General features: G+C 31.7%; 2 protein-coding genes and 3 pseudogenes across 2 annotated transcripts; all 5 read left to right on the plus strand.

Moving 5' to 3' along the window:
• Nucleotides 1-1,546: 1,546 nt before the first annotated feature.
• Nucleotides 1,547-10,193, plus strand: LOC100265600 (receptor-like protein EIX1). The gene is made up of 3 exons (XM_019222127.2): nucleotides 1,547-2,907; nucleotides 4,431-6,699; nucleotides 10,055-10,193. Exons 1-3 carry the CDS (start codon nucleotides 1,878-1,880, stop codon nucleotides 10,191-10,193), a joined length of 3,438 nt encoding a protein of 1,145 aa, XP_019077672.1. The 5' UTR covers nucleotides 1,547-1,877.
• A 6,896-nt stretch (nucleotides 10,194-17,089) lies between these two features.
• Nucleotides 17,090-21,699, plus strand: LOC100267352 (large ribosomal subunit protein uL30x-like; annotated as a pseudogene).
• Nucleotides 21,700-26,585: 4,886 nt separating this feature from the next.
• On the plus strand, nucleotides 26,586-30,938 carry LOC100255306 (receptor-like protein EIX1). Its single transcript, XM_059739749.1, has 2 exons — nucleotides 26,586-27,776; nucleotides 29,297-30,938. The coding sequence occupies exons 1-2, from the start codon at nucleotides 26,747-26,749 to the stop codon at nucleotides 30,208-30,210; spliced, it is 1,944 nt and encodes a 647-aa protein (XP_059595732.1). The 5' UTR covers nucleotides 26,586-26,746; the 3' UTR covers nucleotides 30,211-30,938.
• A 22,450-nt stretch (nucleotides 30,939-53,388) lies between these two features.
• LOC132252612 (LRR receptor-like serine/threonine-protein kinase RGI5) lies at nucleotides 53,389-54,904 on the plus strand (annotated as a pseudogene).
• On the plus strand, nucleotides 65,733-68,531 carry LOC100264368 (ribosomal protein L7 pseudogene; annotated as a pseudogene).

Consider the following 72,089-nt stretch of genomic DNA (forward strand, 5'->3'; position numbering starts at 1 on the left):
AAGATATTTCTATAATAAAAAAAAAATTGGAAGAAACTAATCTATTATCATAAGGTTATATCATGCGTATATTTCTAATTAGTCGGGACTTAAGGAATTAAGTTTGTGAGTTGGATCATATTAGTTTCTAATATCATTTTCCTTTGAAGTAAAAAGTGATTATTTAAGTTACAAGACAAATATATTGTTTAATCTACTATGTGTGTATAAGAAAATAAATTGGATGCAATTATATTAATGGTGTTATTTTGGGATATTTCTATTTGAAATAATTTTGCAGATAATAAATATTTAATTTTATAATATTATTGGCCAAGTTAGACTTGCATGATTTAAAAAAAATTTGAGAATACTAAACTTATGTATTATGTAAAATATTTTTCATGGACTTAATGTTTTAAAAGATATTTCCCTTCAATATGGTTGTAAGGTTATTATTATTTAAACTTATCTATCATCTTGTGTGGACAACATTTTTCATGGAGAATTTTTTTATATAACTTATTATTATTATTATTATTATTATTATTATTACTATTATTATTATTTATCTTGTGTGGATAACATTTTTTATGGACTTGATTATTGTTATTATTATTATTCATAATAATTTTTCTTTCATGAATTTTTTTAAATATCAATTGGATTAGCTTTGAGTTTGATGACTGTTTAGTATTAATTGGATAGATTTTGAGTTTCAAATTATTTTTGAAAACGAATAAATCCTATATTTTAATATTACTTGATTTGGAATCTATTTGCTTGATAAATTTTTTTAGATGAGTTAAAGAAAATAAAAAAAAATGTGTTATTAAGAAAAAGATCATATTTGGTATGGTTGGTGAAGAGAAAATGAAAAAAGAAAGAGATCGTGTTTACTTTATTTGTTTTTATGATTTTTTAAATTATTTTTATTTCTTTATGTTTATCTTTTGCTTTTAAAAACAAGTGAACAAAATTTTTATTTGTTTTTTGGAAATTGTTCTCTATTTAACTTTGGTTTTAAAAATTGTTTTCAAACAAAAAGGTCAAATAATGCTATAAATTTCTAAATTACACCACCAAACAACCTTATGGATTTAATACTATTTTTGTATGCAAAATGATCTCAGCTCTTAACTTATTCCTAATACCTTGATTTACATTTTTTGTTTCCTCCAATTAAGATTTTTTAGCGCTTAGAATTAGTATAATTTTTTTAATTCATAAATGAATTTTCATGTTTATCTTAATCTTATTGACCTTGACTTAGTGCTAAGTCATGGTCTTTCTATCCACACCTTTTTATTTTTTATTTTTTTAGTTTTTCCTTTTTGTCCAAGTCAAGGTCTTCAATCAAGGCACTTGGTTTTTGTGGTGAGGCAAAGATTCAAGTCATTTTCCACTCAATTAGAATTTAATATGATACAACTCAAATAATACTAAAAACAAAAAGAAGTGAGGCTATCATTGTCATTGCTTTAAACCACTTTCTATATATTTTGTTGAATTGAAATAGCAAGGGAAACAAGAAAGAAGTTTCAAGTAAGGAACTAATATTGGTAAATTATTTTTAATATGCTTTTCTATCCAATCCTTCTAACTCTAAGTGATTTAGGTTTTCGCCAATCAAAGTAAGGTTGATCTTTGAGATGATTATAATTGTTTTTCTTAATATATATTTACATATGTTATTAGTAGATTTTTTTAGACCGGTGACGTTTGTTAAATGTGTTGTTTAAAATAAGTTCTTTATGTTGTGCAATTGTCTTTTAGATTTTGCCAGTGTTTTCATTTTTATGTTGGAAATAAAATTTTAATTCAATTCAATAAAATGCTGACTACATATTGGAATTCAATTTTTACAGGTGTTCCTTACTAGAGAATTGAATATTTACATGGAGAAAATTTCGATTCTTGGTTTCATTTTAGCTATTCTCTATTTCATAACAACAGAACTTGCATGTAATGGTCATACCCGTATCGACAACAATGTTCAATCTGAACAAAAGGCTCTTATCGACTTCAAAAGTGGTCTCAAAGATCCCAACAATCGACTTTCATCATGGAAAGGAAGCACTTATTGCTACTGGCAAGGAATTAGTTGCGAAAATGGCACAGGATTTGTCATTTCAATTGATCTTCATAACCCTTATCCTCGTGAGAATGTATATGAGAACTGGAGCTCTATGAACTTGAGTGGAGAAATTAGTCCTTCATTGATAAAACTCAAGTCTTTGAAATATCTAGATTTGAGTTTCAACTCATTCAAAGCCATGCCAGTTCCTCAATTCTTTGGGTCTCTGGAGAATTTAATATATCTAAACTTATCGAGTGCTGGGTTTAGTGGATCAATTCCTTCAAATTTAAGGAATCTTTCTAGCTTGCAATATCTCGATCTTTCTTCTGAGTATCTTGACGATATTGATTCTGAGTATCTTTATGATATTGATTCTGAATATTTTAATAATTTATTTGTTGAGAATATTGAATGGATGACTGACCTTGTTTCCTTGAAGTATCTTGGTATGAATTATGTTAACCTTTCATTGGTAGGAAGTCGGTGGGTTGAGGTGGCAAACAAGCTTCCAAGTTTAACTGAGTTGCATCTAGGTGGTTGTAGCCTCTTTGGCTCATTTCCATCTCTAAGCTTTGTTAATTTTACTTCACTTGCTGTTATAGCTATCAACTCCAACTACTTCAATTCCAAGTTTCCTGAATGGCTTTTAAATGTCAGCAACCTTGTATCCATTGATATAAGTGACAATCAACTGCATGGGAGAATTCCACTTGGTCTTGGTGAGCTACCCAATTTGCAATACTTAGATCTATCTTCGAATCGGAAACTCAGGGGCAGTATCTCTCAACTGTTGAGGAAGAGTTGGAAAAAGATAGAAGTTCTAAATTTGGCTCATAATGAATTACATGGTAAGCTTTTTTGTGTTATTAGAAAAATTGATATTTCTTTGTTGATATGTTAATGTATAGTTAAGTATAGTTCACGATTGTGTATATAAGTGTTGAATATGTGTCAATATACAAATATCAAATAATCACTATATTTGATTTCACTTGTTGGAAACAAAATTCTTCTTATTAAAAAAAAAATTATTTTGAATTTTAAATTTCTTAGAAGGAAATTTAGTTTCTTTTTTTATCTAAGAAAAAATATGTAGTTTAACAATTTATGCTTATGAAGTATCAATGTTATTTGACAATTTTTTGTGTAAAGGCAAGTAATTATAAAAAGTGTTTGTCTACATGACTATTAAAAAAAATTGTATCTTATAGGAGTATGTTTTTTTTTTTTTTAATCCTTAACTTCCTTTTTTACTTTAAATTAGTTGATGAATGATTTATTATTTATTATTGCCAATAATTATACATTTGTTATATTAATTATTTTTTGAATGTTTTCATTTCATTTTGACATAACTCTCATTTTTTCAATTTGTTTTGCTCCTGAGGATAATAATTTGAGCATGTACTAAATTGAATATTTATATGATGGTTGAATTGATATATGATGTGCTTTGTCACTTATGTTTTAATATTTTACTAAATTTAGTTATTAAATGTTTTCCATTTTTTACTCTCATGGTATACCTTTTTTTAAATTATTCTATTAAAATTTTATTCTAAATTGTTATGTTTATTTAAAGTACTTCCTGTTCCTATAAAATTTAAATAATTATAATTTACTATTCACTTATATTTTAAAAGCTTGTAACTAATAAATTAAAAAAATCACATTGTATTAAAATTTAAAAATTTACTTTCTTTGTATCTCCAAAAAGAATTAAATTCCTATTTTGACAATTTATGTTTGTTAAGAATCTTTATCATCAAATACCCTTCAATCATCTCCTACATATTTTCAATTTCTATTTTCTCTCACTAATTCATCTATTATATCAAATTATTGTAATTTATATACTGAGATAAGACATTTCATGGTTGAGACTAGTAATTGAAACCATAAAATTGAACATTAAGTGAATATGATATGACATTTCATGTTCTTAAATATTGTTATTGAAATTTAAACAAATTTAAGGTAGTAAAAAATTTCTAATATGTATGTTTTCTAAAACAATTTTTGAACATCATTATTATTATTTTTTTATGGTAAAGTTTACTATTTATATTAGAGTTTCTATGAATTTCTATGTTTAGAAATAAAACATATGAAGCTTATCCAAACACAACCTTAAAGAAACAATTAATGTCAATGATTAATCCTACTAGTCTTATAACAGTGAAATCCATTACTTTATTTCATGGTTATCAGAAAAGATAAAAAAAAGTACCCAAAAAAAATCTAATATTTTTTCTTACTTTTTCTTTAAACTAATTGTTCATGAATTAATTTGTTTTGTTATTTACTATTTTTATTATTTGTTTGTTACATAATTTTAATTAATACATATTTTTATTCTTGGTCATTGCAGGTTCAATTCCAAGCTCCATTGGAAACTTTTGCAACTTAAAATATCTAGATTTGGGGGGTAATTACTTGAATGGAAGTTTACCTGAGATTATCAAAGGACTTGAAACCTGCAGTTCAAAAAGTCCTTTGCCTAATTTGACGGAATTAGTCTTGTACGAAAATCAATTGATGAGAAAATTGCCGAACTGGTTGGGTGAGCTTAAAAATCTTAGGGCACTCGATTTATCAAGTAACGAATTTGAAGGTCCCATCCCTGCTTCTTTAGGGACATTGCAACACCTGGAGTCTCTGTATCTTGGATTGAATGAGATGAATGGAAGTCTCCCAGATAGTATTGGACAACTTTCTCAACTGGAACAATTGGATGTTTCTTCCAATCATTTGAGTGGAAGTCTCCCAGATAGTATTGGACAACTTTCTCAACTGCAAGTCTTGAAGGTTTCTTCCAATCATTTGAGTGGAAGTCTCTCTGAACAACATTTTTGGAATCTGAGTAAGTTGGAGTATCTATACATGGACTCCAATTCTTTCCATTTGAATGTTAGTCCCAATTGGGTTCCCCCTTTCCAGGTGAATGATCTTGATATGGGTTCATGCCACTTGGGTCCTTCATTTCCGGCTTGGCTTCAGTCTCAGAAGAACCTCCAGAATCTTGGTTTCTCAAATTGCAGCATTTCAAGTCCCATTCCAAACTGGTTTTGGAATATTTCTTTTAATCTGCAATGGTTGAATCTTTTCGACAATCAGTTACAAGGTCAGCTACCAAATTCATTAAATTTTTATGGTGAATCACAGATTGATTTCAGTTCCAACCTCTTTGAAGGACCTATTCCTTTTTCAATCAAAGGGGTCTTTTTTCTAGATCTCTCCGATAATAAATTTTCTGGCCCTATTCCACTGAGTAGAGGTGAATCCATGTTAGACTTGGAATACCTTTTGCTTTCCGATAATCAAATAACAGGGGCCATCCCATCAAACATAGGGGAATCCCTACCCAGCTTGCATTTCCTTTCTCTTTCGGGTAATCGAATAACAGGAACCATCCCAGATTCCATAGGACACCTCTCTTTTCTTGAAGTCATTGATTTTTCAAGGAATAATTTGACTGGAAGCATCCCTTCTACCATAAATAATTGCTTTGGCCTAATTGTTCTAGACCTTGGAAATAACAATTTATCTGGGACCATCCCAGATTCCATGGGACACATCACCTCTCTTGAAATCATTGATTTTTCAAGGAATAATTTGACTGGAAGCATTCCTTCTACCATAACTAATTGCTCTAGCCTTTTGGTTCTAAACCTTGGAAAGAACAATTTGTTTGGGATGCTACCAAAGTCGTTGGGTCAATTACAACTGCTTCAATTACTACACTTGAACTACAACAAGCTTTCAGGGGAGCTTCCCTCATCTTTCCAAAATTTAACAGGCTTGGAAGTTCTTGATCTTAGTTACAACAAATTGTTGGGTGAGGTTCCTGCATGGATTGGAGCTGCTTTCGTAAATCTGGTAATACTCAACTTGAGGTCGAATGTGTTTTGTGGAAGACTTCCCTCCCAGCTTTCAAATTTAAGCTCCTTGCATGTCTTAGACATTGCACAAAACAATCTGATGGGTAAAATTCCAATCACTTTGGTTGAGCTTAAAGCCATGGCTCAAGAGCAATTGATTATGTATGGGTTAAATGTGACTGCCATCTCCTTGTATGAAGAACGATTGGTTGTGATTGCCAAAGGCCAAAGTCTTGAATATACCAAGACTCTTTCTCTTGTTGTAGGCATTGACCTATCCGACAATAATTTAAGTGGAGAGTTTCCCCAAGGAATAACAAAATTGTTTGGTTTGGTGTTTTTGAACTTGTCGAGGAATCACATCACTGGCCAAATTCCTGAAAGCATTTCAATGTTGCGACAATTGTCATCTCTTGATTTGTCAAGCAATTGGCTTTCCGACACCATTCCTTCAAGCATGGCCTCATTATCATTCTTGAGTTATTTGAATCTATCAAATAACAATTTCTCTGGTAAGATCCCCTTTATAGGGCAAATGATAACCTTCACCGAGCTGGCCTTTGTGGGAAACCCTGACCTATGTGGAGCTCCATTGGCCACAAAATGCCAAGATGAAGATCCAAATAAAAGGCAAAGTGTTGTTAGTGACAAAAATGATGGTGGTTATGTTGATCAATGGTTTTACTTGAGCGTTGGCTTGGGATTTGCCATGGGCATCCTAGTTCCATTTTTTGTTAATATAAGTTGTGATTTTTCAATGTTATAGCCTGTTTAACTGCTACTAAGAAAAACACACCATCTTTTCTCTTTGCTAGTAGAATTTATAATAGCCCCTAAAATTAAAAATAATTGGTTCTAATTTAAAATTTTTGAATTCTCTTAAATATGTAATTTTCATTTATGTTTCCACTAGCTTATAATATTTAAATAGAATATGAACGTAATATTATAATATTATAATATTTTTTCTTTTTTCCATTTTTAAAATTTTTTTCCCAAGTTCAAAAACTTGATTAATTATTAAGAAAAATGGCTAAAATTTATAATTCTTGAAAGAAAAATTTACTTTTTTTTTTCAAACAAATTAAATAGATGATAACTTTTCATATATAATAAAAATATAAATTATGTATTTTTTTGTTAAGAAAATGGTAATCTTTTAATAAAAATAATAAAAATAGATATTAATATTTTAATAAATCAATAAATTTGTATTTATTTTTTAAGTTTTAAAATTTATAGATTTATTAAAATATTAGTAAAATAAAATTTATAAATTTATTGAAATATATTCATCATTATCATATTTGATATGCAAAATAAGGAGTGAAAATGAACATCTCATTCATTATCATGTTTGGAATGAGAATGGAATAAAAAATTATTCCAACAAATAAATAAATTTATGTAAATTATTTTTAAACACTTTAAAATAATAAAAAACAAAAAACTGATTTATGTAAGTTGTTTTTATAATTAATTCTTTATTTTGATTTTGTAAATTTAATTTGTATAATATAAATTTAATTTAATTTGTTTCTTATTACAAATAAAAAAAATAACTTTATTTTTATAACTGAATTAAAAATAAATAGTTTTTAATAAAATATAAAAATAAATTAAAAATAATAATTTTATTATTACAAATAAAGTAAAAATAATTCAATTCTTTTCCTGGGCTGGGCCAGTTTGGCCCTTTTTATTTATTTTTTTAGTTTTGTATTCCCCACCAGCTAGCCTTTTGGGCTCTCTTATGGGTCCCATCTCTAGGCCTAATTTCTGGGCCAATTTTGGGCCGCCCTTTTTTAACATATATAAATTTTATGAAGCATTTTTTGCCTCCCTAAGGGGACCATTTTCTGGAAACTTTGGGGCCTTTGAAATTTTATTTTATTTTATTTTATTTTTCTAATATTTTAGCTATGAATTATACTATTTTAAAACTTCACACAAATATTTATGTACTTTAAAAAAGAATATTAAATTATAAGAAATAAATAGAAAATAAATATTTCAATAAACCACATACATAACAAAAAAATATAAATTATGTCTTTTTTTTAAAAAAGATGATAATATTTTAGTAAAATTTATAAAAGATAAATATTAATATTTTAATAAATTGATTTATTCTCGTGGCACATGTCATAAGCCAACCCTCCCATCTTCCTCCCCTCACCCACACCCAACCGAAGCCCACCCACATCATACCCAACCCAATAAGAAAAAATGGATTATTATGATTTAATTTTAAATTAAGTTATTAGATATTTGTATAAGAAAAAAAAAACTAATTTATTATAATAAGGTTATTGCATGTCTATGTTTCTCATTAGTGGGGGACTTAAAAGGAATCAAGTCTGTGGGTTGGATCATATTATTTTTTAATATCATTTTCCTTTGAAGTCAAAAGGGATTACTTAAATGGCAAGACATATATAATGTATGTGTAAGAAAATGAATTGGAAGCAATTATATTAATGACCCTACTATGCCATATTTGGATTTAAAATAACTTTTCAATGTCTTCATAATTTACAATTGTGGATAATAAATCTTTAATCTTCTAATATCATTGGCAATAATTTTGAAAAGCAAAACGATTGCGCTGAAATAATATAGTGGTTATATTAATTAGGACTTGATGAGATTATATTTAATATTTAAATATAAATTAATACTATTTTTAAAATTAATTAGGACTTAAAATTTTGTTTAATAATTTAATACTATTTTTAATTTACTAAATATTCTTTTAGTTTACCATATGTAATTTTTTTTAAAAAAAAAAAATTAAAATAATTTTATGTAAATAAGAGTTTCTTGTGTATTAATTTTTGTTGGGATTCTGTGAAAGCACAAAGTTAAAATTATTTTTTTAATACATTTTTTTAAACAAAATTATACTCTATTTTTTGTTAAATACATTTATTTTTATCCTTTATCAAAGTTTCTTGAATTATTAATTTTTAGATAAACATTTTAATTCTTTTTTGTTAAAAATGAATACTAATATTTGAAAAATTATAGTTATAAAATTTAAAAATTCACTTAAATTTTTATCTAGTTAAAAAAATATTAAACTATAAAAAATAAATATAAAATAAATGAATAATAATTATTTCAATAAATAATATAATGAATTAATGCATAATAAAAACATATAAATTAGTATTTTTGGGTTAAAAGATTATAAAATGCATACCTTATGTTCTCTATTGTTTTCTAATTTCATGCATACCTTATTGTTTTGGGTGTTGAGGAGAGTTATTTGACATGTATCAGAGGGGATATGCTCTCCTTTTGGGGGTGTCTTAAGTAAGGGCAAGAAAAATACAAGGAGCAAGAGAAAAAGGGAGCAAAGAGTTGTGAGGGAGGGTAGAGGTGTAGAGAGGCTTGGACGATAAGAGAAGGAAGAGAAAACCAACAGAGAAACGGGGACTGTGAGAAAGTACATAGAGAAAATGAGAAAAGGGGCAGAGTAGAGTGGAGCTGGGAGAAGACTACAAAGAAATTTTTACTAGAGGAGGATATTCAAGGTTGAGGGATGAGCTGGTTTTAGCGAGATTTTTGAGAGGAGTCTTAGGAAAGGAATGAAAGTTGTGAGAGAACCAATAGAGAAAGAGTTTTACAGAGAAGAGTCAGGGAGGGAAAAAAGGGAACCGATTGGTCTTGCTTGAGTTTGAGGAAGAGAAAGCTTGCTGAAAGGGGTCAACATTGCTTATGAAGAACATCCTCAGGTATGACTGCCATGGATCCTTTGTTTTTCTTCATTGTTATATGGTATCTTTCTCTTTTCTCGATATTTTATGTGGATTGCTTGACTAGGTGTTTAGTTTTATGATTCCTGTTTGGTTTATGGGTTTATTGTTGCTATCTCTTTCATTTTCTTTGGGGTGATTTGAGAGCAACACAACTTTGTTTTAGCTTCACTGTACATCACGTGGAAGTCTTGCTTTTGTTTTCATTTCCATGGGATGCATTCTGGTTCACTCACCTACATCCAAGCCTGTGGATCAAAACATGAAACGTGACTTTCACTAGTTCATTCTGGTTTCATCCTTCGTACTTTGTTTTCTTGGTTGTCTTTTTATATTCCTATGTGTGTTTTTAGGTGCATATCAGTATGTACATCACCAGTTGACTATGCTAGAGAAGGGCTTTTGAATGCAGTTGAAGCTCGAGACCCAAATTTGGAAGAAGATAGCAGACTCAGTGACTCTAATGTGATTGTTGTTTCATGGGAAAAGTGAATTGGCACCGGTTGAACATGGGTTACCAGAGAATGGTAAATATATGGCTTGGGTTCCTTAGGCTTTGGGCTCACTATTTCAGACTGCACCCTAAGGAGGAAGTGAGCATAAGTTGATTATTACCCCTTTAGGTGTTGGAAATGAAGTGGGTCAGTCCTGTGTTTTTGTGTCCTATAAGAGGAAATCCGTAATGATGTTGATGATCATGATAATGAGTTAGGTCATACTATTTAGAATCATGCATTAAATTAGTTTGAGAATCATAAATTGGCGCTTTTGGAGAACAATGCTCTTGATGATGACATAGAGCTAGTTGTGAGCCAAAGTGGGGAAATTAGTATTGTAGATGCCCTGGGATTTCCTAATGTATAGACATGCAGATGAAGCCAGTAAATCTAGTAAAGCCAAATGGTGTTGTTTTCGTAGGATTGTTAACAACTTGTACACATGCATGGTTGGTTGAGAAGGAGGCTTAATCATCGGATGGGTCTATTGAAATCAAAACAGGATGGTCAGTGAGAAAGAGCTCTCCAGTGGCAATCCAAGATTTGGGTTCAATATTAGAACAAAAAAAGTATGAAGATCTATTGACTGCTAGAATTGTTACTGCTTTTCACCCAAAAGGATCCATTTCAACTTTTGAATATACTGAAAGTGGAATTGTGAAATTCTTGGTGAATTACTTATCTAGTGGTCTGTACATGAGATAAAAATTCAGTTCATTGTGCATGTGAGCCCAAGCCAGTTCCCTAACTCTAGTAGCCTGAACCATCAGTTTGTCCCCCATCACCATATTCAACAATCATTCCTCACACCCCCTACCTTCAATTTCAAACCTATCATACTCCCTCTATGATCCTCACTTTCCTTTCTCTCCATACCATGCTCTTCAGACTATAAGCATAATTCAACCAAAAGCAGCTCGTGGTTGGGTCATGGCTGGCAAACCTCTCTCATTCGGCCTCTCATCATTACCCAAGACGACCCCAGCATACCCATAGCCACCATTTAGCTTGAAGACGTGTCTGAACTCCTGGGTAGTTGCCATCGGGACTGTGATCGAATAGTGCAACCATATTTAGGGTATTCAATTTGTTGCTGACGATTTTGGAAAATTTTTCACTGTTACTGTTGATTTCCTAGAGAATATTGCGGACGAACATACAATACCCCGATAATGCTGCATACAATTTGGTGTCCTGAATCATACATGAATCGCAGAAGTTGTAGGCAGTTTTGGTCCTTGATGCAACCTCATGATGTCATAACAAATGCAGGGCCAAAAAGTTGGGCATTATATTATGGTTGAAGTTGTGTATCAGAATTTTGGCCAAATAGCTCCATTAGATGGGGTTATACAAATTAAAGGAAGAATACGGTTTCTGTGTCTTATTGGATGAGATAAATCTTGTGTTATGGAATGCATCTAAGAAGAAAGTGATTATGGATGATCCCATAGCTTGCATGGCCATCTTCTTAGGCTCAATAAGAGGAATAGAGACTAAATTACCCTGCGTTTGTCCAAGTTGCAATTCTCCATGTTGTGGTGTGTTTCTCCATGTTTAGGTCTCTGAGGAATTTAATATATCTAAACTTATCTAGTGTTGGGTTCAGTGGAGTAATTCCTTCAAATTTAGGGAATCTTTCTAACTTGCAATATCTCGATCTTTTTTTCGAGTATCCTATCTATATGAATTTTGGATATTCTAATGATTTATTTGTTGAAAATATTGAATGGATGATTGGTCTTGTTTCCTTGAAGTATCTTGGTGCATAATATGTTAACCTTTCATTGGTAGGAAGTTAATGGGTTGAGGTGTTAAACAAGCTTCCAATTTTAATTGAGTTGCATCTAGATAGTTGTAGCCTCTTTGGCTTAATTCCATCTCCAAGCTTTGTTAATTTTACTTCACTTGTTGTTATAGCCATCAACGTCAATAAATTCAATTCCAAGTTTCCTAAATGGCTTTTAAATGTCAGCAACCTTGTATCCATTGATATAAGTTACAATCAATTACATGAGAGAATTCCACTTGGTCTTGGTGAGCTACTCAATTTGCAATACTTAGATCTATCTTGGAATTTGAATCTCAGGGGCAGTATCTTTCAATTGTTAAGGAAGAGTTGGAAAAAGATAGAAGTTCCAAATTTGGCTCAAAATGAATTACATGGCAAGCTTCTTTGGGTTATTAGAAAAATTGATATTTCTTAGTTGACATGTTAATGTTTAGTTAAATATAGTTCATAATTGTGTATATAAGTGTTGAATATATATCAATATACTAATATCGAATAATCACTATATTTGGGTTACCCGTTGGAAACAAAATTCTTCTTATTAAAAAAATATTATTTTTAATTGTAAATTTCTTAGAAGGAAGTTTAGTTTCTTTTTTATCAGGAGCATTTAAATTATTTTGTTGAGTGAACGTAACGTAAAGAATATGCTTGATTTGATAAGTTTGAAATAGACGTGGGAATAAAGTTGGTTTTTCTCTCTTAATTTCCACATAAAACAAAAATAGAACAAATGAAACTTTGTCTTGTTACGTGGGAAAGAAAATTATGGGAAAAAGAAAGAAAATTGCCAGTGGAATGATTTGTCACAAAAAAATTGACTTGTAGAGTTTGTTTCTTTTTTCTTTTTAAAAGAAGAATATTATATTTGTAACATTTAAACTTGATTGTTAAAATCAACATCATAAAATCCAATCATGAATGCTAATATTAAAAATAATAAAAGGTGTAATTAAAGACAATGTAAATATTAGCTTAATTTTTTTAAATGACATTAAAAATAATATAAAAATGCAATTAAGACAATTTAAATATTAATTTTTTAAATAATTTTTTAGTAATCTATTTGGATTTAATTTGTGGAACCAATTTCGACACCATTTTCAAGTGGTAGTTATCTTTTGTTTAGATTAATATAAGAGTCGTAGTGATTTTCGGAAACGCTCCCATATTTTCTAATACTTGAAAGTTTTTATCTTTCGAGTATTAGAAAAGTAAAAAATGCTTTTTGAAATCATTGTCAAAATGTATTTTTAAGGCGTTACCTATTTTTTCTAGTTCTTGCAGTGGATTAAGTATTGAATTATATAAGATGGAGACATCTTATGGATTATTTGAGGGCCTGTTTGGAACAATGACAATGAAAATGAAAAAAGAAAATTCCATTTCATTTCTCTTTCTCATTCTTATTTTTTGTAAAACTTGGTTCATCCATAATTTCCATTGATTTTTTAAATTTTTTTTAGAATTGCAATTATTTAATGCATGAAACTTTTTAAAAACTTGAGAATAGCTTTCGAAAGTCTAAAATCTTTACACTTAAAAGATTTAAAGGAAATTTCTTTATGATATGAAAAGAGGCTTCAAGCTCGAATCTTCCCATAATTTTAAATGACGTTTTCTAAAGATATACAAAATGGTAGAAAATAAATAATGGTAGAAAGTCAAACGCGATTCATAATAATTATAGAGACTTCCCATCAAAATAAATTTATACAATCCATATTTTCAAAATTTATACATAATGTTCATGAATCTCAAACATCAATAAAACAACTTGTAATAATAATTAACAAATTTAAATCATAAAATTAATAATTATTTTATCTACATTATAAAGTCCATTTCAAGAAAGTTTTTTGGGGCCCGTTATAATACTGAATCAATACATATCGAAAAGTGGTACTAACAAAAAATGTCACATATATATTTTAGGTATTATACTTTGTATATCAATCTCATTTATTTATATCCTTATTTAACGATCTAAGTTTTACCATTTATTTTGAATGACCTGTCGATTTTTCGTGTTTATAATAGTGATGATAGAGGAGGAATGGGAAAAAACAAGTATGGGATGGGCTCATGTATAATACATGATCTCTAGACTCAAATGTCCTGGCTCATTATCAACCTACTTGGGATGGGCTGGTTCTTGGTCCAGTCCAATAATTTAGTTGGGCCCAATGAGAACTTTCAAGCAGCTTTCCCAAGTTCAAGAAGGAAATTTTATAAGTTGCAGTCAGTGGTTTGGAAAGAGTGTAATTTTTACATTTAAAAATAGATAAAGTTTGTTGCCAACGTGTCATTGGATTTTATGTTGGTAAAACTATATTTTAAAAATAATTTTATAAAATAAATTTTTATATTTTTAAAAATTTTAATTAAATAGAAATGCTTTCACAATATAACATTTGAAAAAAAAAACATTAATCTATATGTTTCTTCAAAATTCAAGTGGGTAAATATTTGACTCATGGTTAAGAGTTGTATTAGAACAATTTTAAAAATTATATTTAATTTTTAAACCCTATTTTTATCATTTTGCATGGATTGAAAATAGAGTTATATAGTCTATTTGATGATTACGCTTGAAAAGAGAAAAAAGTTTTTTAAAATTAAATTAAAAAAAATTATAATTTGTCATTGAAACATATTTCTAAAATCAAATTTAGGTGTTTTGGGTTTGTTTAGGAATATTTTTCAAAATGGTTTAATATGTTTTTTAGAATAAAAGTTTGTTTGAAAATTTGGAATATTTTTAATATTTTTTTATGATCTTAAATATATTTTAAAAATAACTTTATCTTTAAAATTTTATTTTTAACCATTTTTTATATTTGTATAATTATTCTCACAGGGAGGAGTTTTTCGAATTTACGGAAAGGTCCTTGGAATTTACTTGAAATATTTTAGTACACCTTCTTTACCGAGTGCTTTAAAATGGGAGGCTTGGACTTTGGGTGACAATGGGATGGGTGACCCTGACCATCAACACGGGGCCGGGGCTTGGGCTTGGGTTTGGGTGCGGATTAATTTTTGTTTATATTATTTTATTTTTTTACTAAGAGAAGTGTATAAATTAAAATTTCATAAATTATGAAAATATCGATTATTAGATTTTTTGAAAATATTAAAATTTTAAATAAAAAATTTCAATGAAATTAAAATTGATTAAAACTCATAAAAAATATAAAAAGACATTCTAATATTTTCATTGTTTTCTATTTATTTTATTTTTATATTTGATATCCATATAATGATGGATTTTTGGGTAGAAACTAATATTTTCTATTTTTAAGTTTTGAAGTTTATTTATTCTTATATTTTATTAATAAAAATGATGAATTTTAATTCTTTTAAAAAATTATTTGGATTTTTTTGATAAATTTATTTTATGATAGTTTTAATTAGTAAAATTGCTGCCACTTGTATTTATAAATTCTCATTTTAAAATAATTATGTTTTCATGAAGTCTTTAGCTTCTTTTGTTTCAAATTCCCTAAGTTAATGTGTGGTTCCCAAAAAATTTGAGAAAAGATGTGAGGGAAAAAAAATAAAGAGGAAAAGTGGAAGAAAAGAAAAATTAAAGAAAAGTAAAAATAGATTTAAAAAAATAAATTATATAAAGATTAAATAATTTTAAAATCCATAAATTTCTAACCAATTTAATTATATGCTTGGAATAAACTAGTAAATTGATTTATTTATTTATATATTTTTTTATTTAAGACTTGGGCTTGCTTTAATTATAGGATATGTTACAAACACCATACATAAATGATGGATTGAGAGGTATTTTTGAAAAAAGAGAAATTGATAAGGGTATTTTTGAGAAACAAAAGATGTAAAACATCTCATAGTTTTATAAATAGTATAGATGGATTATAATTTATAGGAAATAAGAGTCCGTCAGACCATATTTTTAAGAGTTTGTTGGAAACATTTTTAAAAAGTATTTTTAGTTTAGGAAGTGTTTTTGAAAAGAAAATTAGATGTTATAATAAAATTAAAAAAACACTTTTATACCATTGAAAAATCATTACAGTATTTCTTAAAGAAATACTTGATAACTAAACTTTTAGGAAAAAACACTTTTATTAAAAATAGTTTGAAGATAAATATTACCAAATGCACTCTAAAAAAATACTTTTAGTTTAAAAGGTGTTTTTTTTTAAAAAAAAAAATCAAGTGTTTGATAAATTTTAGGAATTTATAATATGTGTTGGAAAAACACTTAAAAGGTAATTTTCCTAAAACCAAGTGCGTTTTGCAGTGATTCGATAATTACTACCAAATGCACTCTTAAAAAATAAAAAATATTTCAAATAAAAGCATTGTCACGAACACTAACTAAAAAAAAATTGCTTTTCAAATGTGAGTTAACAACTCTTTTTTAAAAATTTTGTATGACAAGTTCTTTGAATGATTGATTGGTTATGAATGCTAGACTCTTACATTAATCTGATCATATTATAATTTCAAGTAAAGTGAAATTGATTAAATTGGAAATCCACCACACCTCACATCACATCGGGTTGAAAATTGATATTTTCTGATTAAGTTGGACTAAACTAAAATGAGTTGATCATTCAAATTGATTAAGTTGAACCGGTTTGAGATTTGGGCCGAACAATACCCAGATCCATACACAGGATAATGCATCCGGACTCGGATACGGGACCCGGCCCATTTTATCCCCGACGAACACATTTGTAAATCCAACCCCCAGATCCTGCGGCCAGGATCTAATCTCTCCCTGAAAAGAAATGTGAGCCGTTGGATGACTAAATACAATGCCACAAACAAACCCTACAAAACCCTAGTTTTTCACTCTCCTCTTCGGACTGCTTCTGATTCTCAAGACTCCTATCTTCTCCACTCATCACAGCGGCCACTCTCGGTGAGTAGAAGCTATTTTCCATTTGGTTCCTTAGAAAATATGGAAGGAAATGCATAATTTTGGATCTTATTACGGTTTTTGTGGGTTTGTTTTGGTTCCTACTCGAATGAAGTTGGTGGAAGTGATTGTTTCTTGTTTGATTCCCGAGAAAATAGAACAGCAGTTGAAAGACTTTTGATCTTGTTATGTTTTAGGCTGTTCTGGTTTGGTTCCTAAACGAATGAAAATGTTCATTTAAACCGAGAGATTTCAGGTATCTCAGTTTCCTTTTGTTTTTTTCTCTCGATTTTCCTGGCATCCAAACATGGTTTTGTAGTTGGAGTTTACCTCTAAGTGATTGTTCATTTGTTTGCCCCTGAAAAAAGGGACAAAACCTTGGATCTTGTATTGTTTTATGTTCTGGTTTGGTTCCAGAAGAATACAAATGCGACCGAGAAATTTCAATCTCACTTCCTTTATTATCCTGTACTTTCTTGGCCCCAAACATGGGCTTGTAGTTTAGACTTTGCGTATATCTGCAAAAAATTGCTTATTAATGTTGTCCATCTGAGTTTTACACATTCTACATCTCACTGAAATATCGACTTTGATTTTTCTTCTGGTGAATCTAGGGTAATGCGTTTCTTTGTTTTGCTTTCCAGTCAGTGATTTCTTCATGTATGTTTGGTGCCTGACAAAAGTTTGAATATTCAATTTTCTGTTTTTCCAGAAAATGTGAGCTCTCCTAAGTTAAACCAGATGTTTATATCAAGTTAGCCGAAAATGGCTTTTTAAGGATTTCCGTTTTCTTTTTCTATGTAAATGCTGGTTATAGGGAAATCTAGGGTTTCAGACTAAATTACTCCTTCTAATAATCTTTAATTGGTATAGTTCCTTTGGTTGTTGAGAAAGTGGGGGAAAGAAAAAGGAGCCCTAAATATTATATTTCAGTATGTTCTGGTATTGAAAAAAAATGAACTGAAAAAGAGAGATAATCGAATTAGAATAGTTTGGTTTTTAACTTTCTTTGATCTCAAATAAATCTAGTTTATTATTAATTTTCAAAATTTTTGTACATATTTGCAGCGGCCAATTTGTGTTCTACTCAATGTTTTAAAAGGCTGTTGAGGCTTACACCTTGAGGCTAGCCTCAAATCAAGGCTCTACAAATTAGCCTTGGGGCTATAGCCTTAAATAGGGTAATTGAGGCTTAGGCCTCACCCTATCTAAGCCTCCAATATCCAAAGGGTCTTCAGCTTTTATGAGCTTTTGTTATATATTTTATAAGAGGCTTAAGTCTCAATTTTCAATGAGTTTTAATGGGTCTATAATCTATGCTTTTGTGAACTTTTGATAGAGATTTTATGAGTTTTGTATTGGGTCCCTACTTGGTTAAGCCTTTTACAAAATAAGATCTTAGATGATTTCTAATTAATCTTTTAAAGGGTTAATTTCATTGACCTCTCTTGAGGTTTTGGCTATATACACCTAGTCCTTGTTGGTTTGAAATTTCATCAAATACCTCCCTTCCCTTTATCATTTGTTGTTTTCACTCACCTCCCCTCTAATTCAAAATAAGGGAGGTATTTGACAAATTTTCAAACTAGTGGGGACTAACTGTATTTAGCTAAAATCTGGAGGGAGGTGAGTGAAATTATCCCATCTTTTAAATTGAAAGGAAAAAGAGTGATTGAGAAGAATAAGGGAATTGATGTTTTTAATGGTTGATCTCATATATAATCTAATCTAATTATTGATAGATTAAAAAGATACCACTACAATTGGTGGATAAAGAAGAAGAAAGATGAGTGGATATTAACACTAATGGGGAGGATAATATAGCAATTGAATATAATAATGGTCCTTGGAGGGTCCTATTAGTGCTAGTAATAGCAATGTTGAAAATTATTTTTGATAAAATCATGAGAGAAAGCTAAATTTAATGAGAAAAAAAGAATTAAATTAGAACTATTAACAATGAAAAATAATTAGTCTTATCATTATAAAATTTGTTTACCTAAAAACAAATCATTAGGAAATTTGTGTTTTTTATTATTTAACTTTCTTGTGACTTTATGAGTATACATTTTAATTTTTTTTTTTTGAGAATTTTTATTATTTATTTGTTTAAGTTGAGGCTTACACCTCATTTTCCATCAGGCTTAAGTCTCACCTTATTTAGACAAAATGCCTCAAGATCATCTTTAGCCATTTAAAACATTGGTCCTTCTCTTTTTGATGTATTCATATCACTTTTGAGCTTTTGTTGTCTTTGTAGTGCTTATTAATTATAAAAGGTCTGATGAATATAGAATTTGTCATTTGATTGGTTTTTGGCTTGGTATAGAGATGGGTGAAGAGGAAGCCAAGGGAGGACCAGTGATTCCAGAGTCTGTGCTGAAGAAACAGAAGAGAAGCGAAGAATGGACATTGGCAAGAAGCAAGAGGTTGAGGCGAAAAAGAAGAAGAATGCTGAGAATGGGAAACTGATTTACAGTAGAGCTAAGCAGTATGCAAAGGAGTATGAGGAGCAGGTACTCATAGTTTTGTCTCATGTATTTTTTTTCCTGTTTTACTCATGAAGATGTGGGTAGTTTTAACTAATAGATGAGACATTTTTCATGCAGCAAAAGGAGCTGATGCAATTGAAGCATGAGGCTAAGCTGAAGGGTGGATTTTACGTTGATCCAGAGGTTAAACTTCTATTTATTATTCGTATCTGTGGGTATGCACTTGGACTATAGTTATTTCCATTGATACCTTTACTTTCATATTAATATTCTGGTTCTCATTCCTGTTCACTCTGGAACTTTCAGTATCAATGCTATGCACCTGAAGACGAGAAGGATTTTGCAGCTCTTGTGCTTGAGACAGGTTAGATGTCAAACCACTGCATCTGGAAATGAGAAATAAATGTCCGTTATAAATCTAAAACCATGCTTTGTGCTTGACAGCGTTAAGTTTCTTCTCATATCTTATATAGATATTCCTTTTCAAAGGATATAGTGGGGTAGGGAATTGGGGTTGAACACCAGGGTGCCCTTTTTAGGAGTAGTATTGCTAGTTCTTGCATTGTTAATCAGAATTGTTTTCTTACTGTATCATATATATATGTAGTATGTATGTATGTATGTAGTATGTTTGTATGTTTGGTTGTTTGTTTGTTTGTTTGTTTGGTTGTTTGTTTGTTTGTTTGTTTGTTTGGTTGTTTGTTTGAATCTGATGAGTGCAGCTGTGATGAAAACTTTGGGCAGATATGGTATTATCTGTATTTTTTCTACGCTTTTGATAGTAGACTCTGACAGTAGTGGCAGTATTTACCAGCTAGCTATTTTTTCTACGCTTTTGATATATGGTATTATCTGTATTTTTTCTATGCTTTTGATAGTAGACTCTGACAGTAGTGGCAGTATTTACCAGCTAGCTATTTTTTCTACGCTTTTGATATATGGTATTATCTGTATTTTTTCTACGCTTTTGATAGTAGACTCTGACAGTAGTGGCAGTATTTACCAGCTAGCTATGCCCAGGTACAATGCATGATACTGTACCATGTTGCTTCTGAGATAGGTTATGGAACTGTGGCCCATTAGCATTCATATCATGTCCATAAAACACACTTGACACTCAAATGGTGAAGACAAACTACAATTTTCATTAACCAAAATAAATTGTCTAGTGAGAGCAAATAATCTAGATTGAAACGTTGAAAATCAATGCCTAACTATAGTACTCAAGAAGCTGAATTAAATGTATCGAGGATCAAATATCCCAAACTTGTATTCTTGATGCTATTTTGGATGGTGAATCATTAGTTCATCTAACAAACTGCTTCCTTAGTGATTGAACATTGTTAGTTTTATGTCAAATGGATTAGTTATGCATCATCAAGGAGGATATAATGTCTCTTATCATGAGCTTACTAATCTAAGCAAGCTATCCCATTAGAAAAATGGAGTGTTCTTTGATGACATAAGATCTTCTCATTCACTTCTTTGAATACAGATATTCAATGGGGTGTTTCTTAAAGTGAACGAAGCAACAATGAACATGTTGCACAGGGTTGAGCCTTATGTGACTTATGGGTAAGTATCTCACTCTTTGTTTTTCTTAAAATCCTATAAAAAGTCTAAACTTGTATAGTATTCATTTGTAATGTATTTATATTTCAAATATTTTAGGTACCCCAATTTGAAGAGTGTGCGAGAATTGATTTACAAGAGGGGGTACGGAAAGTTGAACAAGCAGAGAACTGCCTTGACCGACAACTCCATTGTGGAACAGGTTTTTATGTCATTCTGTATCTTGGTTTTCTATGAGTGATTGTTTGCTATATCTTGTTGCTAACCTACTTTTGTGATGATAGGCTTTGGGGAAGTTTGGTATTATTTGCATGGAAGATCTTATTCATGAGATCATGACTGTTGGACTTCATTTTAAGGAGGCCAACAACTTCCTATGGCATTTAAACTGAAGGCACCATTGGGTGGTTTGAAGAAGAAGAAGAGGAATCACTATGTTGAAGGAGGAGATGCTGGAAACCGTGAAAATTACATCAATGAGCTCATTAGAAGAATGAACTAGACAGCTTGCGGTACTTTTGGCCTTTTCTTATTGGAAGTTTGATATCTTTTGCGTCTTATTAGCAATGATAAAGTTGGAGAATTCTTTTTCGGGTCATAAATATGAACAAAGTGTTGAGAAATTTAATTTGATATTTGTTTTTTAGACTTTGATAGTAGATAACTTTATTACCTCTTAGAATTTTATCAGCATCCATGGAATTGATCAATGAGTGATTTTCTGTTATAGTTGCTTACATTCAAATTTTTGTGTTGCAAGGTCAAATTTATATATGCCATTTAAATTTATGTATGCCACTTAACAACATTTTCCAAATTTATATATATATATATATATATACATTTGCATGTTTGTGTGTAGGATAAATTATAAAATTACCCTTGCAATATATGGTGCTTCAATTGAGTTTGTAAACCATTTTTTTTCTAGTAAGGTTACTTGTAAGTGTCAAATCAACCTCTTTATTATGGTTTTTGGAGCAAACTTGTTGGAAAACCTCTATATGTACACTTGTATTCATCTTCATATGATATGTTAGGATGTCTAAAAACACAATGTTTAGTATTAGATTGACACGATTAAAAGTTTGTTTCAATTTAGATGGTGTTTGTTTTTTCTACTTAAATTTAAGTAGAACTCAATTTCACTCTTAATAGAATATAATAGTATTAGGTTGATTTTTTTTTTTTAATTTTATTTTTGTAAAGTGGTAAGTATTAATAGGGTGGGGCCATGCTGAGATCCTATTTGGATTGTTTTAATAGTTATTTTTAGTATGTATTAAAAAGCCAAATATTTCAACTTTTTTATTTAGTCAAAAAAATTTTAAAAATGCATAATAACTGAAAAAAAAAGTTAAAAGAAAATCATTTAAATGCTTGACATTATGTTAAAAAACAAACAATACAATAGTCTTTAAATTTTTTTCTGATAGATGTTGTATATTAAGATTTTTGGTCTAAACTTGTTTGAGTATCACATATATAGTTATATGATCTTTTATAATATTTATAATATATATGTGTAATCTCTTTAAAAATGAAAAAAAGAACAACTTTTGTGCCTAAATTGGCTAAGTAATAATATTGTATAGGACAAAGAGAAGATGACAGTTATCGGGTGAGCATTTTTTTTGCCTCAAATCTTAAAAGATTTTAGATGTTTTATTATTTTTATTTTTTTTAAAATTTAGTCTTAATTCTTTAAATTGAGTCTTATTTTCAAGTATGTATATGAATATACCAATTAAAAAATTTAATTTTTATTTGGAATATGAGCTTAGAAATTGAATGATGTTTTTTCATCAATATCGATTGAGATTTTAAACGAGTGTTAGACATGTTTAGACCATAGATGAAAAAGAAAAGAATATTAGTATATTATGTGCAAAATTGTCTTGATATAATGATTAACCAAAGGATGCTATATCTTCTTCTATATGGAATTAATTTTCCTTTATTATTGATATATTTCACTATTTTTATTTTAATTCTATTTAAACAAAAATAGTCGTGTGAACTAAAATCGATATTCCTTTTATTATGGTGTTATTTGACAATTTTCTTTTAATATTACTTTTAAAAAAGTTATAATGTAGGGTAAGACATTTTGGGAAAGGTAATAATCAATTCATTTTTTGACCAATTGATTATTTCCTTATTCTTAAGATGTAGAATGATCGGAATAAGAAAAAAGATGTAGTCAAGATCTTTTATTTTATTATTATTTTTAAAATTTTAGAGGATGTTTTACTTGAAAAAGGTTTAGCTTTTTGACTTGATAACGTGGTCAATACTGCATAGAGAATAAACATCATTTATCATCGGTCATGATCAAACGACGTGATCTACAATTCATACAAAATTGATGGGTCGTGAAAAAGATAAGATTTTTTATTATTTTAAATTAAATTTTAGAGGATGTTTTACTTAAACATGGATTAGCTTTTTGACTTGATAACGGGGTTAATACTGCATATAGAATAAAGTTCTTTTATCATCGGTTATGATCAAACAACGTGGTTTACATTTCATACAAAATTGATGTGTCATGGAAAAGATACAAACTATCTTAATTTGATTTTAAATAGTTATTTATTATTTATTGTGCTCAACACTAGATAGAAAATAAAGTTCATTTATCATTGGTCATGATCAAACAACGTGGTTTATACTTCATACAAAATTGATGTGTCATGAAAAAAATACAAACTATCTTAATTTGATTTTAAATAGTTATTTATTATCTATTGTGATCAACACTAGATAGAAAATAAAGTCATTAATCATCGGTCATGATCAAACAACATGATCTACAATTCAAACAAAATTGATGGGTCATGAAAAAGATGCAAACTTTTAAAAAATAATAATAAATTTAGAGGATGTTTTAATTGAGCACGTATTAGCTTTTTGACTTGATAACGTGGTCAATACTGCATATAGAATAAAGTTCTTTTATCATTGGTTATGATTAAACAACGTGGTTTACACTTCATACAAAATTGACATGTCATGAAAAAAAATATGAACTATATTAATTTAATTTTAAATAGTTATTTATTATCTATTTAACTTGACAAACTTTACGACGTGGTTTACACTTCATGAAAAATAAATATTCTTTATTGCATATCATGATCGAGAAAAAAATGGGCTGTTATTATTTGATTTTAAATGGTTATTCATTGTCCATGATTAAATATAGGCAAATGAAGTTATTAGATATTTGTATAATAAAAAATAATTTTGGAAGAAACTAATCTATCATCAAAAGGTTATATCATTTGTATGTTACTCATTAGTTGAGACTTAAAGGAATTAAGTTTGTGGGTTGAATCATATTATTTTTTAATACCATTTTCCTTTGAAGTTAAAAATGATTAATTAAGTTGCAAGACAAATATATTGTTTAATTTATTATGTGTGTATAAGAAAATAAATTAATTTGATTTTCTTATAAGCAAAAAAAAAATAAGGAAAAAAAACAAGATTTATTAAGTCAATTTTTTTTAGGGCTGAGAGATAAAGAATACATAGAAAATGTTTTTTTTTTTATGGGTGATGCACAATAGGACAAATCAAGGTTGTATAAAATTTTGAATTTTCCACCAAGAAATTTTTAATCAAGCATATGTGTATATATATATATATATATATATATATATATATATAAATATTTATGAAAAAATATTGTTATTTAATATGTAAAAGAACTTAAATTCAAAAATCATTTTATTTTAAGGTTTTTCTATAAACATATCACATTCCAAACACTACCCTCAGAGTTAGAGGAGTATTTAAGTTTAAAATATTACTTGATTTAGAATCTATTTATTTACTGAGAAAAATTGAAAAATATAGCTATATGTAAGGGAGAAATAGGTGAATCAAAATTCATTTTAGGTTAGCTTTGGTCTATTATTTTCTAGTACAACTCATTTTGAAGTAGTTTTCATCTATTATTTTTTGGTGCTTACTAGGTATATTTTGATTTTCAATTATAAAAATTATTATACTCACTAACAAATTAAACACAAGTCTTACTTCATTTGAAGTCCATTTATCTAGTAAGCAAATTAATAAAATTATAGTTATATGCATAGAAGAAACATGAGTCATTTTAAACTAAAGTCCATGAATTTCTTGTGGTGATTGAATTGCTTTTTGAATCCCAAATTCCTTCTTGAAAGTAATAAACTTTTTAAAAAATTGAAGTAGGTAAGTATTACTTGATTTGAAGTCTATTTGTCTAGTAAAAAAAAGAAAAAGAAAAAGAAAATTATAGTCCTACATAGAAAATAAACAATAGAGTTGTTATAAACCAATTTTGTCTATAAATTTATGTTATTAATTGATTTAGTATATGAGTTTGAAATTATTTTTAAAAATTATTAAATTCAATAAATGATTGAAACATTAGGTCTAGCTAGATTTACTTTTATTTTCCTAGTAAAAAAATTCAGAAAAATATTGTTGTGTAATAAAGAAACTATAAAAGTTATTCATAATAATTTTTCTTTCATGATTTTTTTTTTAATATTAATTGGATTAACTTTGAGTTTGATGACTGTATAGTATTAATTGGATAGATTTTGAGTTTCAAATTATTTTTGAAAACGAATAAATCCTATATTTTAATATTACTTGATTTGGAATCTATTTGCTTGATAAAATTTTTTAGATAAGTTAAAGAAAATAAAAAAAAAATGTGTTATTAAGAAAAAGATCACATTTGATGATTTTTGGTATGGTTGGTGAGGAGAAAATGAAAAAAGAAAGAGATCGTGTTTACTTTATTTGTTTTTATGATTTTTTAAAATTATTTTTATTTCTTTATGTTTTTCTTTTGCTATTAAAAACAAGTGAACAAAATTTTTATTTGTTTTTTGGAAATTGTTCTCTATTTAACTTTGGTTTTAAAAATTGTTTTCAAACAAAAAGGCCAAAAAATGCTATAAATTTCTAAATTACACCACCAAACAACCTTATAGATTTAATACTATTTTTGTATGCTAAATGACCTAAGCTCTTAACTTATTCCTAATACCTTGATTTACATTTTTTGTTTTCTCCGGTAAGATTTTTTAGCATTTAGAATGAGTATAATTTTTTTAATTCATAAATGAATTTTCATGTTTATCTTAATTTTATTGACCTTGACTTAGTGCCAAGTCATGGTCTTTCTATCCACACCTTTTTTATTTTATTTTAATTTTTTTTCCTTTTTGTCCAAGTCAAGGTCTTCAATCAAGGCACTTGGTTTTTGTGGTGAGGCAAAGACTCAAGTCATTTTCCACTCAATTAGAATTTAATATGATACAACTCAAATAATACTAAAAACAAAAAGAAGTGAGGCTATCATTGTCATTGCTTTAAACCACCTTCTATATATTTTGTTGAATTGAAAATGCAAGGGAAGCAAAGAAAGAAGTTTCAGGTAAGGAACTAATATTGATAACTTATTTTTAATATGCTTTTCTATCTAATCCTTCTAACTCAAAGTGATTTCGGTTCTCGCTAGTCAAAGTAGGTTGATATTTGAGATGATTATAATTGTTTTTCTTAATATATATTTACATATGTTATTAGTAGATCTTTTTAGACTAGTGCCGTTTGTTAAATGTGTTGTTTAAAATAAGTTCTTCATGTTGTGCAATTGTCTTTTAGATTTTGCCAATGTTTTCATTTTTATGTTGGAAATAAAATTTTAATTCAATTCAAGAAAATGCTGACTACATATTGGAATTCAATTTTTACAGGTGCTCCTTACTAGAGAATTACATATTTACATGGAGAAAATTTCAATTCTTGGTTTCATTTTAGCTATTCTCTATTTCATAACAACAGAACTTGCATGTAATGGTCATACCCATATCGACAACAATGTTCAATATGAACAAAAGGCTCTTATCGACTTCAAAAGTGGTCTCAAAGATCCCAACAATCGGCTTTCATCATGGAAAGGAAGCAATTATTGCTATTGGCAAGGAATTAGTTGCAAAAATGGCACAGGATTTGTCATTTCAATTGATCTTCATAACCCTTATCCTCGTGAGAATGTATATGAGAACTGGAGCTCTATGAACTTGAGTGGAGAAATTAGTCCTTCATTGATAAAACTCAAGTCTTTGAAATATCTAGATTTGAGTTTCAACTCATTCAAAGCCATGCCAATTCCTCAATTCTTTGGGTCTCTGGAGAATTTAATATATCTAAACTTATCGAGTGCTGGGTTTAGTGGATCAATTCCTTCAAATTTAAGGAATCTTTCTAGCTTGCAATATCTCGATCTTTCTTCTGAGTATCTTGATGATATTGATTCTGAGTATCTTTACGATATTGATTTTGAATATTTTAATAATTTATTTGTTGAAAATATTGAATGGATGACTGACCTTGTTTCCTTGAAGTATCTTGGTATGAATTATGTTAACCTTTCATTGGTAGGAAGTCGGTGGGTTGAGGTGGCAAACAAGCTTCCAAGTTTAACGGAGTTGCATCTAGGTGGTTGTAGCCTTTCTGGCTCATTTCCATCTCCAAGCTTTGTTAATCTTACTTCACTTGCTGTTATAGCTATCAACTCGAACCACTTCAATTCCAAGTTTCCTGAATGGCTTTTAAATGTCAGCAACCTTGTATCCATTGATATAAGTTACAATCAATTACATGGGAGAATTCCACTTGGTCTTGGTGAGCTACCCAATTTGCAATACTTAGATCTATCTTTAAATGCCAATCTCAGGGGTAGTATCTCTCAACTATTGAGGAAGAGTTGGAAAAAGATAGAAGTTCTAAATTTGGCTCATAATGAATTACATGGTAAGCTTTTTTGTGTTATTAGAAAAATTGATATTTCTTTGTTGATATGTTAATGTATAGTTAAGTATAGTTCACGATTGTGTATATAAGTGTTGAATATGTGTCAATATACAAATATCAAATAATCACTATATTTGATTCACTTGTTGGAAACAAAATTCTTCTTATTAAAAAAAATATTATTTTGAATTTTAAATTGCTTAGAAGGAAATTTAGTTTCTTTTTTATCTAAGAAAAAATATGTAGTTTAACAATTTATGCTTATGAAGTATCAATGTTATTTGACAATTTTTTGTGTAAAGGCAAGTAATTATAAAAAGTGTTTGTCTACATGACTATTAAAAAAAAATTGTATCTTATAGGAGTATGGTTTTTTTTTTTAATCCTTAACTTCCTTTTTTACTTTAAATTAGTTGATGAATGATTTATTATTTATTATTGCCAATAATTATACATTTGTTATATTAATTATTTTTTGAATGTTTTCATTTCATTTTGACATAACTCTCATTTTTTCAATTTGTTTTGCTCCTGAGGATAATAATTTGAGCATGTACTAAATTGAATATTTATATGATGGTTGAATTGATATATGATGTGCTTTGTCACTTATGTTTTAATATTTTACTAAATTTAGTTATTAAATGTTTTCCATTTTTTATTCTCATGGTATACCTTCCTTTAAACTATTCTATTAAAATTTTATTCTAAATTGTTATGTTTATTTAAAGTACTTCTTGTTCCTATAAAATTTAAATAATTATAATTTACTATTCACTTATATTTGAAAAGCTTGTAACTAATAAATTAAAAAAATCACATTGTATTAAAATTTAAAAATTTACTTTCTTTGTATCTCCAAAAAGAATTAAATTCCTATTTTTGACAATTTATGTTTGTTAAGAATCTTTATCATCAAATACCCTTCAATCATCTCCTACATATTTTCAATTTCTATTTTCTCTCACTAATTCATCTATTATATCAAATTATTGTAATTTATATACTGAGATAAGACATTTCATGGTTGAGACTAGTAATTGAAACCATAAAATTGAACATTAAGTGAATATGATATGACATTTCATGTTCTTAAATATTGTTATTGAAATTTAAAAAAATTTATGGTAGTAAAAAATTTCTAATATGTATGTTTTCTAAAACAATTTTTGAATATCATTATTATTATTTTTTTATGGTAAAGTTTACTATTTATATTAGAGTTTCTATGAATTTCTATGTTTAGAAATAAAACATATAAAGCTTATCCAAACACAACCTTAAAGAAACGATTAATGTCAATGATTAATCCTACTAGTCTTATAACAGTGAAATCCATTACTTTATTTCATGGTTATCAGAAAAGATAAAAAAAGTACCCAAAAAAAATCTAATATTTTTTCTTACTTTTTCTTTAAACTAATTGTTCATGAATTAATTTGTTTTGTTCTTTACTATTTTTATTATTTGTTTGTTACATAATTTTAATTAATACATATTTTTATTCTTGGTCATTGCAGGTTCAATACCAAGCTCCATTGGAAACTTTTGCAACTTAAAATATCTGGATTTGGGGGGTAATTACTTGAATGGAAGTTTACCTAAGATTATCAAAGGACTTGAAACCTGCAGTTCTAAAAGTCCTTTGCCTAATTTGAGGAAGTTATATTTGTCTTACAATCAATTGATGAGAAAATTGCCGAACTGGTTGGGTGAGCTTAAAAATCTCAGGGCACTCTATTTATCCAGTAACAAATTTGAAGGTCCCATCCCTACTTCTTTATGGACATTGCAACACCTGGAGTATTTGTATCTTTCACGGAATGAGTTGAATGGAAGTCTCCCAGTTAGTATTGGACAACTTTCTCAACTGCAAGGCTTGTTTGTTGGTTCCAATCATATGAGTGGAAGTCTCTCTGAACAACATTTTTTGAAGCTGAGTAACGTGGAGTATCTACGGATGGGCTCCAATTCTTTCCATTTGAATGTCAGTCCCAATTGGGTTCCCCCTTTCCAAGTGAAATATCTTTTTTTGGATTCATGCCACTTGGGTCCTTCATTTCCGGCTTGGCTGCAATCTCAAAAGAACCTCGAGTATCTTGATTTATCAAATGACAACATTTCAAGTCCCATTCCAGACTGGTTTTGGAATATTTCTTTGAATCTGCAACGGTTGAATCTTTCTCACAATCAGTTACAAGGTCAGCTACCAAATTCATTAAATTTTTATGGTGAATCAAACATTGATTTCAGTTCCAACCTCTTTGAGGGACCTATTCCTTTTTCAATCAAAGGGGTCTATTTACTAGATCTCTCCCATAATAAATTTTCTGGCCCTATCCCACTGAGCAAAGGTGAATCCATGTTAGACTTGAGATACCTTCTTCTTTCCGATAATCAAATAACAGGGGCCATCCCATCAAACATAGGTTAATCCCTACCCAGCTTGTATTTCTTTTCTCTTTCGGGTAATCGAATAATAGGGACCATCCCAGATTCCATAGGACACATCACCTCTCTTTATGTCATTGATTTTTCAAGGAATAATTTGACTGGAAGCATTCCTTCTACCATAAATAATTGCTCTAGCCTTTTGGTTCTAGACATTGGAAAGAACAATTTGTTTGGGATAATACCAAAGTCGTTGGGCCAATTACAATCGCTCGAATCACTGCACTTGAACCATAACAAGCTTTCAGGAGAGCTCCCCTCATCTTTCCAAAATTTAACAGGTTTGGATGTCCTTGATCTCAGTTACAATAGATTATCGGGTCAGGTTCCTGCTTGGATTGGAGCTGCTTTCGTAAATCTTGTAATTCTCAACTTGAGGTCGAATCTGTTTTTTGGAAGACTTCCCTCCCGACTTTCAAATTTAAGCTCCCTGCATGTCTTAGACATTGCACAAAACAATCTGATGGGTGAAATTCCAATCACTTTGGTTGAGCTTAAAGCCATGGCTCAAGAGCAATTGAATATATATCAGATAAATGTGAATGTCAACTCCTCCTTGTATGAAGAACGATTGGTTGTGATTGCCAAAGGCCAAAGTCTTGAATATACCAAGACTCTTTCTCGTGTTGTAGGCATTGACCTATCCGACAATAATTTAAGTGGAGAGTTTCCCCAAGAAATAACAAAATTGTTTGGTTTGGTGGTTTTGAACTTGTCGAGGAATCACATCACTGGCCAAATTCCTGAAAACATTTCAATGTTACGACAATTGGAATCTCTTGATTTGTCAAGCAATAAGCTTTTCGGCACCATTCCTTCAAGCATGGCCTCATTACCATTCTTGAGTTATTTGAATCTATCAAATAACAATTTCTATGGTGAGATCCCCTTTACAGGGCAAATGACAACCTTCACCGAGCTGGCCTTTGTGGGAAACCCTGATCTATGTGGACCTCCATTGGCCACAAAATGCCAGGATGAAGATCCAAATAAATGGCAAAGTGTTGTTAGTGACAAAAATGATGGTGGCTTTATTGATCAATGGTTTTACTTCAGCATTAGCTTGGGATTTACTATGGGAGTCCTAGTTCCATATTATGTTTTGGCAATAAGGAAATCTTGGTGTGAGGCCTATTTTGATTTTGTGGATGAGATTGTCAGATGGTTGTTGAGAGGAAGAGCAACCTATGCCAAAAATCATCCTAGAAGGCGATAAATTTTGTTTGTAGATCTTTCTATGCTTTATGTATCATAATAAGCTTTGGAAGTGAATTTCATCACAGTTGCAATAGAAGAAAAGACTTAGCTTTTAATTTATTTTAACTACAGAACATATCCTTTGTTTATAATCTGCAGCGTTTTGGCATTGGCAGAAGGCTTAGAAAAGAACTTGACACCTCTTATTCATTCTACATTCAGAAGTCTTGCTTATCATATTTCCTAGCTCCTTATCAATCATTAAACTCCTTGTACAACCAAATATTGTGAAATTCTATATGAACATAACCAAAGAGAAGTGAAAAAACAGTTGTTTCTGAAGTTTCACTGAAAGCAAATACATCTATTATACCCTATTCAAGTTCTAAAGCAATATAGATCGTAGATGATTTCTAGATACTCCTGTGCCACCAACACAACACAAATATATAAATAAAAACAAATTAATTAACCAAGAATAGGTAAAATTCACACAATGGCCTTTATTTAATTACTGAAACATGAATATATAAACAATTCAGCCTGGTCACGCCCACCACTTTGACTTCTGCACAGTAGCAATATTAGGTATGATGTACTAAAAGACATGCACAAGTTGATTTTACCTACTGGGACTCCCCTGATGTAACAGAATCTCTCTTAACTCAGAGGCAGCAACACTGACCCAAAGAATAGCTCTTCGAAATGGTAAATATCAGTAGGAAGATGCAGTTGGGATAAAGAAACCTTTCAGACCTGAAACAGCTCAATTCTCCAATTAAATTATCCAGAAACTGACTTTGGCCCATGACTTGGAAATGAGGAGAGTTATTTGACATGTATCAGAGGGGATATGCTCTCCTTTTGGGGGTGCCTTAAGCAGGGGCAAGAAAAATACAAGGAGCAAGAAAAAGAGGGAGCAGAGAGTTGTGAGGGAGGGTAAAGGTGCAGAGAGGCTTGGACGATAAGAGAAGGAAGAGAAAACCGGCAGAGAAGCGGGACCTGTGAGAAAGTACATAGAGAAAATGAGAAAAGGGGCAGAGTACAGTGGAGTTAGGGGAAGACTACAAAGAAATTTTTACTAGAAGAGGATATTCAAGGTTGGGGGATGAACTGGTTTTAGCGAGATTTTTTAGAGGAGTCTTGGGGAAGGAATGAAAGTTGTGAGAGAACCAATAGAGAAAGAGTTTTACAGAGAAGAGCCAAGGAGGGAGAAAAAGGGAATCGATTGGTCTTGCTTGAGTTGGAGAAAGAGAAAGCTTGCTGAAAGGGGCCAATATTGCTTATGAAGAACATCCTCAGGTATGACTGCCATGGATCCTTTGTTTTTCTTCATTGTTATATAGTCTCTTTCTCTTTTCTCGATATTTTATGTGGATTGCTTGACTAGATGTTTAGTTTTATGATTCCTGTTTGGTTTATGGGTTTATTGTTGCTATCTCCTTCATTTTCTTTGGGGTAATTTGAGAGCAACACAACTCTGTTTTAGCTTCACTGTACATCACGTGGAAGTCTTGCTTTTGTTTTCATTTCCATGGGATGCATTCTGGTTCACTCACCTACATCTAAGCCTTTGGATAAAAAAATGAAACGTGACTTTCACTAGTTCATTCTGGTTTCATCATTCGTACTTTGTTTTCTTGGTTGTCTTCTTCTATTCCTATGTGTGTTTTCAGGTGCATATCAGTATGTACATCACCAGTTGACTAGGCTAGAGAAGGACTTTTGAATGCAGTTGAAGCTCGAGACCCAAATTTGGAAGAAGAGAGCAGACTTGGTGACTCTAATGTGATTGTTGTTTCATGGGAAAAGTGAATTGGCACCGATTGAACATGGGTTACCAGAGAATGGTAAATATATGGCTTAGGTTCCTTAGGCTCTAGGCTCACTATTTCAGATTGCACCATAAGGAGGAAGTGAGCATAAGTTGATTATTACCCCTTTAGGTGTTGGAAATGAAGTGGGTTAGTCATGCGTCTTTGTGTCCTATAAGAGGAAATTTGTAATGATGTTGATGATCATGATAATGAGTTAGGTCATACTATTTAGAATCATGCATTAAATTAGTCCGAGAATCATAAATTGGCGCTTTTTGAGAACAATGCTCTTAATGATGACATAGAGCTAGTTGTGAGCCAGAGTGGGGAAATTAGTATCGTAGATGCCTCGGGATTTCCTAATGTATAGACATGCAGATGAAGCCAGTAAAGCCAGTAAAGCCAAATGGTGTTGTTTTCGTAGGATTGTTAACAACTTGTACACATGCATGGTTGGTTGAGAAGGAAGCTCAATCACCAGATGGGTTTGTTGAAATCAAAACAGGATGGTCAGTGAGAAAGAGCTCTCTAGTGGCAATCCTAGATTTGGGTTCAATATTGGAACAAAAAAAGTATGAAGATCTATTGACTGCTGGAATTGTTACTACTTTTCACCCAAAAGGATCCATTTCAACTTTTGAATATATTGAAAGTGGAATTGCGAAATTCTTGGTGAATTACTTATCCAATGGTCTGTACATGAGATAAAAAGTCAATTCATTGTGCATGTGAGCCCAAGCCAGTTCCCTAACTCTAGTAGCCTGAACCATCAATTTGTCTCCCATCACCATATTCAACAATCATTCCTCACAACCCCTACCTTCAATTTCAAACCTATCATACTCCTTCCATGATCCTCACTTTCCTTTCTCTCCATAGCATGCTCTTCAAACGATAAGCATAATTCAACCAGAAGCAGCTCGTGGTTGGGCCATGGCTGCTAATCTCTCTCATCCGGCCTCTCATCATTACCAAAGACGACCCCAACATACCCATAGCCACTGCTTAGCTTGAAGACGTGTCTGAACTCTTGGGTAGTTTCCATCGGGACGGTGATGGAATAGTGCAACCATATTTAGGGTATTCAATTTGTTGTTGACGATTCTAGAAAATTTTTCGGTGTTACTGCTGATTTCCTAGAGAATATTGCGGACGAACATACAATACCTCGATAATGCTGCATACAATCTAGGGCCTTGAATCCTACATGAATCGCAGAAGTTGTAGGCAGTTTTGGTTCTTGATGCAACCTCATGATGACATAACAAATGTAGGGCCAAAAAGTCGGGCATTATATTATAGTTGAAGTTGTGTATCAGAATTCTGTCCAAATAGCTCCATTAGATGGGGTTATACAAATTAAAGGAAGAATACAGTTTCTGTGTCTTATTGGATGAGAGAAATCTTGTGTTATGGAATGCATCTAAGAAGAAGGTGATTATGGATGATCCCATAGCTTGCATGGCCATCTTCTTAGGCCCAATAAGAGGAACGAGGACTAAATTACGCTGCGTTTGTCCAAGTTGCAATTCTCCATGTTGTGGTGTGTTTCTCCATGTTTGGGTCTATGAGGAATTTAATATATCTAAACTTATCGAGTGTTGGGTTCAGTGGAGTAATTCCTTCAAATTTAGGGAATCTTTCTAACTTGCAATATCTCGATCTTTTTTTCGAGTATCCTATCTATATGAATTTTGGATATTCTAATGATTTATTTGTTGAAAATATTGAATGGATGATTGGTCTTGTTTCCTTGAAGTATCTTGGTGCATAATATGTTAACCTTTCATTGGTAGGAAGTTAATGGGTTGAGGTGTTAAACAAGCTTCCAATTTTAATTGAGTTGCATCTAGATAGTTGTAGCCTCTTTGGCTCAATTCCATCTCCAAGCTTTGTTAATTTTACTTCACTTGTTGTTATAGCCATCAACGTCAATAAATTCAATTCCAAGTTTCCTAAATGGCTTTTAAATGTCAGCAACCTTGTATCCATTGATATAAGTTACAATCAATTACATGAGAGAATTCCACTTGGTCTCGGTGAGCTACTCAATTTGCAATACTTAGATCTATCTTGGAATTTGAATCTTAGGGGCAGTATCTTTCAATTGTTAAGGAAGAGTTGGAAAAAGATAGAAGTTCCAAATTTGGCTCAAAATGAATTACATGGCAAGCTTCTTTGGGTTATTAGAAAAATTGATATTTCTTTGTTGATATGTTAATGTATAGTTAAATATAGTTCATAATTGTGTATATAAGTGTTGAATATGTATCAATATACTAATATCGAATAATTACTATATTTGGGTTACCCGTTAGAAACAAAATTCTTCTTATTAAAAAAAATATTATTTTTAATTGTAAATTTCTTAGAAGGAAGTTTAGTTTCTTTTTTATCAGGAGAGCATTTAAATTATTTTGTTGTGTGAACGTAACATAAAGAATATGCTTGATTTGATAAGTTTGAAATAGTCGTGGGAATAAAGTTGGTTTTTCTCTCTTAATTTCCACATAAAACAAAAATAGAACAAATGAAACTTTGTCTTGTTACGTGGGAAAGAAAATTATGGGAAAAAGAAAGAAAATTGCCAGCGGAACGATTTGTCATAAAAAAAATGACTTGTAGAGTTTGTTTCTTTTTTCTTTTCTTTTTTCTTTTTAAAAGAAGAATATTATATTTGTAACATTTAAACTTGATTGTTAAAATCAACATCATAAAATCCAATCATGAATGCTAATATTAAAAATAATAAAAAGTATAATTAAAGACAATGTAAATATTAGCTTAATTTTTTTAAATGACATTAAAAATAATAAAAAATGCAATTAAGACAATTTAAATATTAATTTTTTAAATAATTTTTTAGTAATCTATTTGGATTTAATTTGTGGAACCAATTTCGACACCGTTTTCAAGTGATAGTTATATTTTGTTTAGATTAATATAAGAGTCGTAGTGATTTTTGGAAACACTCCCATCTTTTCTGATACTTGAAAGTTTTTATCTTTCGAGTATTAGAAAAGTTAAAAATGCTTTCTAAAATCATTGTCAAAATGTATTTTAAGGCGTTATCTCTTTTTTCTAGTTCTTGCAATAGATTAAGTATTGAATTATATAAGATGGAGACATCTTATGGATTATTCGAGGGCATGTTTGGAACAATGGCAATGAAAATGAAAAAAGAAAATTCCATTTCATTTCTCATTCTCATTCATATTTTTTGTAAAACTTGGTTCATCCATAATTTCCATTGATTTTTTTAAATGTTTTTTAGAATTGCAATTATTTAATGCATGAAACTTTTTCAAAACTTGAGAATAGTTTTTTGAAGTCTAAAATCTTTTCACTTAAAATATTTAAAGGAAATTTCTTTATAATATGAAAAGAGGCTTCAAGCTCGAATCTTCCCATAATTTTAAATGATGTTTTCTAAAGATATACAAAATAGTAGAAAATAAATAATGGTAGAAAGTAAAAAACGACTCATAATAATTATGGAGACTTCCCATCAAAATAAATTTATACAATCCATATTTTCAAAATTTATGCATAATATTCATGAATCTCAAACATCAATAAAACAAATTGTAATCATAATTAACAAATTTAAATCATAAAATTAATAATTATTTTATCTACATTATAAAATTCATTTCAAGAAAGTTTTTTGGGGGCCCGTTATAATACTGAATCAATACATATCGAAAAGTGGTACTAACAAAAAATGTCACATATATATTTTAGGTATTATACTTTGTATATCAATCTCATTTATTTATACCCTTATCTAACGATCTAAGTTTTACCATTTATTTTGAATGACCTGTCAAAATAGTGATGATAGAGGAGGAATGGGAAAAAACAAGTATGGGATGGGCTCATGTATAATACATGATCTCTAGACTCAAATGTCCTGGCTCATTATCAACCCACTTGGGATGGGCTGGTTCTTGGTCCAGCCCAATAATTTAGTTAGGCCCAATGAGCACTTTCAAGCAGCTTTCCCAAGTTCAAGAAGGAAATTTTCTAAGTTGCAGTCGATGGTTTGGAAAGAGTGTAATTTTTACATTTAAAAATACATAAAGTTTGTTTCCAACATGTCATTGGATTTTATGTTGGTAAAACTATATTTTAAAAATAATTTTATTAAATAAATTTTCATATTTTTTAAAATTTTAATTAAATAAAAATGCTTTCACAGTATAACATTTGAAAAAAAAAAAACATTAATCTATATGTTTCTTCAAAATTCAAGTCGGTAAATATTTGACAAATGGTTAAGAGTTGTATTAGAACAATTTAAAAATTATATTCAATTTTTAAACCCTATTTTTAGCATTTTGCATGGATTGAAAATAGAGTTATATTGTATTAGTACACCTTCTTTACCCAGTGCTTTAAAATGGGAGGCTTGGACTTCGGGTGACGATGGGATGGGTGACCCTGGCCATCAACACGGGCCGGGCCTTGGGCTTGGGTGCGGATTAATTTTTGTTTATATTATTTTATTTTTTTACTAAGAGAAGTGTATAAATTAAAATGTCATAAATTATAAAAATATTAAAATTTTAAATAAAAAATATCAATGAAATTAAAATTGATTAAAACTCATAAAAAAATATAAAAACACATTCTAATATTTTCATTTCTTTTCTATTTATTTTATTTTTATATTTGATATCCATATAATGATGGATTTTTTAGTAGAAACTAATATTTTCTATTTTTAAGTTTTGAAGTTTATTTATTCTTATATTTTATTAATAAAAATGATGAATTTTAATTCTTTTAAAAAATTATTTGGATTTTTTTGATAAATTTATTTTATGACATTTTTAATTAGTAAAATTGCTACCACTTGTATTTATAAATTCTCCTTTTAAAATAATTATGTTTTCATGAAGTCTAAAGCTTCTTTTGTTTCAAATTCCCTAAGTTAATGTTTGGTTCCCAAAAAATTTGAGAAAAGATGTGAGGGGAAAAAATAAAGAGAAAAAGTGGAGGAAAACAAAAATAAAAGAAAAATAAAAATAGATTTAAAATCAATAAATTATATAAAGATTAAATAATTTTAAAATCCTTACATTTCTAACCAATTTAATTATATGCTTGGAATGAACTAGTAAGTTGATTTATTTATTTATATATTTTTTATTTAAGACTTGGGCTTGCTTTAAGTATAGAATATGTTACAAACACATACATAAATGATGGATTGAGGGGTATTTTTGAAAAAAGAGAAATTGGTAAGGGTATTTTTGAGAAACAAAAGATGTAAAACATCTCAGAAACATTTTTAAAAAGTACTTTTAGTTTATGAAGTGTTTTTTTTTAAAAATTAAATGTTTTAATAAAATTTAAAAAGCATTTCTATACCATTGAAAAATCATTAAAGTGTTTCTTAAAGAAATACTGGATAACTAAACTTTTAGAAAAAAAAGCTTTTATTAAAAATAGTTCAAAGATAAATATTGCCAGATGCACTCTAAAAAAATACTTTTAGTTTAAAAGGTGTTTTTGAAAAAAAATAAATAAAGTATTTGATAAATTTTAGGAACTTATAATATGTTTTGAAAAAACACATAAAATGTAATTTTCCTAAAAACATTTAGAGTGCGTTTCGCAGTGATTCGAAAAAGTGTTTCTATCATACCTAATACTTAAAAAATAAAAAATTTTAAGTGTTAAAAAGGCTAAAAAAATTCTTTCCGTAATTACTGTAAAATGCACTCTTAAAAAATAAAAATACATTTCAAATAAAAGCATTGTCACCAACTGTCTAACTAAAAAAAATTGCTTTTCAAATGTGAGTTAACAACTCTTTTTGAAAAATTTTGCAAGACAAGCTCTTGGAATTGTTTGAGAGTTCTTTTACCGATTGATTGGTTATGGATACTATACTTTTACATTAATCTAATCATGTTATAATCTCAAATAAGGTGAAATTGATTAAATTGGAAATCCACCCAACCTCGCATCGGGTTGAAAATTGATAGTTTCTGATTAACTATTTGCATGTTTGTGTGTAGGATAAATTATAAAATTACCCTTACAATATATGGTGCTTCAATTGAGTTTGTAAACCTTTTTTTTCTAGTAAGGTTATTCATTGTATGTGTCAAATCAACCTCTTTATTATGGTTTTTGGAGCAAATTTGTTGGAAAACCTCTATATGTACACTTGAATTCATCTTCATATGATATGTTTGGATGTCTAAAAACACAATGTTTAGTATTAGATTGACACGATTAAAGGTTTGTTTCAATTTAGATGGTTTTTGTTTTTTCTACATACCTTTAAGTAGAACTCAATTTCACTCTTAATACAATATAATAGTATTAAGTTGATTTTTTTTATTATTTTATTTTTGTAAAGTGGTAAGTATTAATAGGGTGAGGCCATGCTGAGATCCTATTTGGATTGTTTTAATAGTTATTTTTAGTATGTATTAAAAAGCCAAATATTTCAACTTTTTTATTTAGTCAAAAAAATTTTAAAAATGCATAATAACTGAAAAAAAGTTAAAAGAAAATTATTTAAATGCTTGACGTTATGTTAAAAAACAAACAATACAATAGTCTTTAAATTTTTTTCTGATGGATGTTGTATAGTTATATGATCTTTTATAATATTTATAATATATGTGTGTAATCTCTTTAAAAATGAACAAAAGAACAACTTTAGTGCTTAAATTGGCTAAGTAATAATATTGTACAGGACAAAGAGAAGATGACAGTTATGGGGTGAATATTTTTTTTGCCTCAAATCTTAAAAGATTTTAGATGTTTTATTATTTTTATTTTTTTAAAATTTAGTCTTAATTCTTTAAATTGAGTCTTATTTTCAAGTATGTATATGAATATACCAATTAAAATTTTTTATTTTTATTTGGAATATGAGCTTTGAAATTGAATGATATTTTTTCATCAATTTCGATTGAGATTTTAACCTAGTGTTAGACATGTTTAGACCATAGATGAAAAAGAAAAGAATAATAGTAGATTATGTGCAAAATTGTCTTGATATAATGATTAACCAAAGGATGCTATCTCTTCTTCTATATGGAATTAATTTTCCTTTATTATTGATATATTTCACTATTTTTATTTTAATTCTATTTAAACAAAAATGGTCGTGTGAACTAAAATCGATATTCCTTTTATTATGGTGTTATTTGACAATTTTCTTTTAATATTACTTTTAAAAAAGTTATAATGTAGGGTAAGACATTTTGGGAAAGGTAATAATCAATTCATTTCTTGACCAATTGATTATTTACTTATTCTTAAGATGTAGAATGATCGGAATAAGAAAAAAGATGTAGTCAAGGTCTTTTATTTTATTATTATTTTTAAAATTTTAGAGGATGTTTTACTTGAAAAAGGTTTAGCTTTTTGACTTGATAACGTGGTCAATACTGCATAGAGAATAAACATCCTTTATCATCAGTCATGATCAAACGACGTGATCTACAATTCATACAAAATTGATGGGTCGTGAAAAAGATAAGATTTTTTATTATTTTAAATTAAATTTTAGAGGATGTTTTACTTAAACATGGATTAGCTTTTTGACTTGATAACGAAGTTAATACTGCATATCATCGGTTATGATCAAACAACTTGGTTTACACTTCATACAAAATTGATGTGTCATGAAAAAGATACAAACTATCTTAATTTGATTTTAAATAGTTATTTATTATCTATTGTGGTCAACACTAGATAGAAAATAAAGTTCATTTATCATTGGTCATGATCAAACAACGTGGTTTATACTTCATACAAAATTGATGTGTCATGAAAAAAATGCAGACTATCTTAATTTGATTTTAAATAGTTATTTATTATCTATTGTGGTCAACACTAGATAGAAAATAAAGTTTATTTATCATCGGTCATGATCAAATAACGTGGTCTACAATTCAAACAAAATTGATGGGTCATAAAAAAGATGCAAACTTTTAAACAATATAAATAAATTTAGGGGATGTTTTACTTGAACACGTATTAGCTTTTTGACTTGATAACGTGGTCAATACTGCATATAGAATAAAGTTCCTTCATCATTGGTTATGATCCAACAACGTGGTTTACACTTCATACAAAATTGACATGTCATGAAAAAAATATAAACTATATTAATTTAATTTTAAATAGTTATTTATTATCTATTTAACTTGACAAACTTTACGACGTGGTCTACACTTCATGAAAAATAAATATTCTTTATTGTGGATCATGATCGAGAAAAAAATGGACTGTTATTATTTGATTTTAAATGGTTATTCATTGTCCATAATTAAATCTAGGCAAATGAAGTTATTAGATATTTGTTTAATAAAAAATAATTTTGGAAGAAACTAATCTATCATCAAAAGGTTATATCATTTGTATGTTACTCATTAGTTGAGACTTAAAGGAATTAAATTTGTGGGTTGAATCATATTATTTTTGTAATACCATTTTCCTTTGAAGTTAAAAATGATTAATTAAGTTGCAAGACAAATATATTGTTTAATTTATTATGTGTGTATAAGAAAATAAATTAGATACAAGTATATTAATGATGTTAGTTTGACATATTTCGATTTAAAATTGCTTGGTGTAATTTATAATTGTGGATAATAAATATTTAATTTTATAATATTATTGGCCAAGTCACTCATGTGTGATTTATAATAATTTGAGAATATTAAACTTATCTACTATCTACAACATTTTTTTATGGGCTTTATTGTTATTATTATTTAAACTTATCTATTTATCATCTTGTGGGGACAACATTTTTCATAGACTTAATTATTATTTTTATTATTATTACTATTTAAACTTATCTATTATCATTTTGTGAGGACAATATTTTTTATGGATATGATGTTTTAAAAGATATCACTTTCAACATGGTTGCAAGGCCTTTATTATTATACTTTTGTCTATGGGTCATACACAGTGGGACAAGACCCTAGTCAACTTTATAGAAAATTTTGAATTTTCCGGTACAAAAAATTAATTTGATTTTCTTATAAGCCAAAAACAACAAGGAAAAAAAACAAGATTTATTAAGTCTATTTTTTTTAGGGTTGAGAGATAAGAATACATAGAAAATGTTTTTCATGGGTGATGCACAATTGGACAAATCAAGGTTGGATAAAATTTTGCATTTTCCACCAAGAAATTTTTAATCAAGCATATAATTGTTAATATATATATATATTAATATTTATGAAAAAAAGATTGTTATTTAATATGTAAAAGAACTTAAATTCAAAAATCATTTTTTTTAAGGTTTTTCTATTAACATATCACATTCCAAACACAACCCTTGTAACTAGAATAGTATTTAAGTTTAATTTTTTTTTTTTTAACTTTTTAGTGGTTTAGTTATAATTATATATTACGTAAAACTCTTTTAACCCAAATACTTATGGACCAAACTAGTTCATACAAGTGTTTTCCTTCTATCATAGTACTATTTTACTATTTTTCTTTAAATTCTATCTTTTTATGCAAGTATTTTTCCTTTATTATAGTAATATTTCACTATTTTTATTTTAATTCTATTTAAACAAAAATAGTCATGTGGACTAAGATCGATTTTCCATTTATTATGGTGTTATTTACCGGTTTTTCTTTTAATTTTATTTAAAAAAAAGCTACAATGTAGAGTTGTCCTTAAGGTAATGATCAATTCATTTATTGACTAGTTGATTATTTCCTTTAATTTTATATTATGATATAAAATTAGTGTTTTGATCACTATTAAGTATTTCTTTATATCCTATATTATAATTAGATATAAAGTTGTGATTGTTATTTTTAAAGTGAAAAATGATCTTAATGGGACTAAGGTGATGTTTGTTTTTTTGGCTTTTTGCTGAAAACAATTTAGTTTTAGAATTTAGGTTGTTTGTTTTTTTACTTTTTCATGACTTATTATAAACTTTTTACTAAATAGAAAAAGTCAAAATATGTAGCTTTTTCAAAATAGAAAAAATAACATATTGATTTTTTTTTACTTTTTAATACTTAATAGAAATAAAATACTACAAAAACAAACAACCTAATATTTAGTACTATTAAGCATTAAGGTTCTATTTAGAATTAAGTAAAAAAACAAACACCACCTAAGTCTAGGTCTCTTGTTTTTGTTTTATGTTTAAATTTTAGGGATGTTCTACTTGAGCATGGTTTAACTTTATGACTTGATAGCGTGGTCAACACTACATAGAAAATAAAGGTCTTTTATTATCAATCATTATCAAAAGTTCATTTATTATTGGTCATAATCAAACAACGTGGTCTATACTTCATACAAAATTGATGGGTTGTGAAAAAAATGTAGACTATGTAATTTGATTTTAAATTGTTATTTATTATCCATATGACTATTTGACTTGACAAACTTTACAACGTAATTTACACTTCATGCAAAGTTAACATTCTTTATTATGGATCATGATCAAGAAAAGAATGGACTCCTATGATTTGATTCAAATGGTTATTCATTGTCGATCATTAAATCTAGTAAGATATTTCTATAATATAAAAAATTGGAAGAAACTAATCTATTATCATAAGGTTATATCATGCATATATTTCTCATTAGTTGGGACTTAAGGAATTAAGTTTGTGAGTCGGATCATATTAGTTTCTAATATCATTTTCTTTTGAAGTAAAAAAGTGATTATTTAAGTTGCAAGACAAATATAATGTTATATTATGTGTATAAGAAAATAAATTGGATGCAATTATATTAATGGTGTTATTTTGCCATATTTCTATTTGAAATAATTTTGCATAATTTATAATTGTAGATAATAAATATTTACTTTTATAATATTATTGGCCAAGTTAGACTTGCATGATCTTAAAAAAATTTGAGAATACTAAACTTATGTATTATGTAAAATAATGTTCAAGAACTTAATGTTTTAAAAGATATTAACCTTCAATATGGTTGTAAGGTTATAATTATTTAAACTTATCTATCATCTTGTGTGGACAACATTTTTCATGGAGAACTTTTTTTATATAACTGATTAGATTTAATACTGTTTTTGTATGCTAAATGACCTAAGCTCTTAACTTATTCCTACTACCTTGATTTACATTTTTTGTTTCCTCCAGTTAAGATTTTTTAGCGTTTAGAATGAGTATAATTTTTTTTAATTCATAAATGAATTTTCATGTTTATCTTAATCTTATGGACCTTGACTTAGTGCCAAGTCATGGTCTTTCTATCCACACCTTTTTATTTATTTATTTATTTATTTCCTTTTTGTCCAAGTCAAGGTCTTCAATCAAGGCACTTGGTTTTTGTGGTGAGGCAAAGACTTAGACATTTTCCACTCAATTAGAATTTAATATGATACAACTCAGATAATACTAAAAAACAAAAGAAGTGAGGCTATCATTGTCATTGCTTTAAACCATCTTCTATATATTTTGTTGAATTGAAAATGCAAGGGAAACAAGAAAAAAGTTTCAGGTAAGGAACTAATATTGATAACTTATTTTTAATATGCTTTTCTATCTAATCCTTCTACTCTAAGTGATTTCGGTTCTCGCCAGTCAAAGTAAGGTTGATCTTTGAGATGATTATAATTGTTTTTCTTAATATATATATTTACATATGTTATTAGTAGATCTTTTTAGATTGGTGACGTTTGTTAAATGTGTTGTTTAAAATAAGTTCTTCATGTTGTGCAATTGTCTTTTAGATTTTGCCAATGTTTTCATTTTTATGTTGGAAATAAAATTTTAATTCAATTCAATAAAATGCTAACTACATATTGGAATTCAATTTTTACAGGTGCTCCTTACTAGAGAATTGAATATTTACATGGAGAAAATTTCAATTCTTGGTTTCATTTTAGCTATTCTCTATTTCATAACAACAAAACTTGCATGTAATGGTCATACCCGTATTGACAACAATGTTCAATCTGAACAAAAGGCTCTTATCGACTTCAAAAGTGGTCTCAAAGATCCCAACAATCGGCTTTCATCATGGAAAGGAAGCAATTATTGCTACTGGAAAGGAATTAGTTGCGAAAATGGCACAGGATTTGTCATTTCAATTGATCTTCATAACCCTTATCCTCGTGAGAATGTATATGAGAACTGGAGCTCTATGAACTTGAGTGGAGAAATTAGTCCTTCATTGATAAAACTCAAGTCTTTGAAATATCTAGATTTGAGTTTCAACTCATTCAAAGCCATGCCAGTTCCTCAATTCTTTGGGTCTCTAGAGAATTTAATATATCTAAACTTATCGAGTGCTGGGTTTAGTGGATCAATTCCTTCAAATTTAAGGAATCTTTATAGCTTGCAATATCTCGATCTTTCTTCTGAGTATCTTGACGATATTGATTCTGAGTATCTTTACGATATTGATTCTGAATATTTTAATAATTTATTTGTTGAAAATATTGAATGGATGACTGACCTTGTTTCCTTGAAGTATCTTGGTATGAATTATGTTAACCTTTCATTGGTAGGAAGTCGGTGGGTTGAGGTGGCAAACAAGCTTCCAAGTTTAACTGAGTTGCATCTAGGTGGTTGTAGCCTTTCTGGCTCATTTCCATCTCTAAGCTTTGTTAATCTTACTTCACTTGTTGTTATAGCTATTAACTCGAACCACTTCAATTCCAAGTTTCCTAAACAACTTTTAAATGTTAGCAACCTTGTATCCATTGATATAAGTGGCAGTCAATTGCATGGGAGAATTCCACTTGGTCTTGGTGAGCTACCCAATTTGCAATACTTAGATCTATCTTGGAATTTGAATCTCAAGGGCAGTATCTCTCAACTGTTGAGGAAGAGTTGGAAAAAGATAGAAGTTCTAGAGTTGGAAGGAAATGAATTACATGGTAAGCTTCTTGTGTTAACAAAAAATTGATATTTCTTTGTTGATATGTTAATGTATAGTTAAATATAGTTCACAATTGTGTATATAAGTGTTGAATATGTATCAATGTACAAATATCAAATAATCACTATATTTGGTTCACTCGTTGGAAACAAAATTCTTCTTATTAAAAAAATATTATTTTAAATTTTAAATTTCTTAAAAGGAAATTTAGTTTCTTTTTTTATCAAAGAAAAAGTATGTCGTTTAACAATTTATGCTTATGAAGTATCTATGTTATTTAACAATTTTTTTTTTGTAAAGGTAAGTAATTATAAAAAGTGTTTGTCTACATAACTATTAAAAAAAATTGTATCTTATAGGAATATCATTTTTTTTTAATCCTTAACTTCCTTTTTTACTTTAAATTAGTTGATGAATGATTTATTATTTATTATTGCCAATAATTATACATTTGTTATATTAATTGTTTTTTGAATGTTTTCATTTCATTTTGACATAACTCTCATTTTTTCAATTTGTTTTGCTCCTGAGGATAATAATTTGAGCATGTACTAAATTGAATATTTATATGATGGTTGAATTGATATATGATGTGCTTTGTCACTTATGTTTTAATATTTTACTAAATTTAGTTATTAAATGTTTTCCATTTCTTACTCTCATGGTATACCTTTTTTTAAACTATTCTATTAAAATTTTATTCTAAATTGTTATGTTTATTTAAAGTACTTCCTGTTCCTATAAAATTTAAATAATTATAATTTACTATTCACTTATATTTGAAAAGCTTGTAACTAATAAATTAAAAAAATCACATTGTATTAAATTTTAAAAATTTACTTTCTTTGTATCTCCAAAAAGAATTAAATTCCTATTTTGACAATGTATGTTTGTTAAGAATATTTTAAAGGATTTTTGGAAGAAAGAAATTGAAGAATTATTACATGTGATTCTCATTTATATGGTTAGTATATATACAGATTGCATGAGCACGAAAATAGGAAACTGATTATAAAGAAATAGGAAACAAAATAAATTGAGTAACTATACAAATAAATGGTATAACTACAAATATTCCAAAATATTCAAAACTTGGAAATCCCTTGATTTTCTCCCTTGACTTTCTCAACTTGATTGTATATCCTTATCATGTCCCCGCAAGATGGACGGCCGTGGAGCAAGTCCAATCTTGGCCTTGAGTGAGTCAAACTGAGGACGAGCAAGAGGTTTGGTAAGAGCATCGGCGAGTTGATCAGATGCAGAGATGTGGGACACTCGTAGCAAACCATTTTGAACTTGTTCTCGGATAAAGTGATAGTCGAGGGCAACATGTTTCATGCGCGAGTGAAAGACCGGATTGGAACAGAGATTTGTTGCACCAACATTATCACAATAAATAACTGGTTGTTGGGGAAGAGTGACACCGAGTTCGGTGAGGAGAGAGCAAATCCAACGAATTTCTGCAGCAGTAGAGGCCACCGATCGGTATTCAGCCTCAGTGGAAGAGCGAGCCACAGTTCGCTGTTTCTTAGAGCTCCAAGAAATAGGGTTGTGACCCAAATAGATTATGTATGCACTGGTGGAGGTGAAATCATCTTTGTTACCTGCCCAATCAGAGTCAGAAAAGGCATGAAGTGCTAGTGGGGAGGTCCGACAAAGTGTGATGCCGTGGTCTAAGGTGCCACAGAGATACCGCAGCAGACGCTTGACTGCATTCCAGTGGTCACTTGTTGGTTGATGCATAAACTGAGAGAGTTTGTTTACCGTATAGGCAATGTCCGGCCGAGTGAAGGAGAGATACTGGAGGCTACCAACCACTGTTCGATACTCGGTCGTGTCAGATAGTGGGGTTCCTGATTGTAAAGTGAGAATTGGACTAGTTGCTAGTGGTGTAGGAGCAGGCTTGGCTTCAGTCATGTGAGTTCTGTTAAGTAGATCGACAATGTATTTGCGTTGACTGAGGAAAAGACCATTGGTGTGGGAGGTAACTTCCACTCCAAGGAAGTATGTCAGGGGGCCAAGGTCCTTGAGAGAGAAACGCTGAGAAAGTTGTTGAATGAAAGTCTGCGCTGCTTCAACATTATTCCCAGTGATAATGATATCGTCGACATAGACTAACAGATAAAGAATGGTGCCATGGTTATTGAAGATGAACAAGGAGGTATCGGCAATGGAATTGATGAAGCCAAATTGGAGAAGAAATTGGCGCAACTCATGATACCAGGCACGTGGGGCTTGTTTGAGGCCATAGATAGCCTTGCGTAGCTTGCAGACATGATGAGGATGATCACGATCAATGAAGCCCGGTGGTTGAGACATAAACACATCCTCAGTGAGAGTGCCCTGAAGAAAGGCATTGTTGACATCAAGTTGTCTTAGTGACCAACCCTGGCTGACCGCAAGGCTGAGAACAAGGCGGACAGTGGTAGGTTTGATGACGGGACTGAAGGTTTCAGAGTAGTCAATGCCAGGGCGTTGGTGGAAGCCTTTAGCAACCAATCGAGCTTTGTACCTGTCTATGGAGCCATTAGGTAAATATTTATTGTGAAAGATCCACTTACAACCAACCAAATTTTGAGTGGGATGAGATGGCACTAGGTCCCATGTCCCATTACGTAGTAAAGCATCAAACTCTGCAGGCATAGCTTGTCGCCACTTAGGGTCCTTGAGGGCTTGGGTAACAGTGGTGGGTTCAAGGGTAGGTTGTTGGAGTTGGGTTGTGAGGTCAAGCTTTTGAATTGGTTTATGGATGTTATGTTTGGAGCGAGTGACTATGACATGAGGTGAGGGTGAGAGGTCGGGTGGTTGATTAGGGTTATTTTGAGTAGGCGGGAGGGGTGGGTTATTGGCACAGTCGCACTTGGTTTCTGGTATGGGCACACTGGAATGGTTGTCAAGCTCTGGTGTAGGTGTGGCACAGGTGGTATTATTTTGGCTTGGGTCTTGGGATTGGCTTGGTGCGGTAGGAGTGAGCAGACTTGATGGGGGAGCAGAGCCGACATTCACGGATGGTGTGGCCATGACTGGCAAAGTGATAGAACACCATTCAGAGATGGTGGATGAAGTGGCGCGAGAAAGAGAAGTATGAGAAGTGACAAAGGGAAAGATTGACTCAACAAAGCGGACATGACGGGAAGTGTATAGACGAGCGGTGGATGTGTCAAGACATAGATAGGCACTTTGAGTGGGAGAGTACCCGACAAAGACGCAAGGGGAGGAACGGGACTCGAGTTTGTGGGATGTGTATGGGCGAAGCCAAGGATAGCAGAGACATCCAAAGCTTCGAAGTTTGGAGTAGTTAGGGAATGTGCCAAAGAGTTTGAAATATGGTGAGAGGTGGTTTAGAGTCGGTGTAGGAAGACGATTGATGAGGTAGACGACAGTAGAAAAGGCAAAAGGCCAATATGATAGAGGCATGGAGGCATGGGTAAGTAGAGAAAGACCCGTTTTGACAATGTGACGATGATGACGTTCAGAGTACCCATTGTGTTCAGGAGTGTGAGGTGGAGAAGTAAGGTGTGAGACCCCGTTGATTGTTAAGAATGAAGAGAGAGCTTGATATTCTCCCCCATTGTCAGAGTAGAGAGTTATAATTGGACGGTTAAAGAATTTTTCGACTAGGGCCTTAAAGCGCACAAAGACATCATGCGTGTCGGATTTGCGTTTGAGGGGATAAAGCCAGATATATTTTGTAAAATGGTCGACAAAGATGACATAGTATTTAAAGTTATCAGTAGAGTAGACTGGTGATGTCCATATATCAGTAAATATAACTTCAAGAGGGGAAGAGGTAGAGAGAGTAGAAGTAGAAAATGGTAATTTATGACTTTTATTGCATTGACACGAATTACAATTAAAATTGAAATTGGACGGACGAGAGACATCTAAATGAAATGAAGACATGATATTTTTGAAGATTGACAAAGAAGGATGACCGAGCCTATGATGCCACTCGGACAAAGTGGTCTTGACACTAGAAAACGCAATTAGAGAACGTGACTGGGTAGTGGAGAGTGGCCATTCATACACACCATCCTTAGTTCGACCCTGCAAAAGAATTGCCCCCGTGTGCAGATCCTTCACATGAAAAGAAGACGGTAATAACTCAATGGAAGTATTGTTAGACTTGCAAAATTGAGAAATAGAAATAAGATTACGTTTCATGGTAGGAACACATAAAACATTAGATAGAGTAAAGGAATGAGAGGGAGTGGTAAGAGAGGTGGAACCAGTGTGAGATATGGGGAGACCAAAGCCATCGCCGATCATAATTTCATCTGTGCCATCAAAAGGACTGTGGAGAGCAAGATTGTGTAGGTCAGTGGTGACATGATGTGAGGCTCCACTATCAAGTAGCCATGTGGTGTTGGGGGGAATGGTGGTTGTAACATTTGCTTGAGCTTGCCAGGGAGCTGGTGGTCGAGATTGTGATGAATTGCCGGGACGAGAAGGTGGCTGCACCTGCGGAAACTGTTGTTGGAAAAGAGGACAGCGGGAGACTACATGACCTTGAGTACTGCACCATTGGCAGCGACCAAGGAATGGACGAGCAGGAGAACGGTTGTCGCGGGTGTTGGTGGGAGAATTTCTTATGATACCTTGAGTGGGTGCGGATGTGGACCCAGGGAGCCGAGGAGTGCGATTGGTGACAGACCATGGAGTGAAGCGAACATTGGTGGCATGAGCAGATGCCGGTAGGGGTGAGGGGCTTATCTTGTTGCGGAGAGACAATTCTTTGTTGATGAGTTTTTCATGGAGTTCATCAAAAGAGATGGTGGAATCACGACCGTTGACAGCATCAATGATGGACTGATAATTTTCATCAAGGCCTTCAAGTACTTTTTCAATCAGATCTTCTTGGTCAAGAGGCTTACCAAGAGCAGCAAGTTCATCGGCCCGAGTTTTAATGGACTGCATGTAGTCTGTAATGGACTGAGAACCTTTGGTGATGTTTTTAAGATGGTCTTTGAGTTGCTTGATATGGCCACGAGATGGGCGAGCATAGGTGTTGGCCAATATTTGCCAGGCTTCATAAGAGGTTTTTGATTGGGTGATGAGAGGAACTAGAGTAGATGAGAGAGTGCCGACAAGGGCTCCAAATAATAGTTTGTCTTGACGTAGCCATGTTTGGTATGCAGGGTTAGTAGAGACAACATTATTGGTGGTGACGGTGGTTGGAGGAGCAGGGTGGGATCCATCAATGAATTTTTGTAGATCATAGCCGATGAGAATGGCTTCCATTTGGGTTTTCCAAGAAAGATAGTTGGTGGGTGTGAGTTTAATGGAGTTATGGATAGTAATCATGGTTAGTGGTTTTGTGGGTTCCTGGGCATTAGGAATGATGAGTTGAGAATTCTCAGTGGCCATTGGAATGAGGAGGATGAAAGGCTTGCTGAAGATTGAAGAACGTGGCTGGAAAAAAAAAATTAAAGAACAAACCTTTGCTCTGATACCATAAAGGATTTTTGGAAGAAAGAAATTGAAGAATTATTACATGTGATTCTCATTGATATGGTTAGTATATATACAGATTGCATGAGCACGAAAATAGGAAACTGATTACAAAGAAATAGGAAACAAAATAAATTGAGTAACTATACAAATAAATGGTATAACTACAAATATTCCAAAATATTCAAAACTTGGAAATCCCTTGATTTTCTCCATTGACTTTCTCAACTTGATTGTATATCCTTATCATATTTATCATCAAATACCCTTCAATCATCTCCTACATATTTTCAATTTCTATTTTCTCTCACTAATTCATCTATTATATCAAATTATTATAATTTATATACTGAGATATGACATTTCATGGTTGAGACTAGTAATTGAAACCATATAATTGAACATTAAGTGAATATGATATGACATTTCATGTTCTTAAATATTGTTATTGAAATTTAAAAAAAATTTAAGGTAGTAAAAAATTTCTAATATGTATGTTTTCTAAAACAATTTTTGAATATCATTATTATTATTTTTTTATGGTAAAGTTTACTATTTAGATTAGAGTTTCTATGAATTTCTATGTTTAGAAATAAAACATATGAAGCTTATCCAAACACAACCTTAAAGAAACAATTAATGTCAATGATTAATCCTACTAGTCTTATAACAGTGAAATCAATTACTTTATTTCATGGTTATCAGAAAAGATAAAAAAAAGTACCTAAAAAAAATATAATATTTTTTCTTACTTTTTCTTTAAACTAATTGTTCATGAATTAATTTGTTTTGTTATTTACTGTTTTTATTATTTGTTTGTTACATAATTTTAATTAATACATATTTTTATTCTTGGTCATTACAGGTTCAATTCCAAGCTCCATTGGAAACTTTTGCAACTTAAAATATCTGGATTTGAGTTTGACTCTCTTGAATGGAAGTTTACCTGAGATTATCAAAGGACTTGAAACCTGCGGTTCTAAAAGTCCTTTGCCTAATTTGACGAAATTGTTCTTGTACGACAATCAATTGATGGGAAAATTGCCGAATTGGTTGGGTGAGCTTAAAAATCTTAGGGTACTCGATTTATCCAGTAACAAATTTGAAGGTCCCATCCGTGCTTCTTTATGGACATTGCAACACCTGGAGTTTCTGTATCTTATGAGCAATGAGTTGAATGGAAGTCTCCTAGATAGTATTGGACAACTTTCTCAACTGCAAGGCTTGGATGTTTCTTTCAATCATTTGAGTGGAAGTCTCCCAGATAGTATTGGACAACTTTCTCAACTGCAAAGCTTGGGTGTTTCTTTCAATCATTTGAGTGGAAGTCTCCTAGATAGTATTGGACAACTTTCTCAACTGCAACTCTTGGATGTTTCTTCCAATCATTTGAGTGGAAGTCTCTCTGAACAACATTTTTGGAAGCTGAGTAAGTTGGAGTATCTATACATGGACTCTAATTCTTTCCATTTGAATGTTAGTCCCAATTGGGTTCCCCCTTTCCAGGTGAAATATCTCTATATGGGTTCATGCCACTTGGGTCCTTCATTTCCGGCTTGGCTGCAATCTCAAAAGAACCTCGAGGATCTTAGTTTCTCAAATGACAACATTTCAAGTCCCATTCCAGACTGGTTTTGGAATATTTCTTTGAATCTGCATCGGTTGAATCTTTCTCACAATCAGTTACAAGGTCAGCTACCAAATTCTTTAAATTTTTCTGGTCAATTAGAGACTGATTTCAATTCCAACCTCTTTGAAGGACCTATTCATTTTTCAATCAAATGGGTCTCTTTTCTAGATCTCTCCCATAATAAATTTTCTGGCCCTATCCTAATGAGCAGAGGTGAATCCATGTTATATTTGAGATACCTTCTTCTTTCTGATAATCAAATAACAGGGCCCATCCCATCAAACATAGGTGAATTCCTACCCAGCTTGTTGTTCCTTTCTCTTTCAGGTAATCGAATAACAGGGGTCATCCCATCAAACATAGGTGAATTCCTACCCAGCTTGCTGTTCCTTTCTCTTTCGGGTAATCGAATAACAGGGACCATCCCAGATTCCATAGGACGCATCACCGATCTTAGAGTCATTGATTTTTCAAGGAATAATTTGACTGGAAGCATTCCTTCTACCATAAATAATTGCTCTAGCCTCGTTGTTTTAGACCTTGGAAACAACAATCTGTCTGGGATAATACCAAAGTCGTTGGGCCAGTTGCAATCGCTCTAATCACTACACCTGAACCACAACCAGCTTTCAGGAGAGTTCCCCTCATCTTGGCAAAATTTAACAAGTTTGAATGTCCTTGATCTCAGTTACAACAGATTGTTGGGTGAGGTTCCTGCATGGATTGGAGCTGCTTTCGTAAATCTGGTAATACTCAACTTGAGGTCAAATGTGTTTTGTGGAAGACTTCCCTCCCAGCTTTCAAATTTAAGCTCCCTGCATGTCTTAGACATTGCACAAAACAATCTGATGGGTAAAATTCCAAGCACTTTGGTTGAGCTTAAAGCCATGGCTCAAGAGCAATTGAATCTATATCGGTTAAATGGGAATGCCAGCTCCTTGTATGAAGAACGATTGGTTGTGAATACCAAAGGCCAAAGTCTTGAATATACTAGGACTCTCTCTCTTGTTGTAGGCATTGACCTATCCGACAATAATTTAAGTGGAGAGTTTCCCCAAGAAATAACCAAATTGTTTGGTTTGGTGGTTTTGAACTTGTCGAGGAATCACATCATTGGCCAAATTCCTGAAAGCATTTCAATGTTGCGACAATTGTTATCTCTTGATTTGTCAAACAATAAGCTTTCTGGCACCATTCCTTCAAGCATGGCCTCATTATCATTCTTGAGTTATTTGAATCTATCAAATAACAATTTCTATGGTAAGATCCCTTTTATAGGGCAAATGACAACCTTCACAGAGTTGGCCTTTGTGGGAAACCCTGATCTATGTGGAGCTCCACTGGCCACAAAATGCCAGGATGAAGATCCAAATAAAAGGCAAAGTGTTGTTAGTGACAAAAATGATGGTGGCTATATTGATCAATGGTTTTACTTGAGCGTTGGCTTGGGATTTGCCATGGGCATCCTAGTTCCATTTTTTGTTTTGGCAACAAGGAAATCTTGGTGTGAGGCCTATTTTGATTTTGTGGATGAGATTGTCAGATGGTTGTTGAGAGGAAGAGCAACCTATGCCAAAAATCATCCTAGAAGGCGATAAATTTTGTTTGTAGATCTTTTTATGCTTTATGTATCATTATAAGCTTTGGAAGTGAATTTCATCACAGTTGTAATAGAAGAAAAGAGCTTGACACCTCTTATTGATTCTACACTAAGAAGTCTTGCTTATCATATTTCCTAGCTCCTTATCAATCATAAACTCCTTGTACAACCAAATATTGTGAAATTTTGTATGAACATAACCAAAGAAGTGAAAGAACAGTTTCTGAATTTTCAATTGAAGCAAATACATTTTATTATACATTTTACAACTTCACACAAATATTTATGTACTTTAAAAAATAATATTAAATTATAAGAAATAAATAGAAAATAAATATTTCAATAAACCACATACATAACAAAAAATATAAATTATGTATTTTTTTAAAAAAAAAATGATAATATTTTAGTAAAATTTATAAAAGATAAATATTAATATTTTAATAAATTGATTTATTCTTGTGGCACATGTCATAAGCCAACCCTCCCATCTTTCTCCCCTCACCCACACCCAACTGAAGCCCACCCACATGATAGCCAACCCAATAAGAAAAAATGGATTATTATGATTTAATTTTAAATTAAGTTATTAGATATTTGTATAAGGAAAAAAAAAAACTAATCTATGTTTCTCGTTAGTGGGGGACTTAAAGGAATCAAGTCTGTGGGTTGGATTATATTATTTTTTAATATCATTTTCCTTTGAAGTCAGAAGCCATTACTTAAATTGCAAGACATATATAATGTATGTGTAAGAAAATGAATTGGAAGCAATTATATTAATGACCCTACTATGCCATATTTGTATTTAAAATAACTTTTCAATGTCTTCATAATTTACAATTGTGGATAATAAATCTTTAATCTTCTAATATTATTGGCAATAATTTTGAAAAGCAAAGCGATTGCGCTGAAATAATATAGTGGTTATATTAATTAGGACTTGATGAGATTATATGTAATATTTAAATATAAATTAATACTATTTTTAAAATTAATTAGGACTTAAAATTTTGTTTAATAATTTAATACTAATTTTAATTTACTAAATATTCTTTTAGTTTACCATGTGTAATTTTTTTTTTTAAAAAAAACAATTAAAATAATTTTATATAAATAAGAGTGTCTATTGTATTAATTTTTTTTTGGATTCTGTGAAAGCACAAAATTAAAATTAATTTTTTAATACATTTTTTTATACAAAATTATACTCTATTTTTTTTAAATACATTTATTTTTATCTTTTATCAAAGTTTCTCGAATTATTAATTTTTAGGCAAACATTTAAATTCTTTTTTGTTAAAAATGAATACTAATATTTGAAAAATTATAGTTATAAATTTTAAAAATTCACTTAAATTTTTATCTAGTTAAAAAAAATTAAATTATAAAAAATAAATATAAAATAAATGGATAATAATTATTTCAATAAATAATATAATGAATCAATGCATAATAAAAACATATAAATTAGTATTTTTGGGTTAAAAGATTATAAAATGCATACCTTATGTTTTCTATTGTTTTCTAATTCCATGCATACCTTATTGTTTTGGGTGTTGAGGAGAGTTATTTGACATGTATCAGAGGGGATATGCTTTCCTTTTGGGGGTGTCTTGAGCAGGGGCAAGAAAAATAGAGGGAGCAAGAGAAAGTGGGAGCAGCGAGTTGTGAGGGAGGGTAGAGGTGCAGAGAGGCTTGGACGATAAGAGAAGAAAGAGAAAACCAACAGAGAAGCGGGGATTGTGAGAAAGTACATAGAGAAAATGAGAAAAAGGACAGAGTAGAGTGGAGTTGGGGGAAGACTACAAAGAAATTTTTACTAGAGAAGGATATTCAAGGTTGAGGGATGAGCTGGTTTTAGCGAGATTTTTGAGAGGAGTCTTGGGGAAGGAATGAAAGTTGTGAGAGAACCAACAGAGAAAGAGTTTTACAAAGAAGAGCTAGGGAGGGAGAAGAAGGGAACCGACTGGTCTTGCTTGAGTTAGAGGAAGAGAAAGCTTGCTGAAATGGGCCAACATTGCTTATGAAGAACATCCTCAGGTATGACTGCCATGGATCCTTTGTTTTTCTTCATTGTTATATAGTCTCTTTCTATTTTCTCGATATTTTCTATGAATTGCTTGACTAGTTGTTTAGTTTTATGATTCCTGTTTGGTTTATGGGTTTATTGTTGCTATCTCCTTCATTTTCTTTGAGGTGATTTGAGAGCAACACAACTCTGTTTTAGCTTCACTGTACATCACGTGGAAGTCTTGCTTTTGTTTTCATTTCCATGGGATGCATTCTGGTTCACTCACCTACATCCAAGCTTGTGGATCAAAACATGAAACGTGACTTTCACTAGTTCATTCTAGTTTCATCCTTCGTACTTTGTTTTTTGGTTGTCTTCTTCTATTCCTATGTGTGTTTTTAGGTGCATATCAGTATGTACATCACCAGTTGACTATGCTAGAGAAGGGCTTTTGAATGCAGTTGAAGCTCGAGACCAAAATTTGGAAGAAGAGAGCAGACTCAGTGACTCTAATGTGATTGTTGTTTCATGGGAAAAGTGAATTGGAACTGGTTGAACATGGGTTACCAAAGAATGGTAAATATATGGCTTGGGTTTCTTAGGCTTTGGGCTCACTATTTCAGACTGCACCATAAGGAGGAAGTGAGCATAAGTTGATTATTACCCTTTTAGGTGTTGGAAATGAAGTGTGTCAGTCTTGTGTCTTTGTGTCCTATAAGAGGAAATCTGTAATGATGTTGATGATCATGATAATGAGTTAGGTCATACTATTTAGAATCATGCATTAAATTAGTCTGAGAATCATAAATTGGCGCTTTTAGAGAACAATGCTTTTGATGATGACATAGAGCTAGTTGTGAGCCAGAGTGGGGAAATTAGTATTGTAGATGCCCTGGGATTTCCTAATGTATAGACATGCAGATGAAGCCAGTAAAGCTAGTAAAGCCAAATGGTGTTGTTTTCGTAGGATTGTTAACAACTTGTACACATGCATGGTTGGTTGAGAAGGAGGCTCAATCACCGGATGGGTCTATTGAAATCAAAACAGGATGGTCAATGAGAAAGAGCTCTCCAGTGGCAATCCCAGATTTGGGTTCAATATTGGAACAAAAAAGTATGAAGATCTATTGACTGCCAGAATTGTTACTGCTTTTCACCTAAAAGGATCCATTTCAACTTTTGAATATATTGAAAGTGGAATTGTGAAATTCTTGGTGAATTACTTATCTAGTGGTCTGTACATGAGATAAAAAAGTCAGTTCAGTGTGCATGTGAGCCCAAGCCAGTTCCCTAACTCTAGTAGCCTGAACCATCAGTTTGTCTCCCATCACCATATTCAACAATCATTTCTCACACCCCCTACCTTCAATTTCAAACCTATCATACTCCCTCCATGATCCTCACTTTCCTTTCTCTCCATAGCATGTTCTTCAGACTATAAGCATAATTCAACCAAAAGCAGCTCGTGGTTGGGCCATGGCTGGCAAACCTCTCTCATCCGGCCTCTCATCATTACCCAAGACGACCCCAGCATACCCATAGCCACCATTTAGCTTGAAGACGTGTCTGAACTCCTGGGTAGTTGCCATCGGGACTGTGATGGAATAGTGCAACCATATTTAGGGTATTCAATTTGTTGTTGACGATTTTGGAAAATTTTTCAGTGTTACTGCTGATTTCCTAGAGAATATTGCGGACGAACATACAATACCTCGATAATGCTGCATACAATCTGGCGCCCTGAATCATACATGAATCACAGAAGTTGTAGGCAGTTTTGGTCCTTGATGCAACCTCATGATGACATAACAAATGCAGGGCCAAAAAGTTGGGCATTATATTATGGTTGAAGTTGTGTATCAGAATTTTGGCCAAATAGCTCCATTAGATGGGGTAATACATATTAAAGGAAGAATACGGTTTCTGTGTCTTATTGGATGAGAGAAATCTTATGTTATGGAATGCATCTAAGAAGAAGGTGATTATGGATGATTCCATAGCTTGCATGGCCATCTTCTTAGGCTCAATAAGAGGAACAGAGACTAAATTACCTTGCGTTTGTTCAAGTTGCGATTCTCCATGTTGTGGTGTGTTTCTTCATGTTTGGGTCTCTGAGGAATTTAATATATCTAAACTTATTGAGTGTTGGGTTCAGTGGAGTAATTCCTTCAAATTTAGGGAATCTTTCTAACTTGTAATATCTCGATCTTTCTTTTGAGTATCCTATCTATATGACAATTTGATATTCTAATGATTTATCTGTTGAAAATATTGAATGGATGATTGGTCTTGTTTCCTTGAAGTATCTTGGTGCATAATATGGTAACCTTTCATTGGTAGGAAGTTAATGGGTTGAGGTGTTAAACAAGCTTCCAATTCTAATTGAGTTGCATCTAGATAGTTGTAGCCTTTTTGGCTCAATTCCATCTCCAAGCTTTGTTAATTTTACTTCACTTGCTGTTATAGCCATCAACGTTAACGAATTCAATTCCAAGTTTCCTGAATGACTTTTAAATGTCAGCAACTTTGTATCCATTGATATAAGTTACAATCAATTACATGGGAGAATTCCACTTGGTCTTAGTGAGCTACCCAATTTGCAATACTTAGATCTATCTTGGAATTTGAATCTCAGGGCAGTATCTTTCAACTGTTGAGGAAGAGTTGGAAAAAGATAGAAGTTCTAAATTTGGTTCAAAATGAATTACATGGTAAGCTTTTGTGTGTTATTAGAAAAATTGATATTTCTTTGTTGATATGTTAATGTATAGTTAAATATAGTTCATAATTGTGTATATAAGTGTTGAATATGTATCAATATACTAATATCGAATAATCACTATATTTGGGTTACCCGTTGGAAACAAAATTCTTCTTATTAAAAAAATATTATTTTTAATTGTAAATTTCTTAGAAGGAAGTTTAGTTTCTTTTTTATCAGGAGCATTTAAATTATTTTGTTGAGTGAACGTAACGTAAAGAATATGCTTGATTTGATAAGTTTGAAATAGACGTGGGAATAAAGTTGGTTTTTCTCTCTTAATTTCCGCATAAAACAAAAATAGAATAAATGAAACTTTGTCTTGTTACGTGGGAAAGAAAATTATGGGAAAAAGAAAGAAAATTGTGAATGATTTGTCACAAAAAAATTGACTTGTAGAGTTTGTTTCTTTTTTCTTTTCTTTTTTCTTTTTAAAAGAAGAATATTATATTTGTAACATTTAAACTTGATTGTTAAAATCAACATCATAAAATCCAATCATGAATGCTAATATTAAAAATAATAAAAAGTGTAATTAAATAAAATGTAAATATTAGCTTAATTTTTTTAAATGACATTAAAAATAATAAAAAAAATGCAATTAAGACAATTTAAATATTAAATTTTTAAATAATTTTTTAGTAATCTATTTGGATTTAATTTGTGGAACCAATTTCGACACCATTTTCAAGTGGTAGTTATCTTTTGTTTAGATTAATATAAGAGTCGTAGTGATTTTTAAAAACGCTCCCATCTTTTCTAATACTTGAAAGTTTTTATCTTTCGAGTATTAGAAAAGTTAAAAATGCTTTCTAAAATCATTGTCAAAATGTATTTTAAGGTGTTACCTATTTTTTCTAGTTCTTGCAATGGATTAAGTATTGAATTATATAAGATGAAGACATCTTATGGATTATTTGAGGGCCTGTCTGGAACAATGACAATGAAAATGAAAAAAGAAAATTCCATTTCATTTCTCATTCTCATTCTTATTTTTTGTAAAACTTGGTTCATCCATAATTTCCATTGATTTTTTAAATGCTTTTTAGAATTGCAATTATTTAATGCATGAAACTTTTTAAAAACTTGAGAATAACTTTCTGAAGTCTAAAATCTTTACACTTAAAATATTTAAAGAAAATTTCTTTATGATATGAAAAGAGGCTTCAAACTCGAATCTTCCCATAATTTTAAATGATGTTTTCTAAAGATATACAAAATGGTAGAAAACAAATAATGGTAGAAAGTCAAATGCGACTAATAATAATTATGGAGACTTCCCATCAAAATGAATTTATCCGATCCATATTTTTCAAATTTTATACATAATATTATTGAATCTCAAACATCAATAAAACAACTTGTAATCATAATTAACAAATTTAAATCATAAAATTAATAATTATTTTATCTACATTATAAAATTCATTTCAAGAAAGTTTTTTAGGGTTGTTATAATACTGAATCAATACATATCGAAAAGTGGTACTAACAAAAAATGTCACATATATATTTTAGGTATTATACTTTGTATATCAATCTCATTTATTTATACCCTTATCTAACGATACCTGTCGATTTTTCGTGTTTATAATAGTGATGATAGAGGAGGAATGGGAAAAATCAAGTATAGGATGGGCTCATGTATAATGCACAATCTCTAGACTCAAATATCCTGGCTCATTATCAACCCACTTGGGATGGGCTGGTTCTTGGTCCAGCCCAATAATTTAATTAGGCCCAATGAGAACTTTCAAGCAGCTTTCCCTAGTTCAAGAATGAAACTTTCTAAGTTGCAGTCGGTGGTTTGGAAAGAGTGTAATTTTTACGTTTAAAAATAGATAAAGTTTGTTGCCAACATGTCATTGGATTTTATGTTGGTAAAACTATATTTTAAAAATAATTTTATAAAATAAATTTTTATATTTTTAAAATTTTTAATTAAATAGAAATGCTTTCACAGTATAACATTTGAAAAAAAAAAACATTAATCTATATGTTTCTTCAAAATTCAAGTGGGTAAATATTTGACTCATGGTTAAGAGTTGTATCATAACAATTTTAAAAATTATATTTAATTTTTAAACCCTATTTTTAGCATTTTGCATGGATTGAAAATAGAGTTATATAGTCTATTTGATGATTATGCTTGAAAAGAGAAAATAGTTTTTTAAAATTAAATTTAAAAAACAAATTATAATTTGTCATTGAAACATATTTCTAAAATCAAATTTAGGTGTTTTGGGTTTGTTTAGGAATTTTTTGAAAATAATTTAATTTGTTTTTTTAGAATAAAAGTTTGTTTGAAAAATTGGAATATTTTTAATATTTTTTTATGATCTTAAATATTTTTTAGAAATAACTTTTATCTTTAAAATTTTATTATTAACCATTCTTTATATTCGTATAATTATTCTCTCAAGGAGGAGTTTTTCGAATTTACGGAAAGGTCCTTGGAATTTACTTGAAATATTTTAGTACACCTTCTTTACCCAATGCTTTAAAATGGGAGGCCTGGACTTTGGGTGACAATGGGATGGGTGACCTTGACCATCAACACGGGGCGGGGCTTGGGCATGGGGCCTGGGCTTGGGCTTGAGTTTGGGTGCGGATTAATTTTTGTTTATATTATTTTATTTTTTACTAAGAGAAGTGTATAAATTAAAATTTCATAAATTATGAAAATATCTATGAAATATTAAAAATTTAAATAAAAAATATCAATGAAATTAAAATTGATTAAAACTCATAAAAAATATAAAATGACATTCTAATATTTTCATTTTTTTTCTATTTATTTTATTTTTATATTTGATATCCATATAATGATGGATTTTTTTCAGTAGAAACTAATATTTTCTATTTTTAATCTTGAATTTTATTTATTATTATATTTTAATAATAAAAATGATGAATTTTAATTCTCTTAAAAAATTATTTGGAATTTTTTGATAATTTTAAATTATGATATTTTTAATTAGTAAAATTGCTACCTATGGACCCCGTATTTCGGCTCATGCACTTCCACTCGATAGCGAGCTCGATTTTTATTTGAAAATTGATTTTTATTTATTAGAAATTGACTTGAAGTCGCCACTTATTTTTGTTTTATTTTTAAAAGTGTAAACAAAATAAGAAAGAAAACTCTAAATGTGACTCATTGTTATGGAAAATGTGGTTTATGAAAAACTGAATCGGGTTTCGGGGTTAGGTTACTTATCGGGAAGGTACGGTATAGACTGTAGGACCCCTCTAAGTTCCTAAAGTCAGGTATCTACTAATAGAATAAAGCTGACGTGACAATCAATGAACACTCAAATCGATCATGCATATATGAGAATCAGAACATGCATAGATAACGACCAAAATGGAAACGAATGTATACCTGGGCAACGAATCACAATGCTCTATCAAGAAATAAGATTAGTGCACAGTTAACAAATAAAAAATGTAGCACGCATGTCACTAAACCGAGTAATAAATCGTCAAATGTCACACTTCATTTCACTCAAATTCATTTTTAAAATTCTAATGTTAGGCCCCCGCCAAAGCCCAATTTATTTTTGCATGAACCAATTCCATAAATTCTATCATTCAGAATTACGAAATTTGATTTTTGGCTTATTTTAAAATATTTTAAAAATAATAGAGGTATGAAAATAGCTTACCTAAAGGAAAAATGACAACAAAATTTTATTGAAAACGAGACTTCAAAATCTAAAGAAACTCTAAGGATGAAAGATGGGAGAATTGGGATTACTTGAAAACCAGAATCTAAAAAAAAATTTACAAAATGGGATTTGGGGCAGTTATTTTCAAAATCAAATGATGAGGAAATAAGAGGAGAGAGCACGTGGCCCGAAGGTGGCCATGCATATGGTACATGAGTGGGAGATATGTATGCATGATGCCTTATGAGTCATTGATTCAGTCACCACTAAATCAGGCTGGTCAAATACACCAAGGCTAAAGGTTTCGTTCCCCTCGTTGTGAGTGCCTGACATCCTGAACCCAGATATTCATCTAGCCCTCTTCACTCCAGCTGTCTTATACTGAGTATCTCTTGTTTTACGCCCTAAAGCAAACAGAAGAATCCGGAGACATAAGCACTCTCCCAAGCTTACCTCTTTCTGAATTGCACTTACAGTGGATATGTAGGCTGAAAGATTTCCAATGCAAATGATCCAAAAACTTGCCCCAAAGCCCGCATGTCACACGAGATTCAACCCTATGCGACATATTTATTGTTCTTTGCTGAGCTGGCCATAGTGTTCTTTCAGAAAGATCAAATTGGTGACCATCCTTCTCAATTCTTCTTCCAGCGAGATTCGAAAATCACGCCTTACGACCCAAAATAGCAGTCCATTGGACCCCTTATGCGAATCAGCACAATGTTTCAATCTATTCATGATATTTGCCTGAAGTTCCTTTGTTCCAGGAGACATCACTTCCATGTGGGGCTCATGTTGGTTTCGAGAGATGGCTGACAGCAACCAGGTTTTATATCTCCCAACAACAATGATTTATCGGCAGGGCCGAGCATGAGAACAGTCTCCAAATTGTTGTTTCCATTGCGCATCAAGACACCAGTATGATCACTAGGGGCTGATGTTTAATAGTAAGTGCACAACCTTGCACCCATCCCAACATTTCTCAACAGCAGTGGCCTTTCCTCACAATACCTCATCAAGAAGACATGGCCATCTCTCATAGAAAGGTGAGATTTCTTCTTAAATGTCCTAGATGAACACAAAGACTTATTCTCACCAGTAAGTTTTTGTGCCATCGGCCACAGATGTGTTTTTGTACATACAATATGAAGCAAGGAATTTGATCGAACATTTTGTACAACAAGAGATTTATGGTCTTCAAGCTCCTTTCCGGTATAAAATATCTTGACCTTTTCTGGTGATTTGAAATCCATATTTTCCGAAGCTTTCATTTTGACAGAAGAGTCAATCTCCTCAGCATCTGCTTGAAGTTTATTTCCTTTGCTTCCCAAGCATTTCAATATGATTTCAATTTTTTGTGGAGATTCGTTTCAGGTCCACTTTACATTCCAAATTCCATTCTTCTTGCTCAAACTATCTTACAATAGTTTGCACAATCCTCACGATTGTTTTTGGGAATCTGATAGGCACTAAATCCATGCTCTAAGCCTGATGCTCATATGACGTAAATCACCATTCCTTCACCGGTGTATATCCCACGATGCGCATAGATGTGAGTAGTCCTTCATGCGTGCATGTGATTCCCAGGCTCGGGTCGCTCTTTACTGATCTTGTCTGGATGCCCTCCCATCTTCCTTTATAGTAGTGAGTATTGGACCCATGCATGCATGAGGATTGGGGTGTGGGTATGGAGGTTTGATATGGGTATGGTTGTGGTGTAGAGAGAGAAAGGAAATATGATGAATGGGCATGAAGTATGTAAAGGATGGAAATGTAGAGATGACCAGATGCATAAAGCTCCACATAAAGCTCCACATGCTACCTTCATATGATGCATGGATAGAGGAGCTTTCACGTCAGGAAACGACAAAGGAGAAAAACTTGGGCATGTTTTAAGTGGCGCACCGATGACTGCTCATGTGGTGATGTAGCTCCTACATATTGAAACCATTATAGTCTAACAGTGCTTGAAACTAATGATCGTTTCTGGAAAATTTAAGGGATCCTAGTCCACTGACGGCTGCACCGGAAAACATCCCCATCGATTTCTTGATCTGCAGGGGAAGGAGTCACTATAACAGCAATTTCTGCTACTTCTGGAATACCGGTGGTAACCTATAGCTAGCTTCGGATTGTTTATAGGCTGCTTGACGTGCATAGATAACAGATTCCTTGTCCCAGTTCCCCGTCGCATGCACGATGTTATTTGATGAAATGACCAAGGAAAGAATGTGTTTGTACTGCTCGATCTCTTACATCTGATCATTGATGGCAGAGACATTCACGAAGGCACTGTCCATAGCCAACCATTTTGCGCTTCTTTCTCTCAGTGGAACAATCCATCTATCGATCGAACTCGATAGATGCTCATTGCTGCTATGTAGCTTATTGAGATCAGATGGTAAAATGATCCAAAATACCAAGATTCCAATACAGTCCCGTACCCAAGAATGCCCAAAATGACATGAGAACCAAACACGTTGTCCTGATTATCGTCTGCTTGCCACTCTACTCACTAAGCTTGCTCTTGGTTTCTGGTAGGGACTCAGGCGTATGCCCATAAAAGAGGTGCCAGAGGGCCTTGAGAACTCATCTCTCACAGAACTCCATGTCCATAAATACTCAAAAACTCTTTATACTTGATATTCTTCACGCCCAACTCTTCACAGGTAGACATTAGAAACAGGGGAAAGAAGGGAAACACCACAAAAAAACAGAGTATAGGTGAAGGAAGCATAACAAATCAACCATCTATAGCCTCACGTTTCATGTAATATCCATGGGCTAATATAGGTGGGGAGGTCTCAAACTGGACTTACAGAATATATGAGAAATAGAGTCCTATTGACCTCAAGCCCAAACCACAAGAATAACAGTAAATTCAACAATAACATTGGTCCTTCTCTTTTTGATTTATTCATATCACTTTTAAGCTTTTGTTGTCTTTGCAGTGCTTATTAATTATAAAAGGTCTGATGAATATAGAATTTGTCATTTGATTGGTTTTTGGCTTGGTATAGAGATGGGTGAAGAGGAAGCCAAGGGAGGACCAGTGCTTCCAGAGTCTGTGCTGAAGAAACAGAAGAGAAGCGAAGAATGGACATTGGCAAGAAGCAAGAGGTTGAGGCGAAAAAGAAGAAGAATGCTGAGAATGGGAAACTGATTTACAGTAGAGCTAAGCAGTATGCAAAGGAGTATGAAGAGCAGGTACTCGTAGTTTTGTCTCATGTATTTGTTTTTCTGTTTTTCTGTTTTACTCATGAAGATGTGGGTAGTTTAACTAATAGATGACACATTTTTCATGCAGCAAAAGGAGCTGATTCAATTGAAGCATGAGGCTAAGCTGAAGGGTGGATTTTATGTTGATCCAGAGGTTAAACTTCTATTTGTTATTCGTATCCGTGGGTATGCGCACTTGGACTATGGTTATTTCCCTTGATACCTTTACTTTCATATTAATATTCTGGTTCTCATTCCTGTTCACTCTGGAACTTTCAGTATCAATGCTATGCACCCGAAGATGAGAAAGATTTTGCAGCTCTTGCGCTTGAGACAGGTTAGATGTCAAACCACTGCATCTGGAAATGAGAAATAAATGGCCTTTATAAATCTAAAACCATGCTTTGTGCTTGACAGCGTTAAGTTTCTTCTCATATCTTATATAGATATTCCTTTTCAAAGGATATAGTGGGGTAGGGAATTGGGGTTGAACACCAGGGTGCCCTTTTTAGGAGTAGTATTGCTAGTTCTTGCATTGTTAATCAGAATTGTTTTCTTACTGTATCAGATCATATATATATATATATATATATATATATATGTATGTATGTATGTATATATGTATGTATATTTGTTTCACCTCAGAATCTGATGCTTATACCTTAGCACTGCAGCTGTGATGAAAACTTTGGGCAGATAGAAATTGGTATTATCTGTATTTTTTCTACGCTTTTGATAGTAGACTCTGACAGTAGTGGCAGTATTTACCAGCTAGCTGTGCCCAGGTACAATGCATGATACTGTACCATGTTGCTTCTGAGATAGGTTATGGAACTGTGGCCCATTAGCATTCATATCATGTCCATAAAACACACTTGACACTCAAATGGGGAAGACAAACTACAATTTCCATTAACCAAAATAAATTGTCTAATGAGAGCAAATAATCTAGATTGAAACGTTGAAAATCAATGCCTAACTATGGTACTCAAGAAGCTGAATTAAATGTATCGAGGATCAAATATCCCAAACTTGTATTCTTGATGCTATTTTGGATGGTGAATCATTAGTTCATCTAACAAACTGCTTCCTTAGTGATTGAACATTGTTAGTTTTATGTCAAATGGATTAGTTATGCATCATCAAGGAGGATATAATGTCTCTTATCATGAGCTTACTAATCTAAGCAAGCTATCCCATTAGAAAAATGGAGTGTTCTTTGATGACATAAGATCTTCTCATTCACTTCTTTGAATACAGATATTCAATGGGGTGTTTCTTAAAGTGAACAAAGCAACAATGAACAAGTTGCACAGGGTTGAGCCTTATGTGACTTATGGGTAAGTATCTCACCCTTTTGTTTTTCTTAAAATCCTATAAAAAGTCTAAACTTGTATAGTATTCATTTCTAATGTATTTATATTGCAAATATTTTAGGTACCCCAATTTGAAGAGTGTGTGAGAATTGATTTACAAGAGGGGGTACAGAAAGTTGAACAAGCTGAGAACTGCCTTGACCGACAACTCCATTGTGGAACAGGTTTTTATGTCATTCTGTATCTTGGTTTTCTGAGTGATTGTTTGCTATATCTTGTTGCTAACCTGCTTTTGTGATGATAGGCTTTGGGGAAGTTTGGTATTATTTGCATGGAAGAACTTATTCATGAGATCATGACTGTTGGACTTCATTTTAAGGAGGCCAACAACTTCCTATGGCATTTAAACTGAAGGCACCATTGGGTGGTTTGAAGAAGAAGAAGAGGAATCACTATGTTGAAGGAGGAGATGCTGGAAACCGTGAAAATTACATCAATGAGCTCATTAGAAGAATGAACTAGACAGCTTGCGGTACTTTTGGCCTTTTCTTATTGGAAGTTTGATATCTTTTGCATCTTATTAGCAATGATAAAGTTGGAGAATTCTTTTTCGGGTCATAAATATGAACAAAGTGTTGAGAAATTTAATTTGATATTTGTTTTTTAGACTTTGATAGTAGATAACTTTATTGCCTCTTAGAATTTTATCAGCATCCATGGAATTGATCAATGAGTGATTTTCTGTTATAGTTGCTTACATTCAAATTTTTGTGTTGCAAGGTCAAATTTATATATGCCATTTAAATTTATGTATGCCACTTAACAACATTTTCCAAATTTATATATATATATATATATATATATATATATATATATATATATATATATGCATTTGCATGTTTGTGTGTAGGATAAATTATAAAATTACCCTTGCAATATATGGTGCTTGAATTGAGTTTGTAAACCCTTTTTTTCTAGTAAGGTTACTTGTAAGTGTCAAATCAACCTCTTTATTATGGTTTTTGGAGCAAACTTGTTGGAAAACCTCTATATGTACACTTGTATTCATCTTCATATGATATGTTTGGATGTCTAAAAACACAATGTTTAGTATTAGATTGACACGATTAAAACTTTGTTTCAATTTAGATGGTGTTTATTTTTTCTACTTAAATTTAAGTAGAATTCAATTTCACTCTTAATACAATATAATAGGATTAAATTGATTGTTTTTTTATTATTTTATTTTTGTAAAGTGGTAAGTATTAATAGGGTGAGGGCATACCGAAATCCTATTTGGATTGTTTTAATAGTTATTTTTAGTATGTATTAAAAGCCAAATATTTCAACTTTTTTATTTAGTCAAAAAATTTTTTAAAATATATAATAACTGAAAAAAAAAGTTAAAAGAAAATCATTTAAATGCTTGACATTATGTTAAAAAACAAACAATACAATAGTCTTTAAATTTTTTTCTGATGGATGTTGTATATTAAGATTTTTGGTCTAAACGAAGGGAAACTGAGACTGCAATACGAAGCCTTGATCTTTTAAGTTCATCAAAATCAAGGAATTTGAGATGAAAGAGAGCGAGGACGACGAGGGTGGTTTTCGAGAAGAAAAGCGAGGTAGGAAAAAAAGGAAAGAGGGGAGATTTGGGGTGGAGTCAAAGTTCTTCGAGATCGGGGTGGAGGAGAAACATGGCAGATTCCAAGTTGTTATTGAAGAGAGTAAGGGAGGGGTTTCGTCTTGGGTCCGTTTGGGGCCGCGGAGCATAGAAGCTCTCCTGGATAGCCTGAATCAGTGTATTAAGGCAGAGGACAAGGGAAAATGGGAAAGGGGTTGGAGGGAAAATGGGAGAGTCTATTCTCTGGTGCGGGATGAGAATAAAGCAGGTATGTTTCTTAGATTGGGGGTGGTTGATAAGGAGAAGAGGAGGTATAATATTTTCATTCCGAAAGGCAGAGGTGAGGGAGGGGGGTGGAATCTTATGGCGAAGATGCTACAGAAGGTGGCAGGAAATAATGGAGTCAAAAAGAAAAAGCAGGAGGACAGGGCAATGGTGGAAACAAGTATGAATAAGTCGTTCGTAGAAATAGTGAAGGGGTCGGAGGGCAGGGGGGGTGAAGTGGTAAGAGTGGAAGTGACAGAAGAGGAGATCAGGGGCAACCTGCGCAAACTGGAGTATTGTCTCGAAGGCAGCTGGAGCCCTAGCTTAGCAAATGGCATGGATATGGAGAGGTTCGGCTGGTTAATGGCGAGGACATGGGGGTTGCAGGGTAATCTAGGGCTGGCAAGGATGGAAACAGGTAGAGTCCTCTTGGAATTTCAGCATGTGGGTGAAGCCGAGCGTGTCCTTGCCCATGGAAGCAGGCGGGTGGGAGGCGTCCAGTTAGGGCTGGAACGATGGCGACCTAGGTGTGGTTGCGAAGATGAAGGTGGGAGCAGGAAGGAAGTGTGGGTAAAGATTTTAGGACTTCCAGTTTCGTTATGGGATCCGTCCATTTTGCGGAAAGTGGGGGACAAATGTGGAGGGTTTGTAGCCATGGACCCCCTGACGGAGAAGATGGTGGACCTGGAAGGGGCTCGAATCCTCGTTAAGAGGAAGAATGGAGGCTTGCCGAGCAAGGTGGACATAGTGGTGGAGGAGGTTTGCTACTCACTATACCTATGGTGGGAAGTGAGGCCGGAGATGAGGAAGTCGATCTCTGGAAGTAGCTTGAAGGGAAATTACAGAGAGGAGGTCAGGGGTGACGCTATGGCACGCGCTACCCAGCGCATAGGAGAGGAGAGAAGCGCTAGGCCCGAGGCGCTGCTGCGGGCTGCTGATGGGACAGATGAGCAGGTCAGAGGGGTAGGTGGAGAGGGGACTGGCGAGCGGGTCGGAGCAGGGTATGGGACCCGGGTTTCTGCGAAGTTGGATCAGGTGGATGGGCTTCTCCACCCAGGCCCATCTTCAGGTAGGACGTTATATCCTAAGGCCCAAAAGGGGGAGAAAAAGGGCCCGAGCCCAATAAAAGGGTTAAAATTAAAAGGGGTGGTGTCTGAGGAGGCTGGGCTTGGGATTGGGCCGTCCTATTCAAAGTCAGATAAGTGGATTGGGGGTGGTGAGAGCCCAAGCTTGTCTGGGAGCAATGGAGGGGAGGGGGATCAGTTAGGCCCGTTACAGCCTGAGAGCAGAAAAGGGGAGCCAATGAGGGGCTCCATCTGGAAGTGGGGTGAATTCAGTGAGGGAAGAGATAGAGAAGTTGAATTTCTCAAAATAAGGGAGAAGGAAGACGCATGGAAGCAGCAAATGGTTCCGTCTCACTCAGTGACCGATCGGGCATTAATTGCAGAGGAATCGAGGTATGGGTCTGTTCTCACTCAAAGGGGGGGGGGGGGGTAGGAACTCGGGGTACCTGTCTTCTTTTTCTCTCTCTTTTGATCGGACTCCGGAGGGGGAGTATTACGATCATTCTGGGGTGGCATGTGAGGTGATTCAAAATGAAATCCCGCTGAATACGATCAAACCTGTCGGGAATGGAGGTGGGAGATGGGAGTTGGCCGAAGACACCACTGTGAATGATAATGAAAAGGAGTGGGAGAAAGGGTCAATGCTGACAGTGTCTCAAGAAGCTAGAGAGGAAAGGGAGAATGGATGGGAGGAGTGCAATCTGGCCAAATTTAGCCAGTTTTTAGGCTTCCCGATAGAAGGATTGGAGAAGGAAATCGTGAATTTCCTGGCAAATATCAGAAAGAGAAGAGAAAAGATATACAGTAAAGGTGTTTTAGAGAAGACAAAGTTTGAAAGGGAACTGAAAAGGCTTGAATGCTCAATAAACTACGAGGGAGGGAGCAAGCAGAGAAGTTCTTCTCAGGTTAGAGGGTGCCAGCTTATAGAAGTTAATGAAGATTAAGATCTTATGTTGGAATGTGAGGGGAGCAAATGATTGCTCTAGGAGGAAAATAATTAAAGCTGTTGTGAGAAGTCAGAAAGTAGACTTACTTTGCATCCAGGAAACGAAAATTAATCTGATGTCCGAGTGGGTGGTTAGAAGCATAGGAGTGGGAAGATTCTTAGACTGGAGGGCTGTGGATGCTTCGGGTACGGCAGGAGGTATTCTAGTCTGCTGGGATAAAAGGGTGTTGGAGCTGTTGGATTGGGAGGAGGGGCAATTCACTATTTCTTGCCGGTTTAGAAAGGTGGAAGATGGGGCTGTCTGGGCATTCACGGGGGTGTATGGTCCGTTCACCAAAAATGAAAGGGACTGTATGTGGGATGAGATAGGGGCAATCAGAGGTCTATGGGAAGAGCCCTGGTGTGTAG

This window comes from Vitis vinifera, chromosome 9, assembly GCF_030704535.1.
Source record: "Vitis vinifera cultivar Pinot Noir 40024 chromosome 9, ASM3070453v1".
In the NCBI taxonomy this organism is placed as follows: Eukaryota; Viridiplantae; Streptophyta; class Magnoliopsida; order Vitales; family Vitaceae; genus Vitis; species Vitis vinifera.

Coding starts and splice junctions, on each gene's coding strand:
- LOC100265600 (XM_019222127.2), top strand. CDS start 1,878: ATGGAGAAAATTTCGATTCTTGGTTTCATTTTAGCTATTCTCTATTTC. Junction 2,908..4,430: donor GGCTCATAATGAATTACATG/GTAAGCTTTTTT, acceptor TGGTCATTGCAG/GTTCAATTCCAAGCTCCATT. Junction 6,700..10,054: donor ATAAGTTGTGATTTTTCAAT/GTTATAGCCTGT, acceptor GTGTGTTTTTAG/GTGCATATCAGTATGTACAT.
- LOC100255306 (XM_059739749.1), top strand. CDS start 26,747: ATGGAGAAAATTTCAATTCTTGGTTTCATTTTAGCTATTCTCTATTTC. Junction 27,777..29,296: donor GGCTCATAATGAATTACATG/GTAAGCTTTTTT, acceptor TGGTCATTGCAG/GTTCAATACCAAGCTCCATT.